The 72089-nt window shown below is 36.7% G+C and overlaps 4 protein-coding genes across 4 annotated transcripts; 3 read left to right on the top strand and 1 right to left on the bottom strand.

Moving 5' to 3' along the window:
* Positions 1–15064: 15064 nt before the first annotated feature.
* LOC120853301 (olfactory receptor 4K13) lies at positions 15065–16003 on the bottom strand. Its single transcript, XM_040227033.1, has one exon. The coding sequence runs from the start codon at positions 16001–16003 to the stop codon at positions 15065–15067; it is 939 nt and encodes a 312-aa protein (XP_040082967.1).
* Positions 16004–39839: 23836 nt separating this feature from the next.
* On the top strand, positions 39840–40789 carry LOC120853300 (olfactory receptor 4K13-like). Its single transcript, XM_040227032.1, has one exon. It carries the CDS (start codon positions 39851–39853, stop codon positions 40787–40789), a length of 939 nt encoding a protein of 312 aa, XP_040082966.1. The 5' UTR covers positions 39840–39850.
* Positions 40790–48165: 7376 nt separating this feature from the next.
* On the top strand, positions 48166–49104 carry LOC120853299 (olfactory receptor 4L1-like). Its single transcript, XM_040227031.1, has one exon. It carries the CDS (start codon positions 48166–48168, stop codon positions 49102–49104), a length of 939 nt encoding a protein of 312 aa, XP_040082965.1.
* A 10497-nt stretch (positions 49105–59601) lies between these two features.
* On the top strand, positions 59602–60531 carry LOC120853298 (olfactory receptor 4N5). The gene has a single exon (XM_040227030.1). The coding sequence runs from the start codon at positions 59602–59604 to the stop codon at positions 60529–60531; it is 930 nt and encodes a 309-aa protein (XP_040082964.1).
* The last annotated feature ends 11558 nt before the right edge of the window (positions 60532–72089 follow it).

Genomic DNA, 72089 nt, shown 5'->3' with positions numbered 1-72089 from the left:
AACAAATGTTGAATTTGTAATCAGGAAAAAAAATGAGGTTGATTATGTATACCTACAAAAGATACTTAGATACAGCAATGAAGAAATTTAAATGCTAATACATTTTATACTAAGCATTTAATACACAAGATAATAGAATAAATCAGTCTTTACCTGACTTTTATGTATAGACACACATTCACTTAAATATACATCAAATGATTTTTACTAACCTAAAGTATTCAGTACTGACACTGTAGATCCTTCAGTTTGAATTTTACACCTATACTTAAATAAAAATTTTATATTTTTATTTCAAGAAGATTTAATTTTCTCTTCTTCCTCCTAAAAAATAATTCAGAGAAACATCATTTTTAAAAGATATGGAACTTCAGATTTGAGTCTCTCTCAGATTTCAGATATAAATGTCTATATCCTCTCACCCATCGGATTAAGAATCCTTTAAAGATGGGCTATTTTTGGCCAATTATCATACTGGCATCTGGGGAATAAACCATCGTGGAAACTTTTGGTAGTGAATCATGTTCATTTCCCCAATTGATAATGGAAGAAACATTTTAAATGTCTGTCAGATTATAGTATTATAGTTACAATTATTTTAATGTCAACTGGGCTCCTCTGTCCATGGGATTCTCCAGGCAAGAATACTGGAGTGGGTTGCCATTTCCTTCTCCCCAATTATCTAGTTTAAAAAGTATACAATAGTACACCCGTGGTGGATTCATGTCAATGTATGGCAAAACCAATACAGAATTGTAAAGTAAAATAAAAAATAAATTAAAAAAATTAAAAAAAAAAGTATACAATATTCTTTCCTGTTGGTTGGTGGTTGAGTCGCTAAGTAGTGTTCCACTTTTGTGATCCCATGGACTATAGCCTGCCAGGCTCCTCTGTCCATGGGATTACCCAGGCGAGGATAGTGGAGTGGGTTGCCATTTCCTCTCCAGAGGATCTTCCCAACTCAAGAATTGAACCCTGGTTTCCTGCATTGCAGGCAGATTCTTTACAAACTGAGCTATGACGAAAGACCTAAAAAATATGCATGCTTTTTTCTTAAATAGTTAAATTAATAAGTTGCATTCTAAAAATATGTCCCACTTACTTCCCCCAAAACATTTTAAATTAAATCAGGTTTCTTATTTTAATGGTCATATGATGATTGCAAAAATCCTAGAATGTTCTAAGAAATGGTAATCATTTTGCAACTATCTACATAACATTGAATTCCATATTAGACATACACATGCAGTCAAATTTATAACAAATTTTTCTTCCAAGATAGCACCTACATGTAATGAAAAAGACAAGTTCCAAATTGGTATTACATAATTCAATAAAAGGAATAATAAAACCTTTCTACGTTTCTGTTGCACTATTTAAACACAGAATAATAGTTGCTAAAAATGATTGTAGAAGTAAACTACATACATCAGTGTCACTTGTTTCTGAAATGGAGCTTTTATGTGGGTACAGTTATATTATGTAAAACAAAGAATTACAGAGAAATTGTGACAACCCACAGAAGTGGATACTTGATACAGAGGTAGGGAAGGATTTACTAAACTTGATAATTAATTTTACCTGTCAACTTGGAGAGTGTCTTTGGATGAGACTGATGTTAAACGGGTGAACTCTAAGTAAAGGAGATCACAATCCACAATGTAGGTGGGCCTTATCCAATCAGTTGAAGGCTAAATGAATAATCTAGATTATCCTCCAATTCTTTGAGATTGAATAGAAGAAAAACAAGTTAAAAAAAAAAAAACCAAAAAACAGTCTTTCCAAGCAAGAAGAAATTCTCCTGTGGACTGCCTGGACTTCATCTGGGCCATCAGCTTGCCTGGGATTCCAGCTTGCCAGTCCACACTTCAGATACCAGACTTGCTAGGCTCCAAATCACACGAACCATTTCTTAGAATAAATCTCTTCTTTTCTTGTCCTTTTCCTTCCCTTCTCTTCCCTTCTCCTTTCCCCTCTCCCACCTCTCCTCTCCACAATGGAAGAATTCAGACAGTAGAAGGATAAAATATAAAAATATTTAACATTAAAAAAAAAACTTTGTATTTGAGACATCACAATAATATTAAAATCCACCTACAAACTGGTTAACTGTATGTCTAAACTTGTGATATGTGTAAGCTTTAACTACTCAAGTCCTACTGGCCAAAGGGTCTTTGGGGGCTAACATCCAGCCTGTGCTCCACCCATCCAATGAACCATATATGCTGACCACGCCTGAGTCTGCCAAAATGGAATCACATTTTTTTCCAATCCACACAAAGTTCTAGAGTGGCCATTATGGCCCTGATCACAAAGGCCTAATATCTTCAACACAGAAAAAAAAATTATAAATCAGTAAGAAAACTTGAAGAGAATAATGAACAAAGAGTATAAGAAAACTATTTTTTAAATGAAGAGAATAATAGGCCAGTGAACATTAAACATCTTACCTCAAAAAATGTCAAACATAAAAATTAACAAGATATTACTTTTATTCACATACAAAATTTGGAATGAATACACCACATCTTTGGTCAAGTGTGAGGTACGTTTTAGTTAATTTATTTTTCCAGGGAAAGAGATGAGTTCAGGTTCCTCCTACCCTGCCATCTTGGACTCCTCTGTCTTCAGCTAGTGTTTTGTCTTTTTTTGTTTTTTGAGCATATATCTCACTCTGGTCATACATGTAACTTTCTAATTCCTCAGTGTACATAGTCATTTTTGAAAGAAACGATTTCCCAAAGAAACTCTCCCCAAATTTTTTCCATAAGTTTTGGTGTTCTATTGTATACCTCAACAGTAAACTTTTGTCCAAGGTTGCTGTGGATTTTTTATTTGCAAATGTTTTTGAGGAATGTTGTCTGCTTTTCTATCTTGAGTGAATTACTAGGTATGTGAAATAAAAACAAGTGCTACTCCTTCAGATAGCCTAAAGACAAGTAAAGGTAGAGAAATAATATTTTAAGAATAACATCTGCTTTGTTCCCTCTAGAACTTTAAGTATGTCATTCCACTTCTGACCTTATGTTGCTCAGATATGAACTGCTTGGCTCGGCCCTTTCTCACTCACTGACCTACAAATATGCAAGCAGAATATAGTGGCTCTATGAGCCACAATATTTGGGGAAGTGATTTGATGCACATCAAACTGAAACATTCATGCATAATCCTTCTAGAGCCCCATAAGGTCATGTCAGATAGACTTCCATACATTCTGTGTTTTTATTTCCCTCTATACTTCTCTATGTCAGTTGTGCCCAATAACACATCCCTAATACTACTCTTTGATGACTTTTTATTGCTACTCTTGTCATGAACTTTCTTCTCAAAACTCTTTAGAGTTGAACTACATGACTTTGAAAGCCTTCTACTCCAGCCTGTAAAATAAATTCTTATGCCATATCTGCCATTGCTTTTATTTTTTTAAAGAGCACCAACATTTTCCATTCAGAAGCTACTGCTACTTTCTTTAACGCTCACTTTGCCTTACTACCTCTGAAGTTTTGTTTAGGATTCTCAGGCTTCCGTGCACACTGGTTATCTGACTGCTGTGGGCTAAAGCTGTTCAGGTCAGAAATAAGGTCTCATATTTCCATAGATTAAAAGAAAAGAAAATCTCTAATGTTGTCTGTTAAATTACAATATCAATTAAAATGATTCTCTAAAAATGCCTCAGAGAAGGCAATGTCACCCCACTCCAGTACTCTTGCCTGGAAAATCCCATGGATGGAAGAGCCTGGTAGGCTGCAGTCCATGGGGTCGCAAAGCGAAGAGTCGGACACGACTGAGCGACTTCACTTTCACTTTGTACTTTCATGCACTGGAGAAGGAAATGGCAATCCACTCCAGTGTTCTTGCCTGAAGAATCCAGGGGGTCGCACAGACTTGGACACGACTGAAGCAACTTAGCAGCAGCAGCAGCTAAAAATGCCTAAACACTGATGGTTTCAAAATTAAAGATCATATGCTAACCATCCTAATGCATTATATAATCTAAATACTAGTATAAACTTGGTACTCATTAAATGTTTTTGGAAATGACAATTATTTCAAAGAAATCTCTGCCATTGGCCATAAGAGAAGATAATGCTAAAATTACTATAAACAAGGGAAAGTTTCTGATATGTACAGAAAAAAACAGCTTTGACAAGCACACATATTTAGACCATGAACAATATGAAAAGGCAAAATGATAGGATACTGAAAGAGGAAATCCCCAGGTAGGTAGATGCCCAATATGCTAGTGGAGATTAGTGGAGAAATAACTCCAGAAAGAATGAAGGGATGGAGCCAAAGCAGAAACAATATCCAGTTGTGGATGTGACTGGTGATAGAGGCAAGGTCCGGTGCTGTAAAGAGCAACCCTACATAGGAACCTAGAATGTTAGGTCCATGAATCAAGGCAAATTGGAAGTGGTCAAACAGGAGATGGCAAGAGTGAACATCGACATGTTCACTCTTGCCGTCTCCTGTTTGACCACTTCCAATCTAGGAATCAGCAAACTAAAATGGACTGGAATGGGTGAATTTAACTCAGATGACCATTATATCTACTACTGTGGGCAGGAATCCCGTAGAAGAAATGGAGTAGCCATCATGGTCAACAAAGAGTTTGAAATGCAGTACTTGGATGCAGTCTAAAAAATGACAGAATGATCTGTTAGTTTCCAAGGCAAACCATTCAATATCACAGTAATCCAAGTCTATGCCCCAACCAGTAATGCTGAAGAAGCTGAAGTTGAATGGTTCTATGAAGACCTGCAAGACCTTCTAGAACTAACACACCCCAAAAAGATGTCCTTTTCATTATAGGGGACTGGAATGCAAAAGTAGGGAATCAAGAAATACCTGGAGTAACAGGCAAATTTGGCCTTGGAATGTGGAATGAAGCAGGGCAAAGACTAATAGAGTTTTGCCAAGAAAATGCACTGGTCATAGCAAACACCCTCTTCCAACAACACAAGAGAAGACTCTACACATGGACATCACCAGATGGTCAACACTGAAATCATATTGATTAGACCAGGAGCTGACTGTGGCTCAGATCATGAACTCCTTATTATCAAATTCAGACTGAAATTGAAGAAAGCAGGGAAAACCGCTAGACCATTCAGGTATGACCTAAATCAAATCCCTTATGATTATACAGTGGAAGTGAGAAATAGATTTAAGGGACTAGATTTGATAGATAGAGCACCTGATGAACTATGGACAGAGGTTCATGACATTGTATAGGAGACAGGGATCAAGACCATGCCCATGGAAAAGAAATACAAAAAAGCAAAATGGCTGTCTGGGGAGGCCTTACAAATAGCTGTGAAAGAAGAGAGGTGAAAAGCAAAGGAGAAAAGGAAAGATATAAGCATCTGAATGTAGAGTTCCAAAGAACAGCAAGCAGAGATAAGAAAGCCTTCCTCAGCGATCAATGCAAAGAAATAGAGGAAAACATAATGGGAAAGACTAGAGATCTCTTCAAGAAAATTAGAGATACCAAGGGAACATTTCATGCAAAGATGGGCTCAATAAAGGACAGAAATGGTATAGACCTAACAGAAGCAGAAGATATCAAGAAGAGGTGGCAAGAATACACAGAAGAACTGTACAAAAAAGATCTTCATGACCCAGATAATCACAATGGTATGATCACTCACCTAGAGCCAGACATCCTGGAATGTGAAGTCAAGTGGGCCTTAGGAAGCATCACTACGAACAAAGCTAGTGGAGGTGATGGAATTCCAGTGGAGCTATTTCAAATCCTGAAAGATGATGCTGTGAAAGTGCTGCACTCAATATGCCAGCAAATTTGGAAAACTCAGCAGTGGCCACAGGACTGGAAAAGGTCAGTTTTCATTCCAGTTCCCAAGAAAGGCAATGCCAAGGAATGCTCAAACTACTGCATGATTGCATTCATCTCACACACTAGTAAAGTAATGCTCAAAATTCTATGAGGCAGGCTTTAGCAATATGCGAACTGTGAACTTCCAGATGTTCAAACTGGTTTTAGAAAAGGCAGAGGAACCAGAAATCGAATTGCCAACATCCACTGGATCATGGAAAAAGCAAGAGAGTTCCAGAAAAACATCTATTTCTGCTTTTATAGACTATGCCAAAGCCTTTGACTGTGTGGATCACAATACACTGTGGAAAATTCTGAAAGAGACAGGAATACTAGACCACCTGACCTGCCTCTTGAGAAATCTGTATGCAGGTAAGGAAGCAACAGTTAGAACTGGACATGGAACAACAGACTGGTTCCAAATAGGAAAAGGAGTATGTCAAGGCTGTATACTGTCACCCTGCTTGTTTAACTTATATGCAGAGTACATCATGAGAAACGCTGGGCTGGAAGAAGCACAAGCTGGAATCAAGATTGCCGGGAAAAATATCAATAACCTCAGATATGCAGATGATACCACCATTATGGCAGAAAGTGAAGAGGAACTAAAAAGCCTCTTGATGAAAGTGAAAGAGGAGAGTAAAAAGTTGGCTTAAAGCTCAACATTCAGAAAACAAAGATCATGGCATCTGGTCCCATCACTTCATGGGAAATAGATGGGGAAACAGTGGAAACAGTGTCAGACATTATTTTTTTGGGCTCCAAAATCACTGCAGATGGTGACTTCAGCCATGAAATTAAAAGATGCTTACTCCTTGGAAGGAAAGTTATGACCAACCTAGATAGCATATTCAAAAGCAGAGACATTACTTTGCCAACAAAGGTCCATCTAGTCAAGGCTATGCCTTTTCCAGTGGTCATGTATGAATGTGAGATTTGGACTATAAAGAAAGCTGAGTGCCAAAGAATTGATGTTTTTGAACTGTGGTGTTGGAGAAGACTCTTGTGAGTCCCTTAGACTGCAGGGAGACCCAACCCATCCATTCTAAAGGAGATCCTGGCTGTTCATTGGAAGGACTGATGCTAAAGCTGAAATTCCAGTACTTTGGCCACCTTATGTGAAGAGTTGACTCATTGGAAAAGACTTTGATGCTGGGAGGCATTGGGGGCAGGAGGAAAAGGGGACAACAGAGGATCAGATGGTTGGATGGCATCACTGACTCAGTGCACATGGGTTTGGGTGGACTCTGGGAGTTGTTGATGGACAGGTAGGCCTGGTGTGCTGCAGTTCATTGGGTCACAAAGAGTCGGACATGACTGAGCGACTGAACTGAACTGAACTGAAACTGTACAGTTACCAACAAATAAAAGAGAGTTTAATGCATCTGACATTAACGTATAAATTGGGATTTCTATGGCTAACCTGCAACTATACTGGTTACCAAAGTATTTTCTGTAAGTAGCTGTCCTCTACTCTTTTGTCTTGCTTCTAATCCCATGTCACTGCTGACTTCTGAAATATATTAATTGACCATTTCACTACCACACTAACTGAAAACAGTTAAGATACAATTGATTCCTCTTAAATCTTTAAATCTTCATTACATAATTAACTGTAGCACTAATTGCTTAAAATGAATCTGCCCTGAGAATCTATTTTATGTCAGAGATTATATTATAATCTAGTGGGAATAAGAAATGAAACATCATTGCAGCCTTAAGGGGTAACTTGATTAGTGGCTCTTGACAAAAAGTGCAATAAAATGTCAAACTTTTAATGATAGTATCATGTAGCATGGACAGTGTGTACACAAAAAGGACAGTGGTCAGGTTAAGGTAGAAAACATCTTTGAGGGCATAGAACAACCTGCTCAACTTTTTTTTAAACTACTATTTATTGAGTATTTAATATTAACTATGGACTATGTTAGTTTGTGACTGATAAGAGTCATTGAAGTCTTAGAGGATCTTTCTCTAGTGTGACTGCTAACAAATTTACTCAAATATTAGTATTTAATTAATGTTCTCTCATTGACACTCATATGGTTTTAATACTCTTTTTATGGGTTTTACTAACAGCAAACATAACATTCACAAACACATCACATAATAAGAAATTTTATTTATTAATTTGTTTATTTAACACACATTTCATTTCTGTTCTATGACAGAATTTTCTAAGCATTATCATTGAGTGATGTTTTAGTCTGGGGTAATTTCAAACAGTTTCAGTGCTTCAGAATGGAGCAATTCTGATAAGACTTTTTTCTCTCTCTCTACTACTTTGTGTCTTTGTGCCACATTTTTTCGGAGGACAAATATTCAGGAAAATATATATTTTTAAATAATTAAAAGGGATCCCAAAGCTCCACACTGAAATGGGAAATGGGCTGCCTTATTAGATACAGAGCTCCCATTCCAGGGGAGGGTTTCTTTTCCCTGGGACCTCAGAGCTGAAATGCTGCAGCCAGAGGTTACCTCTACCCACAGCACAGCCTTCCCCCTGATCCCTGCTTGAAGGAAACTAAAAATGCAAATCCCAGCTTTGGAATTAAACATGAGACTCCTGGACCAGCTCTACACCTGACTTGCTGGATGATCTCTGAATGTTGCTTAACCTCTCTGTGCCTTATCTTCCAGTGTGCCAGACACTGGTCTAGGTGCTGGGATAAAGGCAGGGTCCTCACCCAGGTCATGTCTCTGCTCCCTTTCTGCTCTAGGTCTCCTCCACACGCCACCACTGGCCTCTCTCCATCTGGTAGAGCCATGAGCCTTTTCAGGAAGGTCTGATCCAAAAGGGGACCACTCACCAGTTACCAAGGGGCATCTTAAAATCTTCCTAGGGGCTAGCTGGTGGCTGAAATGGCACTGCCACCTGGGTGGGGCCAGTGTGACATGAAGGAAGGGAGGAGTGTGAGGCTCAAGGGCAGTTCCATCCACAATTTCCCATCGCTGGCCCTTACAGGAACAGCTGCCACTTTGTGAGCACCAGTGGGTATGAGGGAGGAATTGCTTGGCATTATATATGCATATATTTAATTCCATTGTGTGTTACCCACTCAGTCATGTCCAACTCTTTGCGACCTCATGGACTGTAGCCCGGCAGCCTCCTCTGTCCATGAGATTCTCCAGGCAAGAATACAGCAGTGGGTTGCCATTCCTTTCTCTGATAAATAGTGCCATAATTCTCTGCAAACTGGTTTCTCCCACTAATGTTGCAGGAGTCCTATATTTCCAGATTCTTGTCATCAATTTGCAACATTCAAAATCTGATTTTCATGTTAATTTGGTAGTGCAAGCTTGTATTTAGCCTTAATTTTTTTCTAGTACATGAAATAAACTTCCCTGGTTATATTAGTTTCGTAGGGCTCATGGAGAAGGCAATGGCAACCCACTCCAGTACTCTTGCCTGGAAAATCCCTTAGATGGAGGAGCCTGGTAGGCTGCAGTCCATGGGGTTGCTAGGAGTCAGACACGACTGAGCGACTTTTCACTTTTCACTTTCATGCATTGGTGAAGGAAATGGCAGACCACTCCAGTGTTCTTCCCTGGAGAATCCCAGGGATTGCGGAGCCTGGTAGACTGCCGTCTATGGGGTCACACAGAGTCACACAGGGTCTCTAGGAGTCGGACATGACTGAGCGACTTTTCACTTTTCACTTTTCGCTTTTCACTTTCATGCATTGGAGAAGGAAATGGCAAACCACTCCAGTGTTCTTCCCTGGAGAATCCCAGGGTTCGGGGAGCCTGGTGGGCTGCCGTCTATGGGGTCACACAGAGTCAGACACAACTGAGGAGACTTAGCAGCAGGGCTACCATAACAAATTGCCACAAGCAATGTGGTTTAAAACAAGAGAAATTTATTGTTCCACATGCTGTAGGTAAAAGTCTGAAATCAAGGTGTCATCAGGGCCATGCTCCCTCTGACAGTTCCAGGAAAGGATCCCTTCTTGCCTCCTCCAGCTCTGGCAGCTCCAAGTGTTCCTTGGCTTGTGGCAGTGTAACCCCAAACTCTACCTATTGTGTCTTCACAGGGAATTTCGCTTGTGTAAGTGTGTGTCCTTTTCTGTCTCCACGGGGCACACTCATTGGATTCAGGGACCACCCTAATCCAGTATTACCTCATTTATACCATTATCTTTATTCTATCTGCAAATACACTATTTCCAAGCAAGGTCACATTCTGAGATTTCAGGTGGATATGAATGTTGGAAAATGCTATTCTACCAACTACACCTCCACGGCAAAACTATAAATTATTTACTATTTACTGTTTAGCTTTTTACAATCAACACTACTTGAAAATTTCATCATATTTATCATATATGGTTATTTCAAAACCTCAATGCTTATGAGCAGGCAAGTCTTACAGTTGAAGTGTTCAATATCACTTTTTCAAAAAATCTTGAGTATATAGGAAAATAAATTAGCTTTCGCATTATTTGTCCATGGACTCAGCTTCCCTCTGTTAGGTTTTAATCTCTTTTAGGATCTTGGGAATGGGTTGTTCATAAATGTGGTTTCCAGAATTTGGGTTAAAGGTAGGGGTAGCATAAGAATTATAAAGAGGTGCATGGAGTCTAAAAACAGACTGAGTTTGAATCTCAGTTCTTTACTTACTAGATATGGAAACTTAGATAAATTTACCCCCCTTTGTGACAGTTCCCTCAGACATAAAAATGGGGATAAAAACATCAAGTAGCTAATAACACTGAGATAGCCAAGTTATTTACTTAGTTTCTCATCCATTATATTATTTTAATTACAAATTAATTTAATTCTATTAATTTTTCTAAATCTGTCTTTTGAATACTGACTGAAGAATTGCCTTTGACCACTCTTTCTGTAGTAGCCTTAAACAAGTCCTATTTTTCTTGGGACATATTAACCAATCTGACCAATTATGCTCAAAATAAAATCTTGCAAATTAAGATTATAATGGGTATTAAATATATTTGTTGCTCCTGAAATTTAGAAGGCTCATCCACACTTTTAGAGAAGTTAAATAATTAGTTTTGTAAATCTATGGTAGGTTATAAAATTTTTAAATCATAAGCAATAGATAGTTTCTTGCTACTACTAATAGTTTGACTTGCCTTTTTCACCCTAATGATGACTTAGTAGGCTGTGATGTCTACTGGGATTCTAGACTTGTCTGATGGGTACTAGAGGAAAGAAAGCTCTCAAAATAATGTTAAAACTTGTCTGTGAAAATGGCTATTTTTTTGGTAATGATGAGAATAATCAGCCTGATTTCCTCTTTGGGAGGTACAGGACTTAGAGCCAAATCTATTGAGGAGATTGGGAAGAATTCAGCCCATTCTTATAAATTCTCCTTCCTAACTCTTGGTTTCTTGTTTAAAGCCAGGAAGAGAAACAGGAGGTTGCTCTCTGTAGATGGCGCCCAAGTTCCTTATAAATTTGTGTTAATTTTTGCTAGTGGTCTTTCAGCTTTAGATACATTTTCTTAGATTTGTACACCACCTAAAAGATTTACCTCTACCTATTGTAAATGTTGACAGTAGCTCCAAAGAAATCAGCAATTTTATCCATGTCAAATAAGCCAAGTGCAAACTGTAGTTTTATTATCTCAAATATTAAATTATTTTTGTAAAATGTGCAGAATATTCAACATAGTGTATAAATAGATTAAAATCAGCAAAATCTTACTGGAGTTGAACTGTCTCACAAATTTTATAGCATATATCTATTTTGTTCTCCAGCTTTTAGGAAAAAATTCAGAAAATGTACTAAGTCTTCAACATGTCATGATCTAAGATATAAAGTAAAATACTGAAAAATAATAGAAAAATGTATTTATCATAGATGAAATATTATATACTAAGCCCCCCAAAACTGACTAAAACTTTGAATTATTTAGAGTTTATTTTAGTGGTTAGTTTCAAGTAAATATATATATGTATCACACACAAATACACACACACATATATAAAACTAGACTTTCTTCACTCCAGAAATGACAAAAAATACAATTGAAAATGACATTAAAATTAAATAAAATAAGTCAGAATTTTAATAGTTTTAGTATGTAATAGAAAATTTTATTAAACATTGTTGGAGGACACAAAAGAAGACCTGAATAAGTGCAGAAATAAACATGTTCTGTATTAAAAAGCCCAAAATTGTCAATATCTTACTTCTCCCTAAATTGATGTTTAAGATGAATGCAAATATAATTACTTAGTATTCATGTTATTTCATAGAAGCATTCTACTTAGTATCAGTGAATAACTGAATTGGTTTTAGAATAATTTTAGAAGAATTCTAATCAGGATACTTAACAGACAGATATTAAAATGAACATGGGTTTATGGTAATTAAAACAACTTGCTATTGAATGAATCTCACAGGCATTGTGCTAAGTGAAGGAAGTCATGTTCAAAAAGCTATTTCTATATGATTCCATGTCATTCTAGATCCAAGTCTAGAAAAGACAAACACTAGGGACAGAGAACAGATCACTTGTACCAAGACCAGAGGAGGGGAGAGAAGGTTGACTACAAATGGGACCAGGGGGATTTGGGGGTTTGATGAAACTCTCCTATGTTACTGTGATGTTCACATGACTATATGCTTTTGTCCAAACTTACAGAATGATACACTAAAGAGAGTGATTTTTTTTTTCCATTTAAAAACTACTTTTGAAAAAAAAAAAAAAAAGCCTGATATTGGTACTAACGTACTAGGAATTGATTGCAGGATTCTCAGAAGTATTAATCATCACTTCCCCCTCGTGAGTTCTGAACCAGTCTATAAATAGAATCAGGAAAAAAGAAGAGACAGAGTATCAGTATTATTACTGGTAAAGCTGTATTGAATATGTAACTCCAAAAGTGTCTGTACCATTTCCCCTTAATTTTAACCCTGAAACCCAAAGGGAGGGTTTGCAGAACAAATACTTAAACAGGCAGGGGCAAGCATAACTTTAAACTGCACATACATCTAGAGCAAATTCTTCAAAGACACTTTGAGATGTTTCCAAATCTGCTCCTAGAAGGCAGGTTATAATCCCTGATTCAAGTTTAACACCAAGAGCAGAAAGAGAACTCATGTGTGTGTGAGCAACTCTGAAAGGGCAAAACTATGAGGACCTCATGCTCAGTCTCCTTTCTAAACCTTAATGATCTATAAATCATGCTTCATACCAAGAGGAATAGTGAGTGAGTGGTATAGGGAAGGAAGCACAAGAGGAGAGAAGTCTTGCTAATATCAAGATGAATGTTTCGGTACTATATGTCGATGGCAGGCAGAATTGTGAGAGAGGGAAATTATTCCTCCTAACAACAGCAGTTTACAAATTTCACATAACAAAGTAAGGAGGATAAATTATATTAAAAATAATGATGTGGAAAAATATGTAACTGGGGGAAAATCTTGAGTAGTTAATGGTCTTACTCTGTGTTGGCATAAAAGAAATAAATTACAAATAATTTAAATTACAAATTTTGGGCCACAACCATCAATCAGTAATGTGCTTGTAGAAACAAGACTGTAGACTATTCTAAATCTATGATGCATTTCTATAAGATGTTCTCAGAGGAAAGATATCTCTAGCCAGATAGAATTCAATATGTATGTACATTGTTTTGTCCAGAAACTGGTTTTTCAGTATAAAACAACTAAGGTTGATATGATGAGGCTTTGATGTAGAAATGACCTATTAATGTGTTGCTGCCATAGTATTTAATGTTTTATTTTCTGGGTCATGCTGCTGCTGCTGCTGCTGCTAAGTCGCCTCAGTCATGTCCAACTGTGCGACCCATAGACGGCAGCCCACCAGCCTCCGCTGTCCCTGGGATTCTCCAGGCAAGAACACTGGAGTTGGGTGCCATTTCCTTCTCCAATGCATGAAAGTGAAAAGTGGAAATGAAGTCACTCAGTCATGTCCGACCCTCAGCGACCCCATGGACTGCAGCCCACCAGGCTCCTCTGTCCATGGGGTTTTCCAGGCAAGAGTACTGGAGTGGGTTGCCATTGCCTTCTCCATTTCTGGGTCATAGCTATGATAAATTCCATAAATGCGATAAGATTTTGTTTTATTGTGTGCTGCAGTTAAAAGACAATGGGCATCTCTTCCCATAACCAGTTGCCATAAATTTCCTTTCGCCTTTTATTCAATTCCAGGCTTAGTGCTTAGATGGCAAAGAGAAATATCATAGATAGAGCTGAAATAAAGAAGGTAAACTTGGAATAAGAACAGTACAATGTATGATTTGGGGCAGGAGAGTCCATGCTTTCTTTTTCCTTCTGTTTTAATTTCCATATCATATAGTTTTGAATGCCAGGGAGTGAGTGCACTTAGGTTTTCTTTTATAAGATAAGACTGCATTTGACCTAACTCTCTACCTCAGCTCTTGCTATCAAACTCCATGTCCCAGCTCAATAAAATTATGTGTGCTTCCTCCAAGGTGTCATATTTCTTGCTTCCATGCGTGCTCCTGTACAGCTCCCTTTGTCAGGATGTCTTTCTTCTCTATCCAACCAATGCTTACTCTAGTTATCTCCTTCTCCTGGAAGCCTTCCTTGCACCTGCTCTGATTTAGATGTCACTCCTCTGCATTTCTACAGCACCCTGTGCGTCCTTTAATATAGTGCTTTCATGCCACAACACAACTGAAAATTTAGTTCACTCTCCATCCTTAGGTCATGCTCCTCACAGTCCTAGATATATCTTCCAGGACTTTGCAGACTCACTAAATATATGTAGAATGGTTGGAGGCACTGTGGTAAGTAGGTAATTAAAAATGAATACATACTGACTAGGGATTATCTACAAAATGCAGCTCTCTAGCAAGGTGGTTAGCCAGGCCCTTAGCTAAACAACTATGTGAAGTGTCATCTGTGTGCATATTCCAAATGCAGAATACCACTGTAATGACAGTAGCTATAACAGCAGCAATAATAATATACTTTACAAGGTTTAAAGACATGCTAAAATAGTAAAAGAAACATACGAGGAAGTTTTTCTAGATAAAGAAACTAAGTTGCAGAGAATTTATTCATTTTGTTCAAATTTCCATGAGAGAAAGTGGTGAAGGTGGGATTTAAATGCACACCTGCCGGATTGTAGATATTATGCATTTAAACATTAAGGTTGACAATAGAGAGACTTCCTTTTTAACAATCACACATACTGTTTTATAGAACTTGAAATACGTTTAAAGTATATTCCTAAATAATGTCCAAACACCTCTTCAGCAGTGTCATCTACAAAGCATGCTTTGAATTTGTATGTCGAGTTCTTATCTTCCTAATGGCTGCTTTTACCTCTTGATTCCTTAATGTATAAATAATAGGATTTAAGAGAGGTGTGAATATCGTATAAAACACAGAAAGAATTTTATCTATGGAGTATCTGCTGAAGGGCCATACATAGATAAAGACACAAGGGGCAAAGAACAGAGTCACTACTGTGATGTGTGCTGAGAGAGTGGAGAAAGCCTTAGAGGAACCACTGGCAGTGTGGTGCCTAACAGAGTAAATAATTACCGTGTAGGAGACAAGCAAGAGAAGGAAGCAGACCAGGGACAGGAGGCCACTGTCAGCAATGACCAGGAGTTGGAGCACATAGGTGTCCTTGCAGGCGAGTTTGATCACAAGGGGTAGGTCACAGAAAAAGCTATCCACAACATTGGGACCACAGAAGGGCAAATTCAACATGAAAGCCATTTGACTAGATGAGTGCACAAATCCAACTGCGTAGGAGGATAACAGTAGCCTAAGGAGCACTCGTGGGCTCATGATGGTCATGTAATGGAGGGGTTTGCATATGGCAACATATCTGTCTATTGCCATGGCTACAAGCAACATCATCTCACTCCCACCTAGGAGGTGCATGAAGAACATCTGAGAATAACATCCCCACCAGGAGATGGTCTTCCGGTCTCGGAGGAAATCTGCAATCATCTTAGGGGTAGCAAAAGAAGCTAGGATCATATCAATACAGGAGAGATTGATAAGCAGAAAATACATTGGTGTGTGAAGGCATGAGTCAAAGATCACAGTGACTAAGATGAGGAGGTTTCCCAACACAATCCCTCCATAGACCACAGAGAATCCCACAAAGAATAAAATCTGAAGATTCTGAGATTTGGAAAGTCCCAGCAAGATGAACTCAGATACCACTGAATGGTTTGTCTTTTCCATGTCATCCACTTGTCTGGTTGTCTACTTAATCCTGTAATAATCAAAATGAGTAAGAATAAGGAAATTGTGTTTACTTAAAGGTGGTTCATGCTGATGTCCAGCTTTGTTATTTAGACAGGGTAATGAATATATAAGCACTTCCCACTTTGGGGAATTTTTATTGATCAGTGATTCACTAAATGGTCCAGAGAAGTATCCAAATAATAGTAGAATTCAGAATATACATTTCTGAAAAACAAAAATAAAAACAGTTTATGAAACCACAATTTTATAGGTTGTGAACTTGGAATTAGAGGGCTTCAATACAACAACTAGCTGAGCTATTCATTGAGCAACATAGAATACACCATTTCCCTTTTGATGGTCAAGTTCCCTTCTCTGTAAAATAAAAAAATTGGACTACAAGACATCAAAAGCCTCTTCATGCTATAAAGATCTCCATGCATTAGATAATTATGGTGGGTTCTATATTGACAGAGTAATATTGAAATTTTTAATCTGGAAATTAGAAATGTAGAAAATATATCCATGATTCTCAAGAACTATATTTTGAAATAGATTTTGGTAAAGAACTATGAATTAAAACATAAATTAAGGTTTAAATATATGCTTCTAGTTCCTGAGAAATCTACCTTTATTTTTCCATGCTCAATTCCCTGTTTCAGTGCAACAATGTCTCACAGCTTAACTAGTGATAGTCATTACACACTTTTTAAAAGTATCTAAAAATACAACTTATTCACTCAAAATTTAACTGTATTCACATCAAATGGCTCTTCTAGAATTCCGGGCAAAAAATAGAAAAGGTGAAAAAAATCCACAGCCAAATGTAACTGATTTTATTTCATTTTTAGTTTTTATTCATTTATTTGTTTTTTGTTTGCTTGTTGCTGTATAGAGGACCACTGTTTGATTTGTGCAGGTGTATCTGTAACAGGCTTCAAAATAACAGAAAGTTTGAGGCAACTAGCTTATACAAACTTTGCAGTAGAATCACCTAATTAAGCCCATGCTTGTTGCAAAACTGATTTGACTAGGTTTACTTTTTAAAAATTGCTTTCATCATTCAATTCAGCTCAGTCACTCAGTCATGTCCAACTCTGCAATATCATGGACTGCAGCACCCCAGGATCCACACCCATCACCAAGTCCTGGAGCTTACACAAACTCATGTCCATTGAGTCGGTGATGACATCCAACCGTCTCATCCTCTGTCGTCCCCTTCTCCTCCTGCCTTCAATCTTGCCTTGCATCAGGGTCCTTTCAATGAGTCAGTTCTTCGTACCAGGTGGTCAAAGTGTTGGAGTTTCAGCTTCAGCATCAGTCCTTCCAATGAATATTCAGGACTGATTTCCTTTAGGATGGACTGGTTGGATCTCCTTGCAGTCCAAGGGACTCTCAAGAGTCTTCTCCAACACCACAGCTCAAAAGCATCAATTCTTCGATGCTCAGCCTTCTTTATGGACCAACTCTCACATCCATACATGACTACTGGAAAAACCGTAGCTTTGACTAGATGGACCTTGATTGGCAAAGTAATGTCTCTGCTTTTTAATAATGCTGCCTAGGTAGGCCATAGCTTTTCTTCCAAGCAGCAAACATCTTTTAATTTCATGGCTGCAGTCACCATCTACAGTGATTTTGGAGCCCAAGAAAATAAAGTGTCTCACTGTTTCCATTGTTTCCGCATCTATTTGCCATGAAGTGATGGGACTGGATGCCATGATCTTAGGTTTTTGCATGTTGAGTTTTAAGCCAGCTTTTCATCCTCCTCTTTCATCCTCATAACGAGGCTCTTTAGTTCCTCTTCGCTTTCTGCCATAAGGGTGATGTTATTTGCATATCTGAGGTTATTGATATTTCTCCCAGCAATCTTGATTCCAGCTTGTGCTTCATCCAGCCCAGTGTTTCTCATAATATACTCTGCATATAAGGTACTCCTTTCCCAATTTGGAACCAGTACATTGTTCCATGTCCAGTTCTAACTGTTGCTTCTTGATCTGCATACTGATTTCTCAGAAGGTGGGTAAGGTGGCCTGGTATTCCCATCTCCTTAAGAATTTTCAAGTTTGTTGTGATCCACATAGTCAAATGCTTTAGCATAGTCATTAATGATTTCTAAATTACCTGTTTTTATAAATCTCCTTCAGTAAATAAAATATAGTCTTCTTTTTGCCCCAGTGATACCCAGCAGACAGGGAGAAAATATCTTCATATGAAGGTGCCTTCTGTGAATCCCAGGGGTATCCATGCATCTTCTAGCCTCAATCCTATCAATTTCCTACAATTTACTCTCCCAATCATCAAAAACAGAAAGAATAAGCATCATAATAGTGTATATTCTGTTTCTTCAAGACAACTTAATGAGGCTGTATTTTTCCCTATATAAACATATCTTTTGGCCAGTTTCCTACTGTGAGAAACATGAATTGACTTAAAGTACTAAATTACATCAAGTATGTAAAGTTATTCATTTCCATGTCTAGAAAGTTTATAGCTCCTTTCAGCTACAGTCTAGTATTTTAAGGATTCCTTATAGTGATCCTTTTTAAAATCTAATTTTTGAAACTTTATTTAAAGAGAACAGGACAGTTCTCCAGAAACACATAAAGTAATGTATACACATTTTAGCATCTGTGCGTGACACTCAAATATCTGTTGAATGAATGGTTGAATAAATGAATTATACAGTATATATTCAGGATCTAGGTTAAAATTAGTTTTAGAGCAAAGTCAATAGAATTGGAAAATTGGGAACTTTAATCATATGTCAAATTGAATGTTGAAGCATTTAAAACAGAAACAATCACCATCTAAAAATATTTGTTAAAAATACAGTCTTTCTTTGGATTACTTTTTAAAAAGTAGATTTTACTAATGGGGAAAAAAAGAACATGTCACACATAACAGGATCACTAACTGTAAGCCATTTGTATCCTAGATAGCTTTCAAGAAAAATAATAATATACTAGTATGGTGTCCGTTTGTGTGTTGTGTATATTAGTGTATGTTTAGTTATAAGGCAACAGTCTTCATGCTACAGGCATAGTTATTTCCCTTGGGTTTTTCACTTACAAATTAAAGATGTTCATATGAGTGCATAAAAATTATGAACTTTTTGCAAGTATACAGAATTTGATTTTACATCAATAGATGATGCATATGTAATCACCCCACAAATATAGTTTGTTTTTTAAGATTTTAACATTTCCCATAAAAATTCTGTTTTCATCATATCATTATTTTCTTAAAAACTTATAAATTTTTAACTATACTATGAATCCTCAAATGTTCTTAGGTCTTCACAGTCACCCCCTCACCAACCAATCCAATACTATTTTCTAGTACTGAAAAAATTCAACTTCTCTTTCAGCAGAAACAACCTCCCAGCTTTCTGCATTCTTCATGCATTTTTTTCCCATCCTTGCTTGTTTTCTCCTTCTTAGCTACACAAATTCCTTTGTCATATAACCAAATCTTTCAGAGCACATCAAGTCCTCTCTTTTACATAATAAAACCCTCCATAGATTTGAAACTCATGATAATTTCCACTGTATTTATTGCCCATTTCATGCATCCGATAACTATTTCCCATATATATCACATATATTACATGTAAATTCTCAGTCTTCTGAAGGAACACTGGAATAAGAGTTGTTTAAGTTGCTAAGTCATGTACAACACTTTTGTGACCCTATGGACTAGAGCCCAGCAGGCTCCTCTGTCCGTGGGATTTCCCAGGCAAGAACACTGCAGTGGACTGCCATTTACTTCTCCAGGGGATCATGCAGATACAGGGGTTCAACCTGCATTGCCCACATTGGCAGGCAAATTCTTAACCACTGAGCAACCAGGGAAGCCCAGAATAAGAATTCAGTTTAGTTCAGTTCGGAGAAGGCAATGGCACCCCACTCCAGTACTCTTGCCTGGAAAATCCCATGGACAGAGGAGCCTGGAAGGCTGTGGTCGCTGAGGGTTGGACACGACTGAGTGACTTCACTTTCACTTTTCACTTTCATGCATTGGAGAGGGAAATGGCAACCCACTCCAGTGTTCTTGCCTGGAGAATCCCAGGGACGGGGGAGCCTGGTGGGCTGCCGTCTATGGTGTCGCACAGAGTCGGACACGACTGAAGTGACTTAGCAGTAGCAATAGCAGTTAGTTCAGTTCAGTCGCTCAGTCATGTCTCTTTGCGACCCCATGAACTGCAGCATGCCAGGCCTCCCTGTCTACCACCAACTCCCAGAGTTTACCCAGACTAATGTCCATTGAGTCGGTGATGCCATCCAACCATCTCATCATCTATCATCCCCTTCTCCTCCTGGCCTCAATTTTCCCCAGCATCCGGGTCTTTTCCAATGAGTCAGCTCTTTGCATCAGGTGGCCAAAGTATTGGAGTTTCAACTTCAACATCAGTCCTTCCAATGAACACCCAGGACTGACCTCCTTTAGGGTGGACTGGTTGGATCTCCTTGCAGTCCAAGGAACTCTCAAGAGTCTTCTCCAACACCACAGTTCAAAAGCATCAATTCTTCGGTGCTCAGCTTTCTTTATACTCCAACTCTCACATCCATACATGACTACTGGAAAAACCACAGCCTTGACTAGACAGACCTTTGTTGGCAAAGTAATGTCTCTGCTTTTTAATATGTTGTCTAGGTTAGTCATAATTTTCCTTCCAAGGAGTAAGTGTCTTTTAATTTCATGGCTGCAATCACCATCTGCAGTGATTTTGGAGCCCCCCAAAATAAAGTCAGCCACTGTTTCCACTGTTTCCCCATCTATTTGCCATGAAGTGATGGGACCAGATGCCATGATCTTCATTTTCTGAATGTTGAGCTTTAAGCCAACTTTTTCCACTCTCCTCTTTCACTTTCATCAAGAGGCTCTTTAGTTCTTTAATTCTTCTAATAAGAATTAGGCACATTTATTCTAACACTGGGTATCTCTGACTTCTAGGTTTAAATTTCTAGCGTGATTTCCTTCCCAAATAAGGAATTTTTAAGGTCCTTGAAAATATACAAGTTATTTCTTGTAATACTAATACAGTTTATGAAAGCCATCAATAAAGCTGTTGAGTGAGTGAAACCATACAGATATTTAAAAAGAAAAAAAATTCTAAAAATTTGTTAATATTTTTAGAATAATATTTCTAAAATATATAACTAATAATTTTTAGACTCCAGTGGATTTTTCTACTTTTATTCCTTTATGTTTTTATAGTGTTGCACTAATCTATGATTTTCCTTTAAAGAATATTTTTTTATATAGGTTTTTAATCCAAAACCTAACACATATACATACAGAGAAAGCACACACACATACACACACACATTCATACACTCACCCACACAGACTCCCTAAGGGTATGGAGAAGGCAGAAGTCAGAGAAAGAATCTTTTGTTTTCAAAAGGATCATTTTGATTGTCTCCCTGGCATCTTTCCTTTCTGGAAAAGCAAAGTCCTTCACTTCCCTTTGTTAGGCGAAAAACTTTCAGATTATTCTAAAACAGTTGAGGATAAAGATGGATATATGAAACCCTTAAATTAACATTTTAATTCTAATGCTTAAATGGTAAAGAATCTTCCTATAATGTGAGAGAATTGGGTTCATTCCCTGGGTTGGGAAGATCCCCAGGAGGAGGGCATGGCAACCCACTCCAGTGTTCTTATCTGGAGAATCCCTGTGGACAGAGGCGCCTGGCAGGCTACATACAGTTCTTGGGGTCACAGAGAATTGGACGTGACTGAGTGACTAAGTACAGCGTGTAGGCTCATGTGCAGGAAGTATAACTGAACTAAGTTTTAGAATTTGAAATTTACTCATAGAAGATTATAGTCATCAAAATATGATAAGAGAAGGACAAATTGTGGTTGATTACCTAGTGCTTTAGGGTTTCCCAGGTGGTGCTAGTGGTAAAGAATCCGCTTGCCAATGCAGAAAAGATAAGGTCCCAGTTTTGATCCCTGAGTCAGGAAGATCCCCTAGTGACGGCAATGGCTACTCTCTCCAGTATTCTTGCCTGGAGACTCCCAAGGACAGAGGAACCTGGAAGGCTACAGTCCATGGAATCACAAAGAGTTGGACATGACTGAAGGAACTTAGCATGCACCTAGTGCTTTATCTACAAAGAATAAAATGTTCAAACATTACAGAACAGATAAAAGATTTATTCTATTTAAAGCAGAGACATTACTTTGCCAACAAAGGTCCGTCTAGTCAAGGCTATGGTTTTTCCAGTAGTCATGTGTGGATGTGAGAGTTGGACTGTGAGGAAGGCTGAGTGCCGAAGAATTGATGCTTTTGAACTGTGGTGTTGGAGAAGACTCTTGAGAGTACCTTGGACTGCAAGGAGATCCAACCAGTCCATTCTGAAGATCAGCCCTGGGATTTCTTTGGAAGGAATGATGCTAAAGCTGAAACTCCAGTACTTTGGCCACCTCATGTGAAGAGTTGACTCATTGGCAAAGACTCTGATGCTGGGAGGGATTGGGGGCAGGAGGAGAAGGGGACGACAGAGGATGAGATGGCTGGATGGCATCACTGACTTGATGGACGTGAGTCTGAGTGAACTCTGGGAGTTGGTGATGGACAGGGAGGCCTGGTGTGCTGCGATTCATGGGGTCGCAAAGAGTCGGACACGACTGAGCAACTGAAATGAACTGAACTGAACTGAAAGTTTATATTTTAATATTTGTAATCTTAATACATAAAAACGTTAAGTCAAAGTGAATATTCTTAGGTTAGATTTGCCAAAAGTCATATCCTTATCCATATGATACTAGTCAATTTAGCTGACTTTTTTTTTCTTTAAAAATAGAATAGAATAAATTGATGTGTTAGATGTGGTAGGTTTATAAGCAGAAGAGAATAACACATTTCTTGGAAAACAAGAGGGAAGTTTCCATTCACCCAGTTACTATTTTAAATAAACACTGGCATAGTTCGCCATAAAATTTTTGTTGGCAATAACATTGACATGATAAAGTTTGACATGGACACTGTTTAGCAGATTGAAAATAAAATCACTTGAGTTGTATCAAAGTGTACTCAATCATATAATTTTCTTCATGTTGTCACACGCATATGCTATATTTGTATGGCAACTAGAATAATAATGCCTTCTAGAATTTTATAATTTTATCGCATTGTTCAGCTTCTAAATGACTTTTCACATCTGATTCTACCTATGGACACTGTGATTATAAGCCAGTATCCAAGAATGTTTCTGTATTGTTTTAATCTACATTAAAACTGACTCCATGACTTACCAACTCTACAGAGTGTTTCAGAACATCACTTGACTCGGGGCACACTGAAACCTGGAGAGTGTCTCACTCCAAAATAATTGTATTATCCCTAAAACACTGACACATATGAATATTCATTTTCCTAGGGAAAAAGGGATCATAAATATTGAGACGGTGGTAATAAAAAAGGATATATTTTGAGACCTAACAATACCCAACAGATGATCAAATACCAATGGGAATTATTAAAGATGCTGCATTGTTTTCCCTTAATTACAATAGAATTAAACATTCTTTTCTAGTATCACATAATTATAGAAATTGATATGCTTTACTTATGGACAACAGATAAGATGGCAATATAAAACCACTCTCAGGTCTGGTATATTCAAATTATGAAAATTTACTTGAAGAGTATTAAAAAGCATCAAATACAAAATATATTCAACTTTTACTGTAAACTAACTTTTGTTTTTTTAATGTATTTAATGTATTTTAAGTACAACTAGGCCTATTAAAATACAAACTTGAAAAGATAATGTTAGGTAATTATATTTCCCTCTATTTCCTCATTTCCACCTCCAGTTTTAAGAAAATTTCCCTGTGGAATATTTCCTTTTACTCTTATATTCAATTGAAAAGTACATTTTCCCATTAATATTAGCAGACTTTCATGCCTGTATCCACTCCTATTCAAAGTAACATATGCTTTGAATTGCCTGTTTCAGTTTTCAGTAAGACCAATGCTCTAAGAATGATGAGAAATGTGAATATCACATAATTAAATGTTTCTTGGATAATTTTTGTATATTAATAACAAAAAATGCCTTTCTTGACCAGAGGAATTACATTCATATGAAGTACACTGATAGACTCTGCAATGTTATAAATCTTTACTTGTATTCATGGTGGTTGCTTCTATAAGAGGCTAAACAGATTTAAGAGCTGAATAGGTGTCAGTTCTACTGAATATCTGTTTTTATACCACTGGAGTTTCAAGAATGAATCCAATACAATCCATTTTCTGATTTTGTGCAGGTTTGCCATCAGAGAAATTTGCCTAACCTCATCTTTAGATTATTTTTCCCCATGGGCATCGAGTTCAGTTCAGAGAAGTGGCTTCAGCAGCTGTGTATGAGAGATACACGGACATCTATTTTTTGTTTGATGTTCCCATGTCAATTTATTTCATGACCCCAAGTAGCTGCTTCTAAGAATTCTAAGTCACCTGAAAGGACTTGCAGATGCATTCCAGTTTCTTGGCTCCAGGTTGTTTTTTTTAAAATAGGTTTCTACATGAACTTTTAAATTTTCCTCAGTGTTCCCATGACCAAGTTCTCAAGATAAGAGTGGTTTTATTCTCCAATTATCTGAGTGGTTTTATTCTCCAATTATTTAGAGCAAATTATCTATTTGACCACATAGGAAAGACACTGGTTTAAGAGACTATCAATGTCTGAAGATATCATTGTGACTATGAGCAGAATTCCTATTGCAATATTAACATGGGATACTTGGCACATTTGTCATGCAGATTTCCCTTTTACCTTTTGCAACATTTTTATTGCTTATTGGGACTGATTGTGGCTGATTAATAATGCAAAGAGCAACATGGCCTTCATTCTGGAAAGCCCATCACTAATACAAAAAGCTTATTTGGTTTGACCAGGAAAGAATCAAATGGCTTAGACTGGACTGTCCAAGTTAGTAACTACTAGACAAACATGATTATTTTAGATAACCTCTGTTTCATTTTTCTTTCTTTTCTTCTTTTTTCCTTTCTTCCTTCTTTCTTTCCTTCTTCCTTCTTTCTTTCCTTCTTCCTTCTGTCATTTTCTCTTTCTCTATTTAATTTTTGTGGTTTCTTTAGAGTATGTCATATGTAACTTTAAATTACATAATATAAGTTTTCCAGTCCTGGCTAAGACTGGAAAAGGTCAGTTTTCATTCCAACCCCAAAGAAAGGCAATGCCAAAGAATGTTCAAACTACCACACAGTTGCACTCATCTCACACACTAGCAAAGTAATGCTCAAAATTCTCCAAGCCAGGATTCAACAGTACATGAACCAAGAACTTCCAGACATTCAAGTTGGATTTAGAAAAGGCAGAGGAACCAGAGATCAAATTGCCAACATCTGTTGGATCATAGAAAAAGCACAAGAGTTCCAGAAAAACATTTATTTCTGCTTTATTGAACTGCTTGGATCACAAGAAACTGTGGAAAATTCTTCAAGAGATGGAAATACTAGACCAACTCACCTGCCTCCTGAGAAATCAGTATGCCAGTCAAGAAGCAACAGTTAGAACCAGACATGGAACAGACTGGTTCCAAATTGAAAAAAGCCTTAGTCTTTCAGCTGTGTCCGACTCTTTGTGATCCCTTGGACTGTAGCCTGCCAGACCCCTCTGTCCATGGAGTTTGCCAAGAATATTGGAGGCAAGAATATTGGAGTGGGTTGCCATTTCCTTTCCTAGGGTATCTTCCCAACCCAGGAAACGAATCTGGGTCTCCTATATTGCAGGCAGTCTTTAATGTCTGAGCCACCAAGGAAGCTCTCCAAATTTGGAAAGGAGTATGTCAAAGCTGTATATTTAACTTATATGCTGAGTACATCATGTGAAATGCCAGTGTGGATGAAGCACAAGCTGGAATCAAGATTGCCAGGAGAAATAACACTAACCACTGATACACAGATGACACCACCCTTATGGCAGAAAGCAAAAATGAACTAAAGAGCCTCTTTATGAGGGTGAAAGAGGAGAGTGAAAAAGCTGGCTTAAAACTCAACATTCGAAAAACTAAGATCATGGCATCTGGCCCCATCATTTCATGGCAATGGATAGGGAATCAATGGAAACAGTGAGAGACTTAATTTCTTGGGCTCCAAAATCACATGGTGACTGCAGCCATGAAATTAAGACGCTTGCTCCTTGGAAGAAACGTTATAACCTACCTAGGCCACATATTAAAAAGCAGAGACATTACTTGGGTGACCAAAGTCTGTCTAGTCAAAGCTGTGGTTTTTCCAGCAGTCATGTACGGATGTGACAGCTGACCATAAAGAAGGCTGAGTGCTGAAAGTGGGATGCTTTTGAATTGTGGTGTTGGAGAAGACTCTTGAGAGTCCCTTGCACTGCCAGGAGATCAAGCCAGTGAATCCTAATGGAAGTCAATCCTGAATATTCATTGGAAGGACTGATGCTGAAGCTAAAACTCCAATACTTTGGCCACCGGATGTGAAGAACGGACTTGTTGGAAAGACCCTGCTGGGAAAGACTGAAGGCAGGAGGAGAAGGGGACTACAGAGGATGAGAGGATGACAGAGGATGAGATGGTTGGATGTTATCACCAACTCAATGGACAGAGTTTGAGCAAGCTCTGGGAGTTGGTGATGAACAGGGAAGCCTGGTGTGCTTCAGTCCGTGGGGTTGTAAAGAGTTAGACATGACTGAGTGACTGAACTGAACTGAACTTTAAATTGTCACTTTCTGGTTCCTGTCAACTTAAATACTCACAACCTAAAAGTTGAGAGCTATTTTTTTTTCCCCAGTGGGAATTTTTAGAACCTCAAACCTAGAAGACAGCATCTCAAGTGACCCTGAGAGAACTGTTCCAAGGAGGTGAAGGGAAGAACCAGGTTATATAGAAGTTTTGCAACAAAAGGCAGATAGTTTGAACAACAAAATATTGTTGTTACTTAAAGAAAACCGGATAACTCAAGTTAAGGAATTTTGTTCTTTTCCATGTATGGGAAGATGCAAGAGTTTGGGCTCACTGAAATCATCCCATTTATTTGCACCTGAGCTATGTAAGACCAGTATCCCATATTGTTCACAGCCTGAGTTTCCTTGTGGCTCACTGTAGGGAGTGGCTATAATCTGATGGCTGCAACATGGCAGGTATTCTTCTCCTTCCAAGTTCCCTCAGAGTTACCAGCTCACCATGGTGGTGGCTGCAATTGCTAATGACTATAACATCTTCATTTACTGATATGGCAGGAAACATTCTATTTCTCATACCTCCAAATAATTATACCATTTCATAAAAAATATGTAAGAAACTTCTTTATGCACCTTCTCTTCTATGGACTGTTGTCATATTCAAATTTTATTTGTACATAAATAAACATAAAAAATTTCCTTACAACTTCATTTAACATATTTATATAAACATCAGGTTGCTAAAAATTCTTTAATTTTTTTTGTATGCTTTAAAATGTCTTGATTTCAACTTTAAGTTTTAAAGGTAGTTTTATTGTAGGTTGAAAGGTCTTCTTGATCATTGTAAGATGTTTAGCAGCATTCCTTCCTCTATCCATTAAATTCCAGTAGTAGCCCCTACATATGACATCCAACCAGGTCCCCAGATAATGCCAAATGTCCTTCATGGAGAATCCCACTGATATATGAGATTCAATCATTAGCTAATAAAAATTCAAAGAAGTAAGATATGATCTATATAATCAAGAGATACATATTCAGAAATGTTTTAGATGAATAAGCTTTTAAAATTAAAAAATTTGAAATAGACATTATATAAATAAATCAAGAATTTAAAGGAAAATATGAAAATGAGAGAAAAAATGAAGATATGAAATAAATCACCAAATGGAATTGGGGGTGGTAAAATATAACACAGAAACTGAAAAATTCCATTTTGGAAACAGGAAAAATAAAACACCTGGATAGAAAATAGAAATCATCTAAGCTAAACCAGAAACAGAAGAAAATTGGAGAAAAACTTAAAAGAGCTATAACCTATGAAAAATATGACATGATATACCACATGTGGTACTGGAGTCAGGGATGACAGAAAAGAAATATCTAAAGAAATAATGTTTAAAAAATTCTAAATTTAATGAAAAGTATGCTGGGCTGGATATGTTACAAGATGGAAACAAGATTGCCAGGAGAAATATCAACAGCATCAGATATGTGGATGATACCACTCTAATGGCAGAAAGTGAAGAGGAACTAAAGAGATTCTTGATGAGGGTGAAGCAGGAGTGTGAAAAATCCAGCTTAAAAACTCAGTATTAAAAATCTAAGATCATGGCATCCAGTCTCATCACTTCATGGCAAATAGAAGGGGGAAAAGTGGAAGCAGTGACAGATTTCCTCTTTTTGGGCTCGGAGATCACTGTGGTTGGTGACCGCAGCCATGAAATTAGAAGACGATTACTTCTTGGCACGAAAGCTATGACAAACCTAGACAGTGTGTTACAAAGCAAAGACATCACTTTGCTGACAAAGGTCTCTATAGTTAAGCCTATGGACTTTCCAGTAGTCATGTCCAGATGTGAGAGTTGGACAATAAAGAAGGCAGAGTGCCAAAGAACTGATGCTTTCAAACTGGTGCTGGAGAAGACTCTTTAGAGTCCCTTGGAAAGCAAGGAGATCAAACCAGTTGATCTTTAAGGAAATAAAGACTCTTAGGAAGGTTTGATGCTGGAGAAGAAGAAACTTTGGCCACCTGATGCTAACAGTTGACTCATTGGAAAAGACCCTTATGCTGGGAAAGATTGAAGGCAGAAGGAGAATAGGGTGACAGAGGATGAGATGGTTGGATGGCATCACTGATTCAGTGGACATGGTGAGGGAAGGGAAGCCTGGTGTGCTGCAGTCCATGGGGTTGTGAAGAATCAGACATGACTTGATGACAACAACAGCAATGAACCCACAGATCAAAGAACAAAATGAGGCTGATGAGCTCTTAGCTTTTGTCTGTCTCTCCTTCAATTCTTGATGATAATCTTGCTTGGTAGAATATTCTAGGTTTATTCTTTTCTCTTTTGGTAATTTATATCATATCATTCCCTTCCAGCATGCAAAGTTTCTGCAGAAATTCAGCTGACAGTCTGATAGGGGTTCTTTTGTATATGACTCTTTGGTTTTTCTCTTGCTGCCTTTAGAATTATCTATCTTTAATTTTTGTCATTTTAGTTATGATATGACTTGGTGTGAGTTTTGGGGGTTCATCTTGATTAGGGTCCTCTATGATGAATATCTGAATATTTGTCTTATACCTAAATATTTGTCTCCTTTTTTGGTCTCAGAAATTTTTTAGGCATAAATTCATCAACATTGAACACTCTCCTTAAGAAAGGCAGTGTTCACTCTAGTAGGGAGTGTGCTGGAGGTAGAGGGGCCAGAGTGGGTGACTGACATGGGCAAGGGTACATATTGGGGTGTTTTCTGGAAACCAGCCAGAGCCTGAGGCGGTTTCAATCTGCTTCCTCACCCTTGTTCCTGGGAGTGAAGAAGATGTACATGCACTTCACCAGTGGGTCTGGGTTTCTCACAGCCCTCTGTAAGTTCAACTGGTTTTCAAATAAGCTAATGGGACTCATACTGTTCATGGGGTTCTCAAGGCAGGAATGCTGAAGTGATTTGTCATTCCCCAAAACACCTGGGATAACAGGCAAATTTGGCCTTGGGATATGGAATGAAGCAAGGCAAAGGCTAATAGAGCTTTGCAAAAGAACGCACTGGGTATAGCAAACACCCTCTTCAAACAACACAAGAGAAGACTCTGCACATGGACATCACCAGATGGTCAACACTGAAATCAGATTGATTATATTCTTTGCAAGCAAAGATGGGGAAGCTCTATACAGTCAGCAAAAACAAGACCAGGAGCTGACTATGGCTCAGATCATGAACTCCTTATTGCCAAATTCAGACTTAAACTGAAGAAAGTAAGACAAACCACTCGACCATTCAGGTATGACCTAAATCAAATCCCTTATGATTATACAGTGGAAGTGAGACATAGATTTAAGGGACTAGATCTGATAGATAGAGTGCCTGATGAACTGTGGAATGACATTGTACAGGAGACAGGGATCAAGACCATGCCCATGGCAAAGAAATACAAAAAAGCAAAAATGGCTGTCTGGGGAGGCCTTACAAATAGCTGTGAAAAGAAGAGAAGTGAAAAGCAAAGGAGAAAAGGAAAGATATAAGCATCTGAATGCAGAGTTCCAAAGAATAGCAAGAAGAGATAAGAAAGCCTTCTTCAGCGATCAATGCAAAGAAATAGAGGAAAACAACAGAATGGGAAAGACTAGAGATCTCTTCAAGAAAATTAGAGATAACAAGGGAACATTTCATGCAAAGAAGGGCTCGATAAAGGACAAAAATGGTATGGACCTAACAGAAGCAGAAGATATCAAGAAGAGGTGGCAAGAATACACAGAAGAACTGTACAAAAAGATCTTCACGACCCAGATAATAATAATGACGGTGTGATCACTCACCTAGAGCCAGACATCCTGGAATGTAAAGTCAAGTGGGCCTTAGGAAGCATCACTACGAACAAAGTCAGTGGAGGTGATGGAATTCCAGTGCAGCTATTTCAACTCCTGAAAGATGAGGCTGTGAAAGTACTGCACTCAATATGCCAGCAAATTTGGAAAACTCAGCAGTGGCCACAGGACTGGAACAGGTCAGTTTTCATTCTAATCCCAAAGAAAGGCAATGCCAAAGAATGCTCAAACTGCCACACAATTGCACTCATCTCACACGTTAGTAAAGTAATGCTCAAAATTCTCCAAGCCAGGCTTCAACAATATGTGAACTGTGAACTTCAGATGTTCAAGCTGGTTTTAGAAAACGCAGAGGAACCAGAGAACAATTGCCAACATCTGCTGGATCATGGAAAAAGGAAGAAAATTCCAGAAAAACATCTATTTCTACTTTATTGACTATGCCAAAGCCTTTGACAGTGTGGATCACAATAAACTGTTGAAAATTCTGAAAGAGATGGGAATAACAGACCACCTGACTAAGAAAAACCTGTATGCAGGTCAGGAAGCAATAGTTAGAACTGGACGTGGAAGAACAGACTGGTTCCAAATAGGAAAATGAGCACATCAAGGCTGTATATTGTCACCCTGCTTATTTAACTTCTATGCAGAGTACATCATGAGAAACGTTGGGCTGGAAGAAGCACAAGCTGGAATCAAGATTGACGGGAGAAATATCAATAACCTCAGATATGCAGATGACACCACTCTTATGGCAGAAAGTGAAGAATGAAAGAGCCTCTCGATGAAAGTGAAAAAGGAGAGTGAAAAAGTTGGCTTAAAGCTCAACATTCAGAAAACGAAGATCATGGCATTTGGTCCCATCACTTCATGGGAAATAGATGGGGAAACAGTGTCAGACTTTATTTTTCAGGGCTCCAAAATCACTGCAGATGGTGATTGCATCCATGAAATTAAAAGAGGTTTACTCCTTGGAAGGAAATTTATGACCAACCTAGATAGCATATTAAAAAGCAAAGACATTACTCTGCCAACAAAGGTCCGTCTAGTCAAGGCCATGGTTTTTCCAGTGGTCATGTATGGATGTGAGAGTTGGAGTATAAAGAAAGCTGAGCACTGAAGAATTGATGATTTTGAACTGTGGTTTGGAGAAGACTTTTGAGAGTCCCTTGGACTGCAAGGAGATCCAACCAGTTCATCCTAAAGGAGATCAGTCCTGGGTGTTCTTTGGAAGGACTGATGCTGAAGCTGAAACTCCAGTACTTTGGCCATCTCATGCGAAGAGTTGACTCATTGGAAAAGGCTCTGATGCTGGGAGGGTTTGGGCGCAGGAGGAGAAGGGGACGACAGAGGATGAGATGGTTGGATGGCATCACGGACTCAATGGACATGAGTTTGAGTGAACTCCGGGAGTTGGTGATGGACAGAGAGGCCTGGTGTGCTGCGATTCATGGAGTCGCAAAGAGTTGGACACAACTAAGTGACTGTACTAACTGAGTGAATAGGACTCATCTTCCCAGTGTCAGACTCCAGGGCTGGGTTGTCAAATATGCGATTTTTACTGCTCACTCCCTAGGGAGGATCTCCAAACCCCGATTCTTCTGTTTCCCCTGTGATGGGTTGTGAGTCCTGAACTGATCTCTTCTCTTCCCTTCCTACCCGATTCTGTGTGTTATTTCTTACAACCTTGGTTGTACAAGTCTTTCTGCCAGTCTCAAAGTCGTTTTCAGTGAGAATTGCTCCACGTGTAGATATGTTTTTGACGTGTTTCTGGGGGGAGGTGCGATTAGCATCCTTCTATTCCACCATCATCTCTGTCTATTCTCTCAATATTATTTCACGTAAAACATTTGGAAATTTTTCATTTTGAAGCAAATGTGGCTTGTGTTTCTTGTTAAAGGGAATATTTTAAATTATGGTTTTAATCTCTTTGATACACAACATGTACATTTTCTTTCTTCTCTTGTCAGTAGTATAATTGTGGTTTCAAGATTTTCTTGTTTCACTTAAGTTGTCCATTCACAAGATTTGGGCAAAAAGAGTTATATAGGTACTTCACAAAAGGGAATATTCAAATGGATAATAATCATATGAAAAGGTATTCCTTATTACTAGTAATCAGGGAAATGTACATATAACCACAATTAGTATTGCTATGTACATAAGAACATAGCTTTAATTTAAAAAAGGTTGAGAATAATCAAAGTCTGTGAAGGACATGGAACATCTAGCATTCTTGTACACTGCTGGTAGGAGGAAAAATTGGTGAAACAACATTGGAAACTGGCAGTTTCTAAAAGACACGCCTACCCAAGAGCCAGTAATTTCACTGCAAGGTATATACATAAAGAAAAAGAAATGATCATGTCCCAAAGAAATGTACAAGAATGCTTATAGCAGGTTTGAGAATAAAACATTAACCCTTTAACAGATATGTTATTTTCTTAAGAGTATCTAAGTAACCAATATGTGAAGCTGTCAATATAGAGGCAGAAAAAAAAGTGCTTTTGGATACTATTGACCAGGCTTTTCACTGAAATCCCAATGTAATTCAACAAAATAATTGGTTGCACAGGCCATTTGTTGACATAATAAACATCAGCAGTCAAATGTGAGAAATAAATTAGCTGCTGTTTGACATGGAAGAAATCGAAAAATAGTAAATCTCTCTAATTTTAAACAAATTTTAACCAGTTTGAACTCTTCTGGAACAATGCAGTTAGGGGGAGCATGCAAATCAAAAAGGATCTAATTACAGAAGAAAATAGAAAGGTATCAGAGGAATGTGACTCTTAGGAATAAGCTATTTCCAATATTTCCAATTAAATTTGTTCTCTTGACTTTTATTCAGATAATAGGATTAAAGAAAGATGTTTATGACTAGGAACGTTTTTTTTTTAAAGAAATTTTCTATAATAAAATGATTATAATTAATCTTGTCTCATATTTATAAATCCTTCTTACTTTGTATTTTTGAAAATTTAATTTTATCTACATTTTAAATAGACACTCAGTTTTTATATCTGTGTCTGCTTTTTGAAATGTGGATGTATTGTTTAGTTGGTAAAGCCTTATTTTTGCCCCTTGTTATTGGGAAAAACTACACACTAATGAGAGAATTTGAATACTCTAGCTTGCCAAATACATGTCCTTTTAATTGCTGAGGGAATTCAGTTATAAGATGCCAGATTTTCCCAAGATTATTAATTGACACATTTTTCATGTTGTCTTGTACATTTTCAAGTAACATTCTCCTTTATTAGAATTTGCACATACAAAAAGAATATTAAAGAAAGTGGGAGCAAGTGAAAAAAAATTCTAGAAGAATCTCAGTGATTTTCAGCCACAACTCTCAAAGTAGGTACAAGGTATGGAGAAAAAAATTTAAGATATTCTTATGTTTGAATATATTAAATAAAATATTTATTCAAATATCTTTAATTTTAAAAATTAAATATCTTTATTACAAAATATTTGTGATATATCAGGATATATAGGAAAACATAACCAGAAATCTAATTCTATCATCCAACTAAATCTCCAAAACTTTGCTGTATATGATCTCAAGCTATATTGTTATGGAAATTAATTTCTTTTTTCCACAGGTTCAAACACCACATATATTTTCTTAAACATTTTATATTTCACTTTGTCTTTTTTTTTTTTAACATGGCTCTTGATATTGTCCTGTTGACTCGTAAAAAATTGATATTAAGGGCATATATATTGACTGTTTCTCTCCAGTTCAGCTCTTGCCTCTTACAAATTTTTTTAATGTTTTTGAGATAGTAGAAAGTTTACTCATCCTCACTGAATAAAATCTAATGACCCTTATTTTTGCCTTTTACGTGATCCTAACTCAATACTATAACATAACAAAATGAATATATTTACTTATAGGTTTATCTTGATCTTACCCAATATTAATACAAAAGAGCATTTATATTCATTTATATATTTATGTCAGTATTTTATCATTGAAAGTATTGTTGAAATATTTAAAATATTTGAATTTATTTTTCTTTAAGATATGTAGCTAATCAGCCATATTTATTCTCAAATAACTATAAATTTATCCTTAAGAACATATTTTTAATCTATGACTATTTTTAAATTCTCAAGTTTCTTACAATCACTTCATTATTCCATCTAATGCTATGAAACTAAAATATCATTGTATTACTCTGCTGTGTAATACATTTTAATATCAGATTTCACTGTCCTTCACTTCAAGAATTTTTCTCATTATTCATGGAGGACAATTTGGAAAGGCTGAAGGGTAAGGGGACAGAGATATAGTCCTGACTTTCTTGAAGTTTCTTTGTCAAAGTTGATATACAGGTTGGAATATGTTTCCAATTCTGGCTATGTTCGATCGATTGCCAAATCCATAATTACCAACTTAGAGTTGCCACTGCAACTCTAAATGTTTTGGCAGTAGATGATAAACTGGCACAGCAAGTTAATATCACAAGTTTCAGGTTACTTATGGATATTTTAAAATATTCTGTTATAGCTGTGTATAAAATAAATGACTCTGATTCAAAGCTTTTGGTAGCTAAATGCCAACTACATTTTTGAGAGGATTTATCCAGGACTAGACTCTAATTCAATTTTATTAAATTGTAAAGGATTTGAACTTATAAAATTTAGAATCTTATTAAAGTTTATATGTTAATATGCCAGAGGTAAGCAGTCTTGTTAGTTCAGTGAATTGATAGTTCTCTGAAATTTGTATGAAATATTTCATTAAATTATTGCAGCGATTTAAAATATAACATTTACAAATTTAATACATCATATATTTTTCCAGAGCAGCACATATACATTTCCATTTTAAAATAATCCCACTAATAGTGGGATTTTGAGGAGGTTCTTGATTTTTGGTTATTAAAGACAATGATACAAAGAGCATGCGATTATGTTTCTTTGAACACTTAGCCTACAAATCTCCTAAGTGGAGGTTCTCCATTAAACTGTCGTAAAACCTTTAAATCTAAGATATGGTGCCAAATCCCCCTCCCAAAATATATATAGAGCCAATATCAGAAAGAGAATTATTAAATTCTATCTCACATTCTGTCAAAATTAAATTTATTTTAAAATGTGATAAGTAAAATTACATATTTTGCTATAATTTGCATTTCCTTAATTATCAATAAAGTTGAGTGGGCTTATGTTTAAAGATGTTTGAAGTTCTACTTCTGTGAATTGCTAATCCATATGGTTTTTCCACTGTTTCTTTAACCTTTTCTTAGTAATCAAAGTTCTTAGTTTGAAACAGTTCTTAGTTTCATTTGTTGACAGTATATTCTCATCTCTTTTTTATGATCACTTTTTTATTTTTTACATTTAGTAAAGTCAGATCTACTAGTCTATATCTTCCTAGAGTTTAGTTTTTGCATCATATCTAAAACATTTTTAATGAGCTATTTTAATGGGTTAAAATATATACCTATGTTTGCTTTTACTGTTTTCATAGCTGTATTTTTGCAAATTTAAATCTTTTACACTTCTGAGATTTGTTTTCAAAAGAGAAGTGAAATTAGAGGTTTGATCTTACCATTCCTGATTACTAAGTTGCCCCATTATCATTTACCATTTCCCTTCAGTGTTCAGTCGCTCAGTCGTGTCCGACTCTTTGCGACCCCATGAATCGCAGCACGCCAGGCCTCCCTGTCCATCACCAACTCCCAGAGTTCACTCAAACTCACCTCTATCAAGTTGGTGATGCCATCCAGCCATCTCATCCTCTGTCGTCCCCTTCTCCTCCTGCCCCCAATCCCTCCCAGCATCAGAGTCTTTTCCAATGAGTCAACTCTTCACATGAGGTGGCCAAAGTGTTGGAGTTTCAGCTTTAGCATCATTCCTTCCAAAGAACACCCAGGACCGATCTCCTTTAGGATGGACTGGTTGGATCTCCTTGCAGTCCAAGGGACTCTCGAGTCTTCTCCAACACCACAGTTCAAAAGCATCAATTCTTTGGTGCTCAGCTTTCTTCACAGTCCAACTCTCACATCCATACATGACTACTTACTGATCCCAAAATCTATCTCTATCGTATATCTCATTTACTTATGTGTTTGTGCCTAGGTGTAGACAATACAATTGAGTCTGAACACATCCTGGAGAAGGAAATGGCAACCCACTCCAGTACTCTTGCCTGGAGAATTTTTTGGACAGTGGAGCCTGGTGAGCTATATATAGTCCATGGGATAGCAGTTGGAAAAGATTGAGCTACTAACTTGAACACATGGGGAGATTAGGGGCACCAAACCTCCAACACAGTGGAACTAACCAATTATATAATACTGTAGTATTTATTATTGGAAAGCAATCTGCATATGCACAGTTCTAACCCTTATCCAAGGGTCAACTGTAGTTATCCAAGGGTCAACTGTACTTTTGTTTCATTTTGCTGTCTCATTCTTCCCGCTCTGCGTCCTTACTCTCTAAAATCTGTAGTTTGTGGAATAAGTAGTGCATGAAGACAAACACCACTATGTCACATGGCAGAGTCACATGTGAGAAGTATGATTTAGTGGAAAAACTTATAAGTAAAAGTTTAGCAGAGTTCCTTCTTTTCTCATCATCTCATGGGGAAGCTGGGTTATTGCTGCATGTAGACTTATAATGTGTCCTAGGCAACTTATCTCACCCACTGCCTGGTCTACTTTATAATCAGGCAAACCTGAGAACAAACCGGAAGACAAGATTAAAATATCAAATCTTTAAAGTTAAGCAATATTAATTTTGAAGCCAAAATTTTAGGAGAGTATGATTAAGCCAACTACTGACATTTATTGATGATGTGGAATTCTGACATTAGAAAGGTCCTCTTTCCCAAAACAGAGCCACCAGCACCAGCTACTTATTACATAATGGCTCATCAGTAAAGTTATATTTGTTTCTCCACAAATGTGCTTTACTATGTTATCTGTCAGTTATTTCTGATATTTCATTGGTTTCTTTGGTTTACTCTTATATCCTTGAGCTGAAATCAGACTGTCTTACATGGCTTTATAAGTAGGTCTTGGCAGTATAAATCTTTTAGCTTTGTTCTTCAAAACAGCCTTGGCTAATCTTGATCTTTTGTAATTCAATATATATTTTAGAAATAACATGTCAATTTTCGAAAAACTCCTACTTGAATTCAGATTGGAAGTACATGAATATATATATGAACTTAAAGATAATTGGCATATTTTACTATTCATGAATCTAATATTTATTAGATGCTTATTTTGTTGTCACTTGTAAATTATGTTACTTGCCTAACTTTTTAATTTTGGTAATTATGTAAAGTGACTTTCTAGTATTGAACCATTTTTGCATTCCTACAATAAAATCAGATGGTCAGAATGAGAGTTAAAAAAATACCAATATTTGTGCAAAGTAGTATTTATATAAATCTTTATTGAGAATTTTGCATTATTTGATTAGTTGAAAATGACTAGTAATTGTGCTTCTGGTAATGTAATCTTGAAAAAGTTTTTCACATGTAGATAGATATGTACAAGTATATTGTACAATTTTAGAATATCAGTTTGTCAGTAAAAATAAAATCATTTGCAGAATGTTGTTATGACAGGATATCACTTATTCATTTTCATATCATATACAAACTAGTAAGATGATAAGTGAACTTTACCTCTGCCAGTATTTTTTATTTTATTTAACAAGTTTGAAGCAAAATGATAAAAATGCACATACTTGTTAATTCTGAAAACAGGTGGAGATCTTTATTATAGTATTTTTTACTTTTCTGGATTCTTAAAATATTTAGAAATGTTTTTCTTTGCTCAGCTAGAAACTCTTCTGGTTTTTTTTTTTTTTTCAGATCTCTTAAAAACAATGTGTTGTGTTACTATCTCTTCTTAGATATCTGGTATATCTTCCTTATTATTTTGTTTCAAAAATTCTGGCTAGCATTCAATTCAGTTCAGTTCAGTCGCTCAGTCATGTCCGACTCTTTGCGACCCCATGAATCACAGCACGCCAGGCCTCCCTGTCCATAACCAACTCCCGGAGTTCACTCAGACTCACATCCATCAAGTCACTGATGCCATCCAGCCATCTCATCCTCTGTCGTCCCCTTCTCCTCCTGCCCCCAATCCCTCCCAGCATCAGTCTTTTCCAATGAGTCAACTTTTCGCATGAGGTGGCCAAAGTACTGGAGTTTCAGCTTTAGCATCATTCCTTCCAAAGAAATCCCAGGGCTGATCTCCTTCAGAATGGATTATTCATGTGTAAATGGATGTCATTCCACAAAGGTCTGCTCTACACATCCAAAGCAACATGGATGTGTTCCCAGATAAACAGATTTCATTTTGTTTATCAGGGATCTACAAGCCAGCAGCAAGCATCCATTTGGGCTATCTCTGCACTGTACTTCCCAATCTACTAAATGCATAGGCCCAAAGGAAATCAGGGCCTGTGGGAGAAGACTCAAATATTTGGACACTTCTTCCATCTCAGAAAAAAATAAGATGGGAAGCTATCTCAATTTGCCAAACATAGATTCATTTGTCTCAAAGACTGATAATGTTTATCTCTCTGTTCATCTGACTTTTAGCAGCAACTACAGAACGACTTCTAGATTGTTAATGCTCTATATTCCAGTTACCCAGTTTCATTTCTCCTAGTGCTGCTTATAATTAGAAAACCATTTGGACTTTGTTTCACTTGAAAGTAAAAGAAAGAAAGTGAAGTCGCTCAGTCGTGTCCGACTCTTTGCGACCCCATGGACTGTAGCCTACCAGGCTCCTCTGTCCATGGGATTTTCCAGGCAATAGTATTGGAGTGGATTGCCATTTCCTTCTTCAGGGGATCTTCCCAACCCAGGGATCGAACCTGGGTCTCCCGCATTGTAGACAGCCGCTTTACCATCTGAGCCACCAGGGAAGTCTTTCACTTACATGACCCTTACTATTATTAGAGTTCAAGATGGTAGACCTTATTTTTTTGTCTATGGAGGAAGAATAAATCTATTTCTCAAACTCTAAAAGAGACGTCAAAGAGCTTGCATATTCTCTCACCAGCTGAGACCACTTTTGTTAAGCCCAAATATGAGTTACATATTGATAGTTTCAATTGTCTTCAAACTTCTTGGTTTATGGCAGATATTCCTCATAATTTTTGTTAAGAAATTATGTCTATCTCTTTCAAAAAACTGGATTTAGTGTTAATTCTTTTTTATCCTTTTTAAACATTTCAGTGAATTTTAGGAAAAAAAGTTAAGTGACTATGCACTTATCTTTCAGAGTCAACTAACAGACTTTCTATTTTGGTTTTGTTTTAGGTAACATTTGCCAACAGCCAAACAAATGGAAAAACAGAATCACTCTGTAGTGGCTGAATTTATTTTGCTGGGACTCACAGAGTCTCATGAGTTACAGATTTTCTTTTTTTTCTTTTTTTCCATTATTTACATAGCCATTTTATTAAGTAACCTCATTATTATCTTGGTAGTGAAATTGGACCCTCAATTACAGTCTCCAATGTACTTCCTACTGGTCAACCTGTCCTTTATTGATATGTCTCTGGCTTCCTTTGCTACTCCTAAAATGATTGGTGACTTAATTAGTGAAAATAAGGCCATTTCTCATGAAGGATGCATGGCCCAGATTTTTTTCCTTCACCTTTTAGGTGGAAGTGAGATGATGTTGCTTGTAGCCATGGCAATTGATAGATTAATTGCCATATGCAAACCCCTTCATTACAAAAATATTATGAGCCACTGTATTTGCATCAGACTTGCACTTTTCTCCTGGACTACTGGATTTGTGCATTCTGTTAGCCAAATGGTTTTTATAGTGACTTTACCATTTTGTGGCCCCAATGTTGTGGATAGTTTCTTTTGTGACCTGCCTCAGGTGATCAAACTTGCCTGCACTGACACCTATGTCTTAGACCTATTAGTCATTGCATTTAGTGGACTACTTTCTTTGTTCTGTTTCATATTTCTGTTCATTTCCTATAGCATCATCCTGATAACTGTCCATCATCACTCCTCCAGTGGATATTCCAAGGCCATGTCCACTCTTTCAGCCCACATCACTGTGGTGGTACTATTCTTTGGACCTTGCCTCTTTATTTATATATGGCCATTCAGCCATGTTTTCATAGATAAGATCTTCTCTGTGTTTTATACAATTTTTACTCCCCTTTTAAATCCAATCATTTACTCATTTAGGAATAAAGACATGAAGAAAGCAATAATAAAAATAAAGACCAAGAATGTGAGTTCCAGATCAGCCTTTTAACTTAAATATTACAGTCATCAAAGGCATCATCATTGTTACTGTCATTGTAATCATTATCCAGAGACACAGGTATAAGATTTTACACTGAACATAAATCATATTTTGGGAAATTATTACTTTTCCCTACACAAGCATATATGCAACAAAGCATTCGGAACTGTACATCCAAGTGCAAATCATTCCAACATATTATCATCCATTTATGTTGTAATTTTAAATTTTTCTATAAATTCTTAGATTTTAAAATACTGTTGGTTGAGTTCTAACCATGTCTAAGGCACTTTGCATGCATTTACTCTTAACCTCACACAATGAAAATAGAGACTATTATTTATATTTATCACAAGAAAACTGCACATTATAAAATTTAACAAACTTGTCACAGAAATTGTTAAGTACTAGACCTAGAATCAGATCCTACATGTAACTACAAAATCTATGCTTTTATAACAAAAAATATTTTATCTAAATTTTAATTAGTATTCATACATTTTGTTTTCCTGTCCTCTCCTTTACATATCGTAGTTCCCAATAATTAATCTTCCCAACAAAAGGTTAAAATGATTTTTCTTTGATCTGAAAGTAAAAAGAAACCAACAATTTCTTTTTCCTTATGCCTCTCATTCAATGAAAAGAGTTTATTAAAACAGCTAAGAAGGTTGACCCATTGAGCAAGGTGTACCAGTACTACTGTTACACAGCAGGGTAAGAAAAATCATGTTTGAAACCCATGTGATTCTCTGTGGTGCCTCACAGTATATGCATATCAAGTAGTAAAGGTATGAAAATTACACAACTTAGTACAAATTAGAATTTGATTCACTCCACCAAGAAAAGAATCACCATCAATGGAGATCTTGGATGAAGACAAAAGAAGAATGCAATTGGTAGTAAAAGAAGATAGTCGTAAATAAATATTACAATAGTTTAACATTAGTAGAATGATGATTATAGAAACTAAGACTGTTTTCTTCCTAAAATATTTATGGTCATTGTGTATGTATAGTATTTGTTGGCAAATTTCAATTTTTTGTTGTTGTTCATTATCAAGGAGTTGTTGAAGGTTAACTTTAGAATTTTGTCTCTATGATATGGGATATTCATGTGGGATTATGACTAAATTAGAGGAAATACCAGTACCTCACTGAGATGAACATAGTAACCTACAGAATTTTGTCTTTCCATTTGGAGAAAAGAGGGTGAATGTCTTGATTTGTATAAATCTTCAGGCTAAGACAACTGTTGTTCCTTGGCAGTTTAAATAAAGATAGAATGAGAGTATTAAACATTTGAGAAGAGAGAAGACATGTACTGAGAATCACAGAATTTTACCCTGACCAGTAACTTAGGGTACATATTTAATCAAGAATAAAGGATATTATATAAGTAATGAGGAATCTGGAGGAATATTTTATTGGGTCAGAATTCATAGTTGAAACAAAAGAGAAGCCTGAATTAAGTAGTTATTTTAAAAAGTTATTCAAACCCATTGTTTTAAGGAGGGTGCATGCATTTTAAACTAACTGTAATCATTTAATTAGGTATGAAAAAATGAGAACAGCTATTTATGTCTTTTAATATTAAATGATATGTAAGTTTTGTTATTATTTACTACACAGATTATTTTAGGTACTCAATTAATCTGTGTGTTGCCTGGTCATGATATACGGTATTTAAAGTTTCTGGAGAAAATGTGAGCTAACCAAAGACAGAGGGGGATCAAAAGCAGTTGTCTTCAAGGTCATTTGCTTTGAACAAATTGTTATTCAATAAACAGCTATCTCTCTGTATAATAGCTTAGGTGTGCTAAAGTAAAGGAGAGGGAATACTTAAAGATTATATTATCTTATTTTAGCTCAATTCATCCTCCACAACTTCATTAGGGCTTTAAAAATGTTTCTGTGAATAAAACTTGGATTGAAGATCATTTTTGTTTTTAAAATTCATGTAAATGATTATAAAATGACAGAATTGATAATTATACCCACAATATGAACTTTTTCTTAGCTAAATCACAAAGTATTAATAAAAGAACAATGAGATACAGAACTGACAGTAAACTGGCCAACATATTTAAGGTTAAGAAAAATTATTTCACAACATGGATTTACTTCCATCTTTATTAACAATGAATGTGACAATATATATTGTACCTTGATAAATTAGCTAGTCATCAAAATTAGTAAAACACCAAAAACTAAATATATAAAACATAAAATAAACCTCTACAATTTTATTTGCAATGTTAATAGTCAATGATAACCAATGGAAGGCTTTAAATTTTAACTAAATGTAGTAAAAAGTGTTTCTGTTTCTTACTAATACCAAAAGAACAAAAGCCAATTTCCACAGAGAAATTACTTGCATTTTCTGCCATTCTATAAAAATGACTAAGATGAGCAGTATGACAATAAATAAAATGTATTCCTTATCAGCAAATGCTATTGAAAAGCACACAGAAACTATTTCTAATTATCTGCAAATTAAGTGATAGAATAAATTATATCTTGGGAGAAGTTTTGCCTTATATAAGAGTTGAAAGATTTTAACAATTGTACAGAAAAATTCTCATTAATAATACTGACTCGTAATAAAAGCTAGTCTATGACAAAAATCTACATTAAGCCCTTGGCTGAATAGTGAATTTGACTGGAATTAAATAAGAACTTGCAGATAAGATACAGATATGTCAACCAATTTGAAAGTTACTCATGACATTGTTGGCAAGTTATTGGAACAGACTGTGAAGACTGCTGTGCAAAGTACATTAGGATGATCAATATGATAAACTGTGTAAAAGCAAACTCTTATAAAAGGATAATTTACTGTAAGATTTTATAGTAAAAAGGGCAATGACAATGAAAACATATTTTGCCATATAAATATTCTCTGAAACTCTCATAGCAAGGTAAATAAATTTAAAAAAATATTAGTGTTTTAATGACCATAAAACAGTTAGTTGTAACATTAATGTATAATATGAAGTTTGAAGTAATTTAATGTGAATTATTCTTAGTATATCTTAACAATTTTCTATTTCCTAAATATATTAATGTGCAGATAATATGCACTTTTAGGAGTAAGTGTGTAACATGTATAGATCAATTTTTCTATTAAAGATAAAATGGTCAGAAAAATCTAGAGATTATTTATCTGAATTAGAAGGAAGCTAAGAATGTAGCTTGGGAATAATGTGAGAAAAAGGAAGCGTCCATTAAATCAAAGCTGTCTGTACTTATTATATCACAAAAACCCAATACTCTTATGACTATTTTAATCATTCCAATGCTCAAGGAAAGCAAAGCACATTACAGGACCAGAAATTAAGAGTGAACATCTCTCCTGGTTATGCTATCACAGCAGCCCCAATATGTTTTAACTACTCCCATTGACATTTGGATTCCCAGGGCTCCAAAAAAATCTGCCTCCAAACTGGTTCACATCTTTATAAAAGATGCAGAAAACAGTATCCAGAACCATATGAAGGGCATCACAGAGAGTGAAAATTAGATTTCTAATTTCAAATAATGTCTTGAACACATTGTTTCTCATAATGCGCCTTTACAGCAAGTAAGTGAAAACATTATAGAGGATTAATTCATTACAAATTTAGTATACTGAAGATGGTATCTTAATTAATTCTGTGTTGACTGGAAGGAAAACACTATGGTTTTCAAGACGTGGAATTACATACTTATTTTACAATGGACTATAATCAACAATTTCCATGAAAATTTAAAAGGTATATGCTCTCAAAATGATATTGCAAATAAATTTGGTGGTATATGGTAAGTGATTAAGAATGATGAATAAAATTAAGAAACATAAATTCCTGAGCATCCAGATAATTCATACTATCATTGAAAATAGTGGAAAAGCTAGAAACTCATATTATTTTTTGCAGTATAGTGATAGATTTCTTTTAATAAATTTCAGGTATACCCAGGACATATAAATAAGAATAGCATAATTACAGTTGGAAAAGAAGCTGGCAAGGGAGAATTGATGAACTAGATATTTAGGTATTTAGAACTAGATATTTAGAAAATCGCTGTTTGAAACTTATGGTTATTCCATATATACATAGGGCATTTTAAAGAATAAAGACAAATAAGCTCTTACAGGACGTTCATATTCAGGAGAATGAAGGAAAAAGTGAATACTTCAGGAATCTCATTATGAGTATTCAATAGTAATAATAATCAAGAAAATTATTTAACAAAATAGAGAAGAGTAAGCTTCCAAATAGATGTTATTCAAAACCATAAATTTAAATAGGAGACTTTAATATAAGTTTAAAGCTAGATTGTACTGGATTGCAGTATAACAATAATTGTCTCCTGGTGAAATAAATTTGAGGACAAGCAGCTGAACAGTACTAGAAAACCCTATTTTAAAACACTAAATTAAAATATTAAAGATAATTTTAATTTAATAAAAAAAGCAAAAATGCATAATAGTTTTATTGAATATAATCACCTAATATAAAATTACCCATTTAATACACATTTTAATGATTATTATCATATTCACACAGCTGTGCAAGGATCACCACAATCTTATTTTACACAATCTTATTTTAGATCACTTTTACCACTGCAAAAAGAAAACTCACGCCCATCTCCAATCGATCCCCAGCTGAAGGGCCACTAATACACATTCTTTTTTCAAAGATTTGCATTTTCTAGACATTTAATATAAGTGAAGTTACAAAGCATATAGTCTTTTGTGTCCAGCTTTGTATTAAGCATATTTTTCAGTTTCATCTCTATTTTAAGATAAATATATATATCGTTTTAGAAAAAGGTGAAATTAGTCAAGGTAGAAATTATGCATAATTTATTTAAATGTCTATAATGAAAACGGGAGAAAATATTTATTTGAGTTAGTTTTGCTTCTAGTGTTTGTTGTTAGCTGCTAAGTTGTGTCTGACTCTTGCGACCCTGTTGCATACAGTACACAGGGCTCCCCTGTCCTTCACTGTCTCCTGAAGTTTGCTCAGATTCATGTCCGTTGATTTGGTGCTGCTATTTAACCATCTCATCCTCTGGTACCCCCTTCTTTTTTTGTTATATTAAGTAATTTATGTCATATATACACATGAGCAAGAGTAGAAATATTTATTTTCAACAATTTACTAAAACAAGTCTTGACTCCTTCCTTTCCTAATAGAGATTTATATGGAAAAGTCTCAGGATTATATCAGATTTATATGAGTGACTCAAATTCAACACATGCCCTCTCTGCCATGAGCTTATACATACACCATCTCACCTAATAATCACTACATTTCCTTGGGGTGGTCCTACCTCTAAGACTTGGGAAAATTTAATTAATTATGGGGGTCTTGATTTTTCATTTACTAAAGAGAACAAATAATTACAAAGTTCCATCCTAACTCTAATATACTGTGATTTTGTCTTCAAATTCCTGCAAAGTGCATCATAAATTGAGTAAAGGTAACTAAAACAAAATGTGCAATTATTTAAGAGGAAGACAATTTTCTTCATTGATAGGATTTTTGTCTAACCTATATGACAACTTATTTCTTTTCATTTGTATAGTCTTTTCACCTTCATAATATAGAAGCAGGTATACTAAGTGCAGAACCAAATAAATATTTTGAGAAAGCTTGCTTAAAAGTGAAAGAGAGGAATAAGAGACAGAAATGCAGGGAAAGTCATCAACACAGTAAATTCCAGCTGTCCCTCTGAAATAAAAGGCCAAAATAAATCTTTCTTAATCAATTATGTTTAACTAAATTAATTTCATTTGCAAGTTGTTCTGTTTTTACTTTATTGTGGGAAATACAATTCAAGGGTATTGGTTCCCAAATTATAGCTGGCATATTCATTATTTTCTAACAGTTATCAAGCCACGTCACTTCCCCAGAGTGCATGCAGTTATTGCAATTTCTGTCACAAAAGTCTCAACAGCAATATTTCTGGTCACTCTCATGATAGTCATGTAACACAATTGTAATAGAAGGCATGGTGTGGAGACTGTCCTCTCCAGGCCCTCCAGGCCCACAGTACACCATTTAGCATCCACTCTGTTCACTCCTGGAGGTTGACCTACAGGAACTACATCATTTTCCACTTTTGTTTCCCCTAGTTTGTAGACACTGACTATTTCTTAAAAATATCAGAGGTAGGATAACAATTGAGACAATTAAGGTTGGATAACGGTGATAAGAAGTTTTGACAAGAGACCGAGCAGAGCTGAAAACAAGGAGAGATTTACAGGTCATTGGAAAACAAATTTCCTAAGCATCTTTAAAACTTAATTCAGTCACTTTTCCAAATACACCACTCTTTCTACTCACTGTTACCAATTCTTTTCTTCTTATAAATCTTCAGTCTTTATGTCTTGTGCTTTTTATTTACTGACCATGAGTACTTTTTTTTCTTTTACTTTTTAAAATGGTTTGAAGATAAAAACAAACAAGCTTGAACCTGTGTCTTAAAAGTGACACTTGGAATTGGTTGCCAATTTTAAAAAATCTTACAACATTTTTCACAAATCATGTGCTAAATTAAATATTTTCTTACGTCTCATTGCTAATTTTTGATTGATAATTAATCTCTAGATGGTAAACTCCTGAGATACCAGGTTCTGATTCCTTTTGTATAAGAAAAAAAAAAGTGTAGTTAATTACCTAGAAGGATTACAAATACTTGTTGAATCATATCTGTTATGCTGATATAAATGGAATATTTTAATTCAATCAATATTTAATAATCTGACCATAAATACACATTCCTTTATGTTTGGAGGAAATATGGTGTTTTGCTACAAGCCCAATGCTGGTGTAAGTCATTTAAAACATCTATGCCAAGTTCCTTTAATAAAAAATTAGGATAATTATAATAATGGTATTGTTATGCCCATAACAGTAAAGCTTGTTAACATATGTGAAATACAACACAGCTTATCACATAGTGATCATATAATTATAATTAATTTTGATCACTCTACATCTTAAGAATGACATCTAAAAAGCTCAACAAAGAAAATTTAGTGTGACATATTGCAACCAAAGCAATATCTCTACATTAGGATTGAATCATTTCATTATTTACTTCTAAACCACGACATACCATTTGCACACAACACACAAACTTTTCACTGTGAACAATGATGATAAAAGGATTTGAGAAAACATCTCCAACTAAGATCTGAGATTTAAGACTATCTATTCTCATAGCACCAATAGTTATTCATCAAATAGAAATAAAAAAATGTTGGTGTTTTTGTTGAAGTTCATTTGATAAGTCGTGTTTGACTCTGCGACCCCATGTCAGTGCTAACTGTGGCTTTTTAAAAAAATTCTCTTTGTATATAAAGAACATCTAGAATCTTCCTGAGCTGAGTAAATGGATCTGACAAATGGATCTGTAGTGACTGAGTTTATTTTACAAGGATTCTCTGCAGGATGGGGACTGCAGACTGTCTTCTTCGTGACATTCTCCTTGATCTATGGGGCTACTGTGCTGGGAAACGCTCTCATTATGGTCACAGTGACATGCAGTTCCACCCTTCATTCTCCCATGTACTTCCTCCTTGGAAACCTCTCCTTTCTGGACACGTGTCTCTCCACGGTCACCACACCCAAGATGATCAGAGACTTGCTCACTGAACACAAGACCATCTCTATATGGGGATGCATGGCTCAGATGTTCTTCATGCATTTGTTTGGAGGTGCTGAGATGACTCTTCTGGTAGCCATGGCTTTTGACAGATATGTGGCCGTATGTAAACCCCTGCACTACAGGAAAATCATGAACCACAGGTTGCTGAACGGGTTTGTTATACTTTCATGGACAATTGGTTTTACACACACCATGAGTCAGATGGTATTAACGGTAAACCTGCCTTTCTGTGGCCCCCGCATCATAGACAGTATATTCTGTGACCTTCCCCTTGTGATTAAGCTTGCGTGTGTGGAGACATACACCCTGGAACTATTTGTCATTGCTGACAGCGGGCTGTTGTCACTCATGTGTTTCCTCCTCCTGCTTGTCTCCTACACGGTCATCCTGGCCACTGTGCAACAAAGATCATCTGGAGGCCTCTCCAAAGCTCTGTCCACACTGTCTGCCCACATCACTGTGGTCAGTCTGTTCTTTGGACCGTGTATCTTCATCTATGCCTGGCCTTTCAAGAGTTTTGCCAGAAATAAAGTCCTTGCTGTATTTTACACTGTTATCACACCCTTATTGAATCCTATTATTTATACCTTGAGAAATCAGAAAATGCAAGAGGCCATGAAAAAATTAAGGTTCCAAAATGTTAGCTCCACACAGAACTTTTAGATTTTAGAACTGTGTAGGTAATCCAGCTTTCAAATATAATGCAAATATACTTTGAATACATATGCAATACATGGTTTTACTCTTTTATTTTAGAATCATAACTGATGCATAAAAAATTAATGATAATATATTTTAAATTTATACAGTGCTGTTATAACATGATAATTAGTGATCTCAGCAAAACAGGCATATAAAAATCATTAAATACTTTATGATACAGGCAATATATATTTGTTAGTGAAGAAGTAAATATAAAAACATGGTAATTACTGTTAAGAGATTACATTAATTGAAATGGGTTGTTAATGACAGTCATAATACTATCATTTATACTCAGTCATTTATAAATGACTGTCATTTATACAAATGACAGTCATTTACACTATCATTAAATGAGACACCCTGAACAAACAATGATTGAAAGAATTTGAACTAATGAGAGAAAATGTAAGAATAAAAAATTATATTTGACAGCATCATAAATATAAAATGCTAGACTGAACATAATATACCAAAGGGAAAAAACAATAGAAGGGCAATTTCAATAGAACTTCACAGAGCAGCCTTGAAATCAAATGCTCTAAGAAATTCCATCTGTCTGCACAGTTGACTTTCATACCTAAGGAAATAAAAGTAGTAGCACACTTTTTAAATTTTATGTATAATACCATGTAACTTGTTTTTTCCAAGTGCTTAAACTATGGTTCAATTGTCTTTGTTAAACTTGCAATTTTTATTGCAATTATAAGCAAATTAACATTTGCTTGTTAGTGTTAAGGGGTAGGGGGCATTTCTTGCTGAATTCAGAATCCCAAACTTATTGATGTCTAATCTTAAGTATTCCCCAGTTCAAGAGACTAAACATTTCTTCTTGTTCTAGGCAATAGTTTTGAAATTAATCTTAAAGAAGCATATAGATTTTTTTCTCCATTTAGTGCATCCTCAAGTTTATCCAGAGTGACGCTGTTAAAATGCATTGCTCGGATGCTTTACAGCATGTTGGTAGCCTGTTTCTTTAAACTGTATGACAAGCTAAATTCATGCTTAGCAGTTCACAAATGTCAAAATAACCTATAACATATTATTGACCAGAATGCTCATAAAAAACTACCAGTGAAACAGTTTTATACTATGCCTAAAATTGTCCCATAAAAATTGTGATTATTTCTCAAAGATGGCTATAATCAAAGAGGTGACAAACAACAAGTGTTGACAGGATGCAGAATAACTGGAACCCTCATATACTGCTGATGGAATACAAAATGGTGTAACCATTTCGGAGAGAATTATGGCAATTCCTCAAAAATGTTAAATATAAATTACCATGTGCCCTAGTTCAGTTCAGGGCAGTTCAGTTCAGTCGCTCAGTCGTGTCTGACTCTTTGTGACCCCATGAATCGCAGCACACCAGGCCTCCCTGTCCATCACCAACTCCCAGAGTTCACTCAGACTCACGTCCATCGAGTCACTGATGCCATTCAGCCACCTCATCTCTGTCGTCCCCTTCTCCTCCTGCCCCCAATCCCTCCCAGCATCACAGTCTTTTCCAATGAGTCAACTCTTCGCATGAGGTGGGCAAAGTACAGGAGTTTCAGCTTCAGCGTCATTCCTGCCAAAGTAATCCCAGGGCTGATCTCCTTCAGAATGGACTGGTTGGATCTCCTTGCAGTCCAAGGGACTCTCAAGAGTCTTCTCCAACACCACAGTTCAAAAGCATCAGTTCTTCAGCGATCAGCCTTCTTCACAGTCCAACTCTCACATCCATACATGACTACTGGAAAAACCATAGCCTTGACTAGATGGACCTTAGTCAGCTAAGTAATGTCTCTGCTTTTGAATATGCTTTCTAGGTTGCTCATAACTTTGCTTCCAAGGAGTAAGCATCTTTTAATTTCATGGCTGCAGTCACTATCTGCAGTGATTTTGGAGCCCCAAACAATAAAGTCTGACACTGTTTCCACTGTTTCCCCATCTATTTCCCATGAAGCGATGGGACCAGATGCCATGATCTTCTTTTTTTGAATGTTGAGCTTTAAGCCAGCTTTTTCACTCTCCACTTGCCCTAGTTACTTCATGTCAAATACACCCTCAAAAGAAATTAAGGCACATGTACACCCCCAAATTTATACTAAAATGATTGTAGCAATTTTTATCATACTAGTAAAAATGTTAAAACAACCCAAATGTTCTTCAAGTAATGAATGGATAAATAAAACATGTTATATCCATACAAAGGAATATTATTTGGCAATAAAAATGAATCAGGTACTGGTATATGCTACAGTTCAGTTCAGTTCAGTTGCTCAGTCGTGTCTGACTTTGCGACCCCATGAATCTCAGCACGCCAGGCCTCCCTGTCCATCACCATCTCCTGGAGTTCACTCAGACTCACGTCCATCGAGTCACTGATGCCATCCAGCCACCTCATCTCTGTCGTCCCCTTCTCCTCCTGCCCCCAATCCCTCCCAGCATCAGAGTCTTTTCCAATGAGTCAACTCTTCGCATGAGGTGGCCAAAGTACTGGAGTTTCAGCTTTAGCATCATTCCTTCCAAAGGAATCCCAGGGCTGATCTTCAGAATGGACTGGTTGGATCTCCTTGCAGTCCAAGGGACTCTCAAGAGTCTTCTCCAACACCACAGTTCAAAAGCCAATACATTATACTAACACATATATATGGAATTTAGAAAGATGGTAACGATAACCCTGTATGCGAGACAGCAAAAGAGACAGATGTATAGAACAGTCTTTTGGACTCTGTGGGAGAGGGAGAGGGTGGGATGATTTGGGAGAATGGCATTGAAACATGTATAATATCATATATGAAACGAGTCACCAGTCCAGGTTCGATGCATGATACTGGATGCTTGGGGCTGGTGCACTGGGATGACCCAGAGGGATGGTACAGGGAGGGAGTAGGGAGGGGGGTTCACGATGGGGAACACGTGTATACCTGTGGCGGATTCATGTTGATGTATGGCAAAACCAATATAATATTGTAAAGTAATTAACTTCCAATTAAAATAAATAAATTTATATTTTTTTAAAAGAATATTACTTGGCTATTAAAAACCTCAGCTCTCAATTTCTCCCTGGGGAGGGAAAGAATCAATCCGTGCACCTAACACCTCAGCTTCTCAGAGGCTTCTCAAAGAACTAGAATCTATCTTATCAATCACTACTGAAAACTGTGATCCCTGAGAAATCTGTAATTATATTAAAAAAAAAAAAACAACACCCAAACCACAACAAAAAACACTGCATTTCCAGAGATATTTCCTCTCCCTTGACACTCTCTCCTCTCTCTGTCCTCTCTCTCCTCCTTTTTCTGTATCTGCATACATGCCTTTGTGGCACAGGCATCTCTGTGGGTATGCTTTCTTTGTCTCTACATCTTTTCTTCTATTTTTTCCATTATGTCTTTCCATTTTTTCCCTCTTTTCTTCTGTCTTTTCCAATTACATTTCAATCTGTCTTTCTGGAAATTTATATTGTTATATTAATTTTACCCAAGCAAAATGACATATATTCAAAGTTATTTACTTGCAGCACAGATTATAATAAGAAAAACTAAATAACATTATTTTCCTCTCTTTACCTCTTTCTCCAACTTTTTATCTCCTACTGCATCTCTGGCTGAATTGGATATAAATTTGAATGAAAGTACACTTGATCATATATTGTTTTCCTTTTGAAAAAGATGTTTGTTATTTTAATTTTAATGTGATAGATTTCACTTCTTAAACAAAAAGTCAAATTAATTTCTTACAATTAAGTATTTTTTCTTCCATATAACATGAATTTAGAAACTAAAAAGTCTTCATTTTGCTACAGCTGAACACACATTCAAAAAAGTGAATAACTATAAATATAAAAATCACTGTAGAATAATTCTTTTATTTGAGACAGCATATCCCTAGAGAGACTATTCTACAAGACATCATGAAGTTTTCTTATTTAAGGAGAATTATTCTTGAAAAACATTCTGAGTATAATATATTCTCTATCAAACTCTTCTATACAAAGAAATGCAGGTAGTAACATATTTAGCATTGATTTATTTTCACTATTTAACTTCTTATTAAATAACCATGCATTTTCATCACTTGTATGAATTGTATAATAAGATCTAAAATAATCTCCCTAGACTTTCTACTTTCATTATGCTTAATAAACATATGTGCCATTCCATTATCACTGTCACTGATAAATTGTCAAATTCTAAATCCTAACAAGACCTGTGTGGTCTTGGTACATTTTGTACCAAGCTTGGTACCTAGCTGGTACATTTTTTTGAACAATTAATCCTTAAAGTATTCTCATCTTTTCCTCTAGTTCTAGAGGACATTCTAATATTCTCACTGGAAGTACTCTGAAGGCTTAAAGTAGCTATAATACCCCAAACACCCCTTATTGCATTATAAGTTGTAGAACAGATTTAGAATTCAACATGTTTCACCAAGAGAATATATATTTAAGGAAAAATTCTGGAATGATCAGTTAATCTCCTTTTCATCAGGAGGAAGATAATAGCCATTTGTTTGAGAGTCACACTGAACACCTGGTGAGGTGAAATTTTTGCTCAGACTTCATATATGAAAGAAATTAAAAGGAAGAAGAAAATAGAAAACAATTCACACTGTAACTGTCCAGGACATTTGCTGCCTGAAAATGCATGCTAATAGGATAATGTTGCAGGAAGAGAAAAGGTGAGATCTACATTTGTCTAATTACTGGATGTTTTAGTTCAGTCTAAGTAGATGTGAATTGGCTACTGATCATCTCATTTGACCCCGTGGAACAAAAATATGGGATATATTATTTCTCCTTTTTAGATTAAAAAAAGATTTTAAAACACTGAATGACTTGCCCAAGGTTATACAGTTACCAAACTTAGAAATAGTCACTCATATTAAATAGAATATCTTCAAATAATATTCATGATACTATATGAAATCTTGGAGTATTAAAGGATAATACAAATTTCTATGATCTAATTTAACTATTTCATTTAATTTGTAAGATATTGTATGGGTGAAGATTTTTGCAATTGAATAAAATTTTACATAATGCTCATATCACTAACCTCAGATATGCAGATGACACCACCCATATGGCAGAAAGTGAAGAGGAACTAAAAAGCCTCTTGATGAAAGTGAAAGTGGAGAGTGAAAAAGTTGGCTTAAAGCACAACATTCAGAAAACAAAGATCATGGCATCTGGTCCCATCACTTCATGGGAAATAGATGGGGAAACAGTGGAAACAGTGTCAGACTTTATTGTTTGGGGCTCCAAAATCACTGCAGATGGTGACTGCAGCCATGAAATTAAAAGACGCTTACTCCTTGGAAGAAAAGTTATGAGCAACCTAGATAGCATATTCAAAAGCAGAGACATTACTTTGCCGACTAAGGTCCATCTAGTCAGGGCTATGGTTTTTCCAGTAGTCATGTATGGATGTGAGAGTTGGACTGTGAAGAAGGCTGAGTGCCGAAGAATTGATGCTTTTGAACTGTGGTGTTGGAGAAGACTCTTGAGAGTCCCTTGGACTGCGAGGAGATCCAACCAGTCCATTCTGAAGGAGATCAACCCTGGGATTTCTTTGGAGGGAATGATGCTAAAGCTGAAACTCCAGTGCTTTGGCCACCTCATGCGAAGAGTTGACTCATTGGAAAAGACTCTGATGCTGGGAGGGACTGGGGGCAGGAGGAGAAGAGGACAACAGAGGATGAGATGGCTGGATGGCATTAGTGACTCAATGGACGTGAGTCTGAGTGAACTCCAGGAGATGGTGATGGACAAGGAGGCCTGGCGTGCTGCGATTCATGGGGTCACAAAGAGTCAGACACGACTGAGCGACTGAACTGAACTGAATGGAACAACTCTACTATCAATTAAATAGTCTTATTCTTCTGCCTGATCCACATTTTTTAAAACTTGTAGTAATAGTAACAATATATTGTAATAAAATATAGAAATCAATACATTATCAGAAACCACATTGTCATATTTGAACTTCATATTTGAACTTTCATCTTGGTAAGGGTGGTATCAAGGAGACTAGTTTTAGAGCACAAAGTCATTTCATATATATCAGAATGAGTTAAAAACAGACAAAATATGTGAGAGAATGTGTGACTGTGTGACTAATGTGTGATTGAGACTGAGTAAATTTCAGAGGATAGTATTCAGGAGAAAAAGGCATAGCACTGAAGACCAAGTTAAGAATTTTCAGTCTGTAGAAAACCAATCTAAGTGAACATTTAGGAAGCACCTACCATGCTTCCTCTACCATGGAATGAGAAAAACAATCTACTGTCTCAGAATTAATAGAAAGACAGGCATGGAACACGATGAAATAGAATACATATAGAGAAGAAGGCGAAAAAGATTTAACACTGAAAGAATTTGGGCATAAAGAGGGAAAAGAAAGAGAATGATAAGAAAGGAAGCAAGGAGGACGGGAGAGCAAGAGATATAACAAGAAAGAGAAATTGCAAGAAAAAAAAAATAAAATTGAAAATAAAAGAAGCTAAAGAAAATATAAATATAAAAAGAATAATTGAGAAAATGAATGTATTAAGGTAGAATTAACAGGAAGAGAATGGAAAATTATAAAAAACAAGAACAGGAAATAAATGGGGAAAGATTAAAAAGTGAGATGCCAGGATGGTAATCAGGTCCCCAGAGGGGAGCTGATCTGATAGCAGCTGGAAACTAGGCATGCTCTATATTGCTTGTGGATGGATGTTGTGGGTCTGCACTCGCAGAAAGAAGGAAAAGAAATAGACATTGCTACCCATGCATCTTCAGTTCCAAGTGTGTTTTTGTACCAGTTGAAATAACAAGGAGTATTAGAGATGATGAGAGCATTCAGATCTATATCTTAGCCTACACTGACAGTTACTTCTTTGCTTTATAGGATTAGGACAAAAGCTTGTCCCTCTAAGATCCATTGTTTGGGGCTTTTTTTTTTTTTCAAAATTCATTTTTTTTTCTTTCACAGAGAAATAGGCATCTAAGGCACATCTGTCCTTTATCTCTATGAAGAGCAGAATTTGAGAATCACTGGAATAGAAGGTATGTACATGAGAATGGGAAAAGAGTAGTGAATTTAAAATATTAAGTGGTATAGATTTTCATTTGTTAATAACAAATAGGGAGTAGAGGAGGATGATAGAAAATAAAAGCAAAGGTAGAGTGGAAGAGCTTGTAACTCATAGTGATCCCTCTGCCCTGGAACCCAAAGAAATAACCTTGAGCACCTGAAATGCACAAAACTTAAGAACAGATAGAGGTAGCTGTTGACTTACTTTCCTAAGAGTAGGTTTCTACAGGCAGAATGAGGAATGAATGTGGAGACAATCAGTGTTTAAGTGGATAAAAGAAAGAAGCTCCTAAGCTAATTTGAAGGTCACCAAAGATATTTTTTTTCCTATTTCAATTTTCTTAGACTCACAATGTGTGAATATGTATTTTTATGCACAAACATGTGCCCATGAGTTATGGTATGGTTGGTTTAGTTCCTAAGTCGTGTCCAACTCTTGCGACCCACAGACTGTAGCCTGCCAGGCTCCTCTGTCCATAGGATTCTCCAGGCAAGAATATGGGAGTGGGTTGCCATTTCCTTCTCTGGGGATCTTTCTGACCCAGGAATCGAACCTAGGTCTCCTGCATTGCAGGCAGATTCTTTACCGAATGAGCTATGAGAGAAGCCCACCCATGAGTTATAAACAACTTCTTTGTCACATTTGGCTGCTCCTTCCAAGTGTTACTAATCACACAGAACACATGTTCTGATGTTTCTTAATAAGTATGCCTAAAATACTGGTGGATTGTGTGAATTTTCCTTGAGTTCTCTGTACAGACTTGTTAAGCGTGATCTTCCTTTACTCTTTCTTTTTCTCTCTTCCTCTTTCCAGGGATGCTAGTAATAATTATGTCAAATTTCAATTAGAAATTTTTTCCTCTTTACTCTTCTCTGCCACATTAGATAATAGTTAAAGAAATTTGGAGAAGGAAATGGCAACCCACTCCAGTATTCTTGCTGGGAAAATCCCATGGACAGAGGAGCCTGGCAGGCTACAGTCCACGGGGTCACAAAGAATCAGACACAACTAGAGTGACTGAGCACAGTGCAAATAATATTTATTGAGATATAAAAAACATATCATAAAATTTACCATTTAGACTGTATTATTCAGTACTAAGTGTATTTAATGAGCTATGCAAGCATAAACATGATATAATTTTAAAACATTCCATCACTCCCCAAGAAATCTCATCCTCATTAACAGTCACTCCTATCACATTCCTATTCCTTGGCAACCACTCTTTTACTTTCTATATCCGCAGATTTGCCTTGTCTGGACATCTTGCATAAATTGAATTATAAAATAAGTGGTCCTTTGTGACTGGCTCCTTTTATATAGCATAATGGTTTTGAGTTATATCCATGTTGTAACATATATCAGTACTCCATTCCTTTTTATTGCTAAATTGCATTCCACTGTATGCATAGCATTTTTGAAAATCAACATTGTGTGTAATTAAAAATCAAGAGAAATATTGCTATATGTCACATTATAATATTTTGTTATAGTCAACAACCTTCTTTTACGTCATTCATCTCAATAAATATGCACAAATATCACATATATGAATGTTTCTTTATAGGATATTTCTACAATTATACTAATGTAACACTTACAAATCAATCATAAATACTTTTAAAAATTCAAAGCATGATTTATAATAATAAAAGGAGAAGTTCCATTGTTTTTATGCACCCTAATGGATTATCTTGTTTATCCACTGAGATGAGCATACTCCATTTTGGAGACCACTATATAGACTAAACCTTAATTCTGGATGTCATGAACAGAATTCTTCTTTAGATCAGATTATAGCCCACAAGGATGAAGTATTTACATAAGCAGATAGTAATTATTTAAGCACCAAAATAAAATCATACCAGTTGATTGGGCACTAATTAGTAACTTTACCACATAGAAAGTCCCATAGACAGAGGAGCGGGGTGGGCTACAGTCCATGGGGTTGCAAAGAATCAGACACAGCTGAACACACACACACAATCTGTTTAAACAGAGGAACACATACCTTTTCGCCCCTATCACTTACTAATTAGAATTAAAAAGAAAAGTCATTGCAAATTTAAGAATCTTAACTGAAATTGCTCTATTTTTCTCATCTGCTAAATGATATATTAGACTACATGTTCTATATGGTCATTTCCAGATCTAGCTTTGATTTTATTAGTTGAGATAGTCAAAATCTTTAATATATTCTAATAAGCTTTACATTACAAGAAAATATTTGTGGGAATAGCATTTGGCTATCATCCTGAGATCTGAGGGAAAAGTAGACTGTAGATATATGTGGTGAGCAAGTAAGACTGGACTAGTATTAATTAGGATTTAAGGATAGGGTGTGGAACACATGCAGGGTTGGGGACCAATCAGAGGTGTAAGTAGGGGAATGTGAGCTTAGTTGCTCAGTCATGTCTGACTCTTTGTGACCCCGTGGATTGTAGCTCCTCTGTCCGTGGAATTATCCAGGCAAGAAAGCTGGAGTGGGTTGCCATTACCTCCTCCAGGGGATCTTTCTGATCCAGGGATTGAACTTGCATCTCCAGTATTTCCTGCATTGGCAGGTGAATTCGTTACCACTGAGTCACGTGGGATGCCCCAACTAAGGGGATACTTCTAAGTTAGATGTAATGTAGTGTACTTGCTGAGATCCAGGTGACTAAATGGAGTAAGGTTCACAAGGGCACCAAAGCAAAACACTGTGATGGAACTAAGGCGGCACAAATTCTGAAAACAAGGCTGCTGCTGCTAAGTCGCTTCAGTCGTGTCCGACTCTGTGAGACCCCATAGATGGCAGCCGACCAGGCTTCCCGTCCCTAGGATTCTCCAGGCAAGAACACTGGAGTGGGTTGCCATTTCCTTCTCCAATGCATGAAGGTAAAAAGAGAAAGTGAAGCACACAGCTGCAAATCAGGAACTGGAAATTCTACAGGAACTGGAGGAAAGAAGCATCTGCAAAATATCTTTGCTCTGTGGAGATGAAGAAGGGGACCAAAACTCAGCAACTAATCTAAGCATTAGAGACAGTGCACCACCGACAACAAGAGCAACAACCACCTGACAACCTTAATGATGACTAGTTTTGCTTCAATCAGGAATTTTCAGTATACTTCAAGCAAAATGGCTTAGGAACACAATTATATAGAAACACATGCTTAAATAGGAATGCAAGTGGTGTGGCCATAAGATCAGTGGCTTGGAGAATCAGGAAAATGAAAGGTAGGAAGTTTAACTGAAAACACAGGAGAGCTATGATGTGTAAAGTGCATTCAGCTGGCAAAGTGCTGGACGTGGAAAATATTATTTTTATTTGGAGAAGAGCTAGGGGATAGATGAAAAGGTGGTTATAACAGATGGTATTCTGCTCTTTGTTGTTCCACAGGCTGAAGAATGATGGAGAGGGAGAACAGCACTGAGGTGACAGAATTCATCCTTGCTGGTCTGACCCAGTCTCAAAATATTCAGCTCCTGGTCTTTGTCCTGATTTTAATTTTCTACCTCGTCATCCTCCCTGGAAATGTCCTCATCATCCTCACCATCAGGTCCGACCCCGGCCTCGCGGCCCCCCTCTACTTCTTCCTGGGCAACCTGGCCTTCCTGGATGCATCCTACTCCTTCATTGTGGCTCCCAGGATGCTGGTGGACTTCCTCTCAGGGAAGAAGGTGATCTCCTATAGAGGCTGCATCACTCAGCTCTTCTTCTTGCACTTCCTTGGGGCAGGGGAGATGTTCCTTCTTGTTGTGATGGCCTTTGACCGCTACATTGCCATCTGTCGTCCTTTACACTATTCGACTGTCATGAACCCTAGGGCCTGCTATGCCTTGCTGTTGGCTCTGTGGCTTGGAGGCTTTACTCATTCTATTGTTCAAGTGGCTCTCATTATCCACTTGCCCTTCTGTGGTCCAAACCGACTGGACAACTTCTTCTGTGATGTGCCGCAGGTCATCAAGCTGGCCTGCACGGACACCTTTGTGGTGGAGCTCCTGATGGTCTCCAACAGTGGCCTGCTCACCCTGCTGTGCTTTCTGGGCCTTCTGGCCTCCTATGCAGTCATCCTCTGCCGTGTAAAGGGGCACTCCTCTGAAGGGAAGAGCAGGGCGCTGTCCACATGCACCACACACATTATCATCGTGTTTCTCATGTTTGGACCTGCCATCTTCATCTACACCCGCCCCTTCAGAGCCTTCCCAGCTGACAAAGTGGTTTCTCTCTTTCACACCGTAATCTTTCCTTTGATGAACCCTGTGATTTATACCCTTCGCAATCAGGAAGTAAAAGCTTCCATGAGGAAGTTGTTGAGTCATCACATGGTTTGCTGAATGCAATGGAAAGACTGGAAAACCAAGGAGGGGAGTAAGTTTATTTGGAATTAAATAAGTTATTTATTCATTAATGCACAGAATCAATCATTTAGCAAATAATGTATTTATTAGACACTTTCAGGTTTCAGGCTTTATTCTAAGTATATGAATGGAACAGGTAAGATTCCAGATCTGCTGGGACTATATTTGAGTAGATTATACTATTAAACTGAAAAAAAAAACAAAAAACAATGTCTGAAAGATATAATACTTTGAAGCTAATTAAAAATAATGTCATGTTAGAGTTTGACTGAGATATGGTAGTTACTTTATTTTTGGTTGTTAAGCAAGATATTCAGTGTTATTTAGCTGATATCCAGCTTATTTGAAAGAAACAAACATGCAATAACCATGGGGACTGAATATTCTAGGCAGAGAGGATGGCTAATACAAGGACACAAAGATCTTATAAGTTTGATACATTTGAAAATCATAAACAAAAATAGACTAGCTATAGCATAGTTAGTGTGAAAGTGGCAGAAATTGAAGCTAGAGAGATTGGTACAAGAAAATCACATATTTTAAGTGATAAAAAGATGTTCAATCTATTCAAATTTCAAAGAGAGGCCAAAAAAGGTATTAAGTAAAAAAAGTGACTAATGTTTCCTATTTGATTTAAAGCAGGATTCTCGAGATTCTATAAATGGTTTTGTGTAGTAAAATATCATTAAGTACAAAGTATCATGCTGTTACATAATTTTAATGGACACTTAAAGATGTAGTTGTTTGTTCCTAATTTGGTGGAGTGAAGTAAAGAAAGCTGTTATATCCTATGGAAAATGGTCATGAAAGAGTTTAACTTCATATTTCAAAGTTTTGGAAAGTTTTGCGGTTATTCATAATGGTTATTTTTTAACTCTTAGAAAGGAATTTGAGTTCACGCAAAATCTTTTCACTTAATGCAATAATGATAGGTATTTAGTATATCAGTCATTATTTGGTTACAGATAACTAAACTTTTCTGGTTATATTTTAAATAAGGTAATATAAGGCATTAGGTGCTTACAAAACCATGGAAAGTGCTGTAAAGGTATATTTTGGTATGGTATTCAGTGATAATCCCAAAACATTGTCAACAAATTGCTATATAAAACAAGATACTGTGCTCATAGCAATTATAAAGCTGGGGGATATATAAGCAGATTGTCAACTATGTTGATACATGTTAAAATAAGTACACACTAAAAACTGACTGTATAAAAAATAGTAGCTATCTCATGGGACTTATATATATGACATATGTATATACATGTATAAATGCAGACAATAGTGAAAAATGAAAGATCACTTATATTTAATGATATTATTATTGATATGGTTAAATTAAAATTTGTTTCCCTGCAAGATGTTTTGTATTACTCTATTTTTTTCTGCTTTCTTTTGGTTTAATTGAAAAAGGCAAAGAAATGAGGCTTCCCTGGCAGCTCAGATGGTAAAGAATGTGCCTGCAATGTGGGAGAATGCATTTGATCCCTGGGTGGGGAAGATAGATCCTTTGGAGAACGGAATGGTAACCCACTCCAGTATTCTTGCCTGGAGAATTCCATGGACAGAGGAGCCTGAGGACTGGAGGGCTACTGTCCTTGGGGTTGCAAAGAGTCAGACTGAGTTATTAACAGTTCAGTTCAGTTCAGGCACTCAGTGGTGTCCAACTCTTTGCGACCCCATGAATCGCAGCACACCAGGCCTCCCTATCCATCACCAACTCCCGGAGTTCACTCAGACTCACATCCATCGAATCAGTGATGCCACCCAGTCATCTCATCTTCGGTCTTCCCCTTCTCCTCCTGCCCCCAATCCCTCCCAGCATCAGAGTCTTTTCCAATGAGTCAACTCTTTGCATCAGGTGGCCAAAGTACTGGAGTTTTAGCTTTAGCATCATTCCCTCCAAAAAAATCCCATGGCTGATCTCCTTCAGAATGGACTTCTTGGATCTCCTTACAGTCCAAGGGACTCTCAAGAGTCTTCTCCAACACCACAGTTCAAAAGCATCAATTCTTCAGCGCTCAGCCTTCTTCACAGTCCAACTCTCACATCCATACATGACCACAGGAAAAACCATAGCCTTGACTAGACGGACCTTAGTCAGCAAAGTAATGTCTCTGCTTTTGAATATGCTATCTAGGTTGGTCATAACTTTTCTTCCAAGGAGTAAGCATCTTTTAATTTCATGGTTGCAGTCACCATCTGCAGTGATTTTGGAATCCCCCAAAAATAAAGTCTGACACTGTTTCCACTGTTTCCCATCTATTTCCCATGAAGTGATGGGACCAGATGCCATGATCTTCGTTTTCTGAATGTTGAGCTTTAAGCCAACTTTTTCACTCTCCTCTTTCACTTTCTTCAAGAGGTTTTTTAGTTCCTCTTCATTTTCTGCCATAAGGCTGGTGTCATCTGCATATCTGAGGTTATTGATATTTCTCCCGGCAATCTTGATTCCAGCTTGTGTTTCTTCCAGTCCAGCATTTCTCATGATGTACTCTGCATATAAGTTAAATGAGCAGGGTGACAATATACAGCCTTGACGTACTCCTTTTCCTATTTGGAACCAGTCTGTTGTTCCATGTCCAGTTCTAACTGTTGCTTCCTGACCTGCATACAGATTTCTCAAGAGGCAGGTTAGGTGGTCTGGTATTCCCATCTCTTTCAGAATTTTCCACAGTTTATTGTGATCCACACAGTCAAAGGCTTTGGCATAGTCAATAAAGCAGAAATAGATGTTTTTCTGGAACTCTCTTGCTTTTTCCATGATCCAGTGGTTGTTGGCAATTTGATCTCTGGTTCCTCTGCCTTGAGTTACTAACACACACACACACACACACACACACACACACACACACAAGGTAATGAATTATCTCCTGTAGCTTACAAAAAGAAATGCAACTCTGCCAACACTATGAATTTAACCCAATGAGACTGCATCAGATTTCTGACCTAAAAATTGTAAGATAATAAATTATGGCTATTTTAAGTCACTAAGTTTGTGGTAATTTTTTATAGCAGCAGAAGTAAACCAGCACATCACAGTTTAATTAAACAATAACATATTAGTATACTTTTCTTTTTCTGTCCTTTTACTTTTTTAATATAAATTTATTTATTTTAATTGGAGGTTAATTACTTTACAATATTTTATTAGTTTTGCCATACATCAACATGAATCTGACACAGGTATACACGTATTCCCCATCCTGAACCCCCCTTCCTCCTCCCTGTACCATCCCTCTGGGTCAATTCAGTGCACCAGCCCCAAGCATCCAGTATCATGCATTGAACCTGGACTGGCGATTCATTTCATATATGATGTTATACATGTTTCAATGCCATTCTCCCAAATCATCCCACCCTCTCCCTCTCCCACAGAGTCCAAAAGACTTCTATACATCTGTGTCTCTTTTGCTGTCTCACATACAGGGTCATCATTACCATCTTTCTAAATTCCGTATATATGTGTTAGTATACTGTATTGGTGTTTTTCTTTCTGGCTTACTTCGCTCTGTATAATAGGTTCCAGTTTCATCCACCTCATTAGAACTGATTCAAATGTATTCTTTTTAATGGCTAATACTCCATTGTGTATATGTACCACAGCTTTCTTATCCATTCATCTGCTGATGGACATCTAGGTTGCTTTCATGTCCTGGCTATTATAAACAGTGCTGCAATGAACATTGAGGTACATGTCTCTTTCCATTCTGGTTTCCTCGGTGTGTATGCTCAGCAGTGGGATTGCTGGGTCATAAGGCAGTTCTATTTCGAGATTTTTAAGGAATCTCCACACTGTTCTCCATAGTGGTTGTACTAGTTTGCATTCCCACCAACAGTGTAAGAGGGTTCCCTTTTCTCCACACCCTCTCCAGCATTTATTGCTTGCAGACTTTTGGATCGCAGCCATTCTGACTGGCGTGAAGTGGTACCTCATTGTGGTTTTGATTTGCATTTCTCTGATAATGAGCGATGTTGAGCATCTTTTCATGTGTTTGTTAGCCATCTGTATGTCTTCTTTGGAGAAATGTCTATTTAGTTCTTTGGCCCATTTTTTGATTGGGTCATTTATTTTTCTGGAATTGAGCTGTAGGAGTTGCTTATATATTTTTGAGATTAGTTGTTTGTCAGTTGCTTCATTTGTTATTATTTTCTCCCATTCGGAAGGCTGTCTTTTCACCTTGCTTATAGTTTCCTTTGTTATGCAGAAGCTTTTAATTTTAATTCGGTCCCATTTGTTTATTTTTGCTTTTATTTCCAGTATTCTGGGAGGTGGATCATAGAGGATCCTGCTGTGATGTATGCCAGAGAGTGTTTTGCCTACATTCTCCTCTAGGAGTTTTATAGTTTCTGGTCTTATGTTTAGATCTTTAGTCCATTTTGAGTTTATTTTTGTGTATGGAATTAGAAAGTGTTCTAGTTTCATTCTTTTACAAATGGTTGACCAGTTTTCCCAGCACCACTTGTTAAAAAGATTGTCTTTACTCCATTGTATATTCTTGCCACCTTTGTCAAAGATAAGGTGTCCATAGGTGTGTGGATTTATCTCTGGGCTTTCTATTTTGTTCCATCGATCTATGTTTCTGTCTTTGTGCCAGTACCATACTATCTTGATTACTGTGGCTTTGTAGTAGAGCCTGAAGTCAGGCAAGTTGATTCCTCCAGTTCCATTCTTCTTTCTCAAGCTTGCTTTGGCTATTTGAGGTTTTTTGTATTTCCATACAAATTGTGAAATTATTTGTTCTAGCTCTGTGAAAAATACCATTGGTAGCTTGTTAGGGATTGCATTGAATCTATAAATTTCTTTGGATAGTATACTCATTTTCACTATATTGATTCTTCTGATCCATGAACACAGTATATTTCTCCATGTATTAGTGTCCTCTTTGATTTCTTTCACCAGTGTTTTATAGTTTTCTATATATAGGTCTTTAGTTACTTTAGGTAGATATATTCCTAAGTATTTTATTCTTTTCATTGCAGTGGTGAATGGAATTGTTTCCTTAATTTCTCTTTCTATTTTCTCATTATTAGTGTATAGAAATGCAAGGGACTTCTGTGTGTTGATTTTATATCCTGCAACTTTACTATGTTCATTGATCAGCTCTAGTAATTTTCTGGTGGAGTCTTTAGGGTTTTCTGTGCAGAGGATCATGTCATCTGCAAACAGTGAGAGTTTTACTTCTCCTTTTCCAATTTGGATTCCTTTTATTTCTTTTTCTGCTCTGATTGCTGTGGCCAAAACTTCCAAAACTGTGTTGATTAGTAATGGTGAGAGTGGGCACCCTTGTCTTGTTTCTGACTTTAGGGGAAATGCTTTCGATTTTTCACCATTGAGGATAATGTTTGGGGCGGTCCTAAGATGGCAGAGGAATAGGAGACCACTTTCTCCTCCACAAATTCATCAAAAGAACATTTAAACGCTGAGTAAATTCCACAAAACAACTTCTGAATGCGGGCAGAAGACATCAGGCACCCAGAAAATCAGCCCATTGTCTTCGAAAGGAGGTAAGAAAAAATATAAAAGACAAAAGAGACAAAAGAGGTAGGGACAGAGCTCCATCCCAGGAAGGGAGTCTTAAAAAAAGAGAAGTTTCCAAACACCAGGAAACACTCTCACTGCCGAGTCTGTGGCAAGCCTTGGAAGCACAGAGGGCAACATAATAGGGAGAAAAAATAAATAAATAAAATGTCCTTTTACTTTTAATCTATGTATCTTTATTTTAATGATGACAGGGAGGCCTGGCATTCTGCAATTCATGGCGTCGCAAAGAGTTGGACACGACTGAGTGACTGGACTGAACTGAACTGAACTGAAGCCAGTTATATATATCATGATTATAGCTTCTTGACTGTAACATATATTTTATCCAGTGTGACAATCTCTGTGTTTGATTGGGTTATTAAGCCATTCATTGGACTGTGAAGAAAGCTGAGCACCGAAGAATTGATGCTTTTGAACTGTGGTGTTGGAGAAGACTCTTGAGAGTCCCTTGGACTGCAGGGAGATCCAATCAGTCCATTCTGAAGGAGATCAGTCCTGAGTGTTCTCTGGAAAGAATGATGCTAAAGCTGAAACTCCAGTACTTTGGCCACCACCTCATGCGAAGAGTTAACTCATTGGAAAAGACTCTGATGCTGGGAGGGATTGGGGGCAGGAAGAGAAGGAGATGATAGAGGATGAGATGGCTGGATGGCATCACTGACTCAATGGATGTGAGTTTGGGTGAACTCTGGGAGTTGGTGATGGACAGGGAGGCCTGGCATGCTGCAATTCATGGCATCACAAAGAGTTGGACACGACTGAGTGACTGGACTGAACTGAACTGAACTGAAGCCATTTATATATATCATGATTATAGGTACAGTTTGGTTAAAACTGACAAAACATTCTATTTTATATTTGTTTCACCCATTTTTTTCTAATTTTATCCTGTTTTGAGGAAATATTTAAGTATTTTCTATTGTTAATTTATATTATTCTTATTAATAATGTTGACTTAGTTATCTTTTTCCTGTGGTTTTTAGTGTTTATTTAGGGTTATAAATATATACTGTACATCTTACCATTGTCTAATTTTGAAATTATATATTTCTGTGTGTCATATAAGAAAGTTACAGCAGTATACTTCCATTTACCTCCTCACTGCTTTTATATTTGTGTTGTATATTCAATGTCTACTATTTTCTTACTGAGCTAAACATTCAACAACACATTATTATTACTTTTGCTTTGCAAAATTATTTACTTTTTAAAGAGATATATAATAAAAATTATCTTCTATTCTCTCCATGTTTTAGTTTTATTGGTAATTTTAAGTGCACTAATCTTTTTTCTGCAATGTCATTAATACCATTCAATGCATTTTAATCTCACAAATAAAATAGTTCAATCCCATGTTTCAATTTGGACTTTTTTAATATCCTCCATGACTCAATCATTTATACTGTAGTACTACTGCTTCTCTTGATGACCAAGGTAAATTACTCTTTATAAGGCTGTGGCACCTTTCCTTGCCTTTGAGGTTTTGGGAAAGGAAAGTGTAGTTACTGAGTGGCAGCAATAAATTGAAGTTAAGAGAAATCTTAATGTATCTTTTGGTGAAAGCATGTCCCAGAGCTTCCAGAACTACAGAGTCTAAAGTTGGTGAGGGGGATACAAATTCTACAGATTCTTCCTATAGGGGAACTTAGGACAAAATGATTTATAATAATCACTGGTTAAGAGTGTGTGTTAGAGAATGCTATCCCAAGACAGCAGGATGCAATATAAAAATGGGTGGTTCAAATGTGATAGCAAAAGAAAAAAAAAGGGATAGCAAATGATTACTATGTTCTACCAGTCAGCTCAGTACCTTCTCTGTTATGCAGTAAATGATAAGGTCAGTAGATAATCTGCTCATTGGTCAACTCTTGAATCTCTTTTGCTGAAAACTAAGCTTAACTAACTAGCATATCATAACAAAACTCTTCTTCCATTGAACATTTCATATGTCCTCAAGAGTAATGATGGTCAAAGGCTCTTATCATCCCAGTCATTGTGCCACTTGAGTAATCAAATTAATTCTGGTAAAAATATTTATTAACATTATTTAACTATAAATATTTACAGTGTTTCATGTTAGCATTAAAACAAACACTTTTCCAAATTAGGCCTGAGAAAACATAGGGTTCAGTTCAGTTCAGTTGCTCAGTCGTGTCTGACTCTTTGCAACCCCATGAACGTCATGCCAGGCCTCCATGTACATCATCAACTCCCGGGGTTTACCCAAACTCATGTCCATTCAGTTGGTGATGCCATCCAACCATCTCATCCTCAGCGCCCCTTATCCTCCTACCCTCAATCTTTCCCAGCATCAGGGCTTTTTCAAATGAATCAGCTCTTCGCATCAGATGGCCAAAGTATTGGAGTTTCAGCATCAACATCAGTCCTTCCAATGAATACCCAGGACTGATCTCCTTTAGAATGGACTGGTTGGATCTCCTTGCAGTCCAAGGGACTCTCAAGAGTCTTCTCCAACATCACAGCTCAAAAGATCAATTCTTTGATGCTCAGCTTTCTTTACGGTCCAACTCACATCCATACATGACTACTGGAAAAACCATAGCCTTGACTAGATGGACCTTTGTTGACAAAGTAATGTCTCTGCTTTTCAATATGCTGTCTAGGTTGGTCACAACTTTCTTTTCAAGGAGTAAGCGTCTTTTAATTTCATGGCTACTATCACCATCTGCAGTGATTTTTGAGCCCCCAAAATAAAGTCTGACACTGTTTTCACTGATTCCCCATCTATTTCCCATGAAGTGATGGGACCGGATGCCATAATCTTAGTTTTCTGAATGTTGAGCTTTAAGCCAACTTTTTCACTCTCCTCTTTCACTTTCTTCAAGAGGCTCTTTAGTTCTTCCTCACTTTCTACCATATCATCTGCATATCTGAGGTTATTGATATTTCTCCTGGCAATTGTGATTCCAGGTTATGCTTCTTCCAGTCCAGCATTTCTCATGATATACTCTGCATATAAGTTAAATGAGCAGGGTGACAATATACAGCCTTGACGTACTCCTTTTCCTATTTGGAACCAGTCTGTTGTTCCATGTCCACTTCTAACTGTTGCTTCCTGACCTGCATACAGATTTCTCAAGAGGCAGGTCAGGTGGTCTGGTACTCCCATCTGTTTCAGAATTTTCCACAGTTTCTTGTGATTCACACAGTCAAAGGCTTTGGTATAGTCAATAAAGCAGAAATAGATGATTTTCTGGAATTCTCTTGCTTTTCTGATGATCCAGTGGCTGTTGGCAATTTGATCTCGGGTTCCTCTGCCTTTTCCAAAACCAGCTTGAACATCTGGAAGTTCATGGTTCACATATTGCTGAAGTCTGGCATGGAGAATTTTGAGCATTTCTTTACTAGTGTGTGAGATGAGTACAATTGTGTGGTAGTCTGAGCATTCTTTGGCTTTGCCTTTCTTTGGGATTGGAATGAAAACTGACCTGTTCCAGTCCTGTGGCCACTGCTGAGTTTTCCAAATTTGTCGGCATATTGACTGCAGCACTTTCACAGCATCATCTTCCAGGATTTGAAATAGCTGCACTGGAATTCCATCACCTCCACTAACTTCGTAGTGATGCTTCCTAAGGCCCACTTGACTTCACATTCCAGGATGTCTGGCTCTAGCTGAGTGATCACACTGTGATTATCACATCGTGATTATCTGGGTAATGAAGATCTTTTTTGTACAGTTCTTCTGTGTATTCTTGTTACCTCTTCTTAATGTCTTCTGCTTCTGTTAGGTCCATACCATTTCTGTCCTTTATTGAGCCCATCTTTGCATGATATGTTCCTTTGGTATCTCTAATTTTCTTGAAGAGATCTCTAGTCTTTCCCATTCTATTGTTTTTCTCTATTTCTTTGCATTGATCGCTGAGGAAGGCTTTCTTTGCATTGATCACTGAGGAAGGCTTTCTTATCTGTCCTTGCTATTCTTTGGAACTCTGCATTCAGATGCTTATATCTTTCCCTTTCTCCTTTGCTTTTCACTTCTCTTCTTTCCACAGTATTTGTAAAGCCTCCTGAGACAGCCATTTTGCCTTTTTGCATTTCTTTTTCTTGAGGATGGTCTTGATCTCTGTCTCCTGTTCAATGTCACGAACCTCCATCCAAAATTCATCAGGAACTCTGTGTATTAGATCTAGTCCCTTAAATCTATGTCTCACTTCCACTGTATAATCATAAGGGATTTGATTTAGGTCATACCTGAACGGTCTAGTGGTTTTCCCCACTTCCTTCAATTTAAGTCTGAATTTGGCAATAAGGAGTTCATGATCTGAGCCACAGTCAGCTCCTAGTCTTGTTTTTTCTGACTGTATAGAGCTTCTCCATCTTTGGCTGCAAAAAATATAATCAGTCTGATTTTGGTGTTGGCCATCTGGTGATATCCATGTGTAGTCTTCTCTTGTGTTGTTGGAGGAGGGTGTTTGCTATGACTAGTGTGTTCTCTTGGCAAAACTCTAATAGCCTTTACCCTGCTTCATTCTGTACTCCAAGGCCAAATTTTCCTGTTACTCCAGGTGTTTCTTGACTTTCTACTTTTCCATTCCACTCCCTTATGTTGAAATGGACATCATTTTGGAGTGTTAATTCTAGAAGGTCTTGTAAATCTTCATAGAACCGTTCAACTCCAGCTTCTTCAGGATTACTGGTCGGGGCATAGACTTGGATTATATAGGGTTCAGTTCAGTTCAGTTCAGTAGCTCAGTCGTGTCTGACTCTGCGACCCCATGAATCACAGCACACGAGGCCTCCCTGTCCATCACCAACTCCCGGAGTTCACTCAGACTCACGTCCATCAAGTCAGTGATGTCATCCAGCCATCTCATCCTCTGTCGTCCCCTTCTCCTCCTGTCCCCAAACCCTCCCAGCATCAGAGTCTTTTCCAATGAGTCAACTCTTCACATGAGGTGGCCAAAGTACTGGAGTTTCAGCAGCAAGAGGCAAAGAGCATAACTTTTTGGTGAGTCAGACCTTTAGGGAATTTCAACCAAGTAGCCACATGATAATATTGTTTTATTTCATGCTATTTACCAATTCTAATTACAAGGGAGGCTGTACAATGTCTGTAAATGAATTCAGGTATCCATTACAAATGAAGAACAGGAGAAGGCCACACAGCAGATAATAGCAGTCTCTGCTACATGGTCTACAATCATGGTTAAACTAGACACTTGTGAGGAGAATAGTCCAGTTGGGATTGACCTTGTTTAGTGAGAAGCAGCTTTTTATAGAGTTTGAGGCTTCATGGAAGTACATAGGCAACTACTCCCAAGAAAATGAGGTGTGATTTTCAAGAAAAAAGAAAGTCATGGTTGGGAAGCTAACAAGTTTTGCCTATAGCAGTTATTGTCACTGTTACTCAGTATTGCTAGAAAATTTTAGTTAATAAAATAAGTAATAGAAAAAATATTAATGTTTGGAGATCATTTTATCATTAACCTAATATGAAGAAGATAAAGTAGTAGAAAGACTATTAGAAATGAGATGTCAGCAATGATACCGTTTACCACCTATATAAGTAAAACAAAAACAGTAACAGTAAGATCAATCATGTTAGGGAAAAACCCAATATTAAGTGTAGCACTCAAGTATAAAATGTGCAAAATTAGATTTAACAAACATATGTTACCAAAAATGTGTTGAAATAACAAATATGACAAAATTTTGCTGTGTCATGATAGTGAATATTTAAAGGGATGTGAGAATTTCCTAGAATACTCAATTTTGTAATTCTCTTAATTTTTTCTTCATTTTATAAGTTTAATATTGTGATATCAAAATGACTAGTAGAACTTGTTTTAATTTTAGAAAATAAATCAATTTAATTTAGAATAAAAATATATAAAAACATACAAGAACGCTTTGAATAAATAAAGCAATGAGAAAAGACATGCTCTTTCTAACACTAAAATATACCATCAAACATAAAGAGTAAAAATAAAGTGTGTAGACCTCCTCAAAGTTAATAGCCAAGACA

The sequence above is a fragment of the Oryx dammah genome, unplaced genomic scaffold (assembly GCF_014754425.2).
Source record: "Oryx dammah isolate SB20612 unplaced genomic scaffold, SCBI_Odam_1.1 HiC_scaffold_26, whole genome shotgun sequence".
NCBI classification, from domain to species: Eukaryota; Metazoa; Chordata; class Mammalia; order Artiodactyla; family Bovidae; genus Oryx; species Oryx dammah.
Note: the sequence above shows the minus strand (reverse complement) of the source record. Positions and strands in the feature narration are given on the sequence as shown.

What these genes read in the sequence shown, in the direction of transcription:
- LOC120853301 (XM_040227033.1), bottom strand. Translation starts at nt 16,003, where the DNA reads ATGGAAAAGACAAACCATTCAGTGGTATCTGAGTTCATCTTGCTGGGA.
- LOC120853300 (XM_040227032.1), top strand. Translation starts at nt 39,851, where the DNA reads ATGGAAAAACAGAATCACTCTGTAGTGGCTGAATTTATTTTGCTGGGA.
- LOC120853299 (XM_040227031.1), top strand. Translation starts at nt 48,166, where the DNA reads ATGGATCTGACAAATGGATCTGTAGTGACTGAGTTTATTTTACAAGGA.
- LOC120853298 (XM_040227030.1), top strand. Translation starts at nt 59,602, where the DNA reads ATGATGGAGAGGGAGAACAGCACTGAGGTGACAGAATTCATCCTTGCT.